Raw genomic sequence first — 72,089 nt, forward strand, 5'->3', positions numbered from 1 at the left:
GAGGTTTAGCGCTAATATTCAAACAAAATCGGTTAGACGGTTATCCTACTAACAAAGAGCCTTTTACCGTCTTGGACGTTAAGTACTATTGGCATGACAACGATTTCAATTGAGCGCATTTCAACATTTTGCTTCATATATGTATGTACATACATAGATGCTGAAATGCAGGCATTATTAACTTCCGTCACACTTTACATAAGATAAACTCACACTAGTTTAGCCGATTTTTTTATTTGCTCTAATGAATATTTTCTGATGGCGTGCAAAACACGCATTTTCCTTTTCAGTCGCAATTTTTGTTTGTAGATAAACAGGAAAATCAGCTGGAAAATGCGGTCAACCGTGGCGAAAGAGGTGATCCAGCTGCAACTGGAGGTGCCCGGCGAGCCAAAGCTGCTCTTGCTGCAGGCACTTTGAAGCGGCCAACAGACAAGGCTCAAGCGTCTGCGGAAAATGTTTAATAAAAAAACTGAATTTGTTTATTTTTCACAAGCAGASACACCAGAAATACAACTACGTAGTAAGTTCCAAATGCACATTGCACTGTCCAGTCATGCTGGTTCTAACATTTTCTAAATAAAGGCAACAATATTTGGATAGTCGCGTACTACGTGCTGGCCCGTTTGCCAAGTTCAAGCGTTTGGTCACCTGAAGGCTGCGGCTACTGGCAGTTTCTATGCATGTGGTGAGTGGTGAGCTGGRCACTGGCGGTTGGATGTCAACCACAAGTTTGTGGCTGCGATTTGCGGTCAGTAAACATAAATGCGACAAGCTGTACTTAACCTGCATGCAMGCGCACCATAAATGGCTGATTTCTAACGGTAAGGAGAGCCACTTTCATCCGCTTACTGCGGGAGCTGTTGCTGTCTATTTTTCTAAGCAAAAATATGGAATTGATAAGCAGGCATAAATAGATCTACRTATATATTATATGAAATTCTTGTCACAAGCGCCAGGAAATTGTTGAGCTACTTTGCTGAGATTGGAATCAATACTTAGACTAAATAGATATTAACGCTGTTCAATTCTTTGAATAACAATTTTTTAATTCTTTTCAAACGATGGATTTCAGTTAGWTAATAAAGCTCACTCCGTTAGCCTCTCTTGGATTTGTTGCAACGTAAGTAAGTTTTGTAGACAAAWAAGTTTTGAAAAAGGAATAGGTAATAAATAAAATGGGAGAATATATGAGAATGATTCGAAAATTACGGCAGATAAAAGAAAAGTACGTTTCATCGCTGTAAATTGTGGACGCTTTTTCATTCACAGCTTAGGTTCTTTCTGTAATTCCAACAAATGCAACACCTAAAAAATTTATTTTTGCTTTCCTGTGAAAATGTCTATATCAAATTTAAATTTTTTCATGTAATCACATTTTATCTGGCAATAACCATTGTTTTCGAAGTCTCTTAAGTTTCTTTCGATTACTATCTGCTAAGCTTCCAAAAAGTCTTCACTTCTGTTATTTTTTTKTAATAATTTAATATCCGTAGAGCGAGAATATATCACAGACACGCCAGCTTAAAGTAAATGGAAAGCAAATTCATGAACGAGTTGCCTCGGATAACATCGCCTTACAGCTCTTTTTCGAAACAAATACACATTTTTTTAAAAGATACTTCAAAATTGAACATATTGAATGTAAGAAACTAAACAAAAATCATGTTGAACGAGCATTGTTTGTGTACATCCGTTTTCCGGTGCTACCAAATCTGGAAAAAATGCTATTTGAGAGGCACTGTAGTAGCATACAATGTGGTGTGCAGCGCCACCTAACTTTGAAGTTTACGTAAGCGGTTTTGGTAAAACGGGAAATAGTGGAAGAAAACTTTTTTTGGAAATAGGCACTGGGCACTTTTAGGTGCATTCTTATGTTACAGTGTGAAAATGCGCCAAATCGGACTGCAGCCACGCCTACTATGGCCAAATAGAACTCCTTATTGACGGCCTGTCCCACCGAAACAAATTCATGACGCACCTAATTGCGAATACCGAAAAAGGAATGAGTATCACCATGATTTTTGAGCGGGTTTGGCTTCTTTTTTTTTCGGCTCGTTTTGTTCCCTCCATTTCGATGATTGTTGACTTATTTGCGTATCAAACTCATAAACKTATGTATCATTGGCAGTTGTAATGCTCACCATGAGCTTTTGGACATGTTCAACTTTTTCGGRACGCGTCGAGCAAGAACGTGTTTYATACCCACCAAARTCCTTCGAACGGACTAGCGAGAGATGTYGAGCYTTCCACCCATMTCTCTAACACTTGCCAGRCGATTTTCAGTTTAAGATGTTCAAGCTCGTCCAGAACGATTCATGTCTGCAACGATCTCTCGACCGTCTTTGAAGGCTTTGTAATACTCGTAGGCTCGTGTTTTTRATAAAATTGGCTGCAAGCCTTTTCCAACATTCGGAACGATTCCACACACGAAATTTGGTTGGAAATACAAAATTTTAGATAGATTCTKGGTAAATGATCAATATTATGTATTTCAAAAGCAGCAAGTGAACATATTAATAACTATTTAGTAATAAAATAACTACTCAAACTTTACGCATTATATAAAACTCATCCAAAAAATATAACTTGCGAACAACTCCTCTATTTCCCTGGCACAAAAGGCTTTTCTAGGTGAAGAACCCAAACTGCACAATGATGACTATGAAATTCACTGAATAAGTAACCAAAAATAGCCAAAATTCATTGTTCAGCTCAAACATGCCGAGGATGTAAAACCTAATCGGTTGCGGCCAYAATACATCTCTGTGAGTTAGTTCGAAACGGCAATGCTGAAAGAGAGTTTTTAGCACTAAAACAGAGACACTTGCACTTTAAACATCTTATATTTACCGCCAACATCGGCTCCGCGAAGTCCAAATCGCGATCGAGGAAGAGGTCAGTGASTTTCTCATGCAACACGCAACAAAAGTAGACGACGTGTATGAGCAGGTACAGCTCAACGCTTATCTTAGYGCAGTAGAAGACAAAGGCGAACCACCAAGCTTTCGTTGTGAYGTAATAGTGAAGCTGTGCATACAAATTGGCCAATACGTTGATGAATTCGCCGACAACAAGCAGAAAGAGTGGCAATTGAAAAACGTCTTTCAGCTGAAGGGTGAGCTTGTACAAAACCTTTTGCAGCCAAACCAAATCCTCATAGGTTGACAGCTCGGCACTTGAGTCCTCTGAGAAGCGCTCCAAGCATTCCGTCAGCTGAGTATAGCAAGCGATGAACAACAACACGCAGCACATAATCACCAACTGCAGYGTGGCACGGCACTGYTGCAGGTACAATGACAACAGGTTGACCGCAATTTGCCAAGGTGCGATTTTGAAAGCCAGTTTGGCGAGAAAGACGAGCTGCGTCAACATATCGTACAGCGTTAGTCCCAGCTGCAGCCACAACAATAGCAGAACMCGCGCGGTTATGAAGTTTCGTCCATGTRTGGCGCGTACGCGTTGAACGGTGTSCTGCAGCTGATTCAGGAATACACATAAGGCTCGGCGCTGGCAGATCTGCGACAGCATGCTGATTAGGACAATGCTGATGTCGCTGACTTGAGAGGTCATGGCGATTAGAAGGAAAATGGCGTCAAATTGCACGCTCACCCGCTCGTACGTTGAGGCGAYGATGCGCAGCAAGAATGGCGAGGCGCCACACAAGAGCAGCAGCACGAGCAGCGCGAAGCAAGTCAATATGGCGTGMGTTCGATATGCGCCGCGAGACTTGCAACGAATAAGCGGCACCAAGAGCATCACTTGGGCGGTGAGCAGCACGGCGCGAAGACTGAAGAAGAAAGCGACGCTGCAGAGGCGACGACAGCGTTGAGCCCAATTGGACATTGCAAGGTGTAGTGGGACGATTCACGACAACGACAACAACAAAAACGGTAAGCTTCAGCGAATGGTGTTTATTGAGCGTTGAGTGTTGAGGCAAAACTGAAGCAAAGCAAAGTCCTGTCGTGCTCTTGGACCCAATGTAAATTTTACCACTATTTTTAGGAGCGAGTATGTATTTGTGTGCTGTGGGATATAGGCGGTGCTCCGTTGCGTGCTTTATTGCGGTATTATTTAATAACTCAATTCGTTTCATTGGCTTGCAGTGAAATTSCAATGTGAAAATGACTCACAATTTACCGTTGCTTTATCGGTCAACAGCTTGCCCAGTGGGAACTGGCTCTGCAGGGACCTTGGATCCGGTGACTGTTGTAGCCAGTGCTAAAACCGTTTGTAGAAGTAGTCTGTTCGTCGTCGCTTAATCGTCGAAACATTATRTATATTTATAATTATAAAACAATAATAACAACACTGATTCGCACATAAATTCATTCTTTATTATACAAAATGTCGCTCTTATTTAAATGCCCATCCTTTGTTGATTCAAAGCTGTTTACCTTCCATATGAAGTGGGGCAAAAAATACTGCCGGCCAAACAGTCGCACGCTTGTATGATATCAGAATTTGCGCATTTATACATCTTGACTCTCGTCGACTTATGTATATGGTGGGTCTAGTCCAAAAAAGTTGGAATATCAAAACMTGATATCCTGATATATCCTGATCTGGTATTCCATGTCTTCATCGCGTTGATTTCGGCTCAAAACTTGACCTTGAACTCATAAATGTTCAGACAATTCCTSTCGAAAAACTACTTTTCAAATAATACCACCAAAAAAAAAAAAAACAACATCTTCATGTATTTTAAAACACCCATGTACATATATCCACAATAGTCTTCAAAATAATATCCTTTCAACGCTTTATGCAATTTTTCCTAGACTGCTTTAAACCTCAGTTGGGTTGGCATTCACTACYTTCAGTGAGTGACCTTTTATGACTTCACGCAACATTCCTCGAAAGGATCTTTCAGTTTCAAACGAAGAAAAAAGTCGAATGGTATTTGAGCAATAACGCTCGTCTCGTGTTTGGGCAAAAAGTCAGTCGAAAATATAATAATTTGCCRTCACATATTAGCTTGATGAAAAATTTCAGAATTTCCTGTACACAAATTCGAACATTTACGAGCAATTGTTTCAAGTAGAAGTCATTAGCCACGTAGTATTTCTTATCGACAGTTTGACGCGTTATAACGGGTTCACGTTGCAACACAACACGGTAAGCAAAGAAAGCGAYAGCGTYACCTTCRTTTTTGAACGGCTTTGAGGTGATTTTTATTTGGAACGACAATTAAATAATATCTTCTTATGCTGAATGAGTCAATCTATGAAAATAATAAAAAAATCGGTTGTAGCAATAATAACTGTTTATTGACCATATATTTTCGTTGTGCAATAGAAAATAATGGCAATACAAATGTTAGTAAAATCATGCAATATTCAAATAAATTAAATTTAAATARCAACAACTACTTGTTACCGTTATTTCTTTCATTACCTTAAGCAAATACAAAATGTCTTTTAATAAGTTTTTGCGATYGTCAAAGCCTAAACACTCCAATTTGTTCTTTTATTCTTTGTTTATGGTGATTTTTTKCTGATAAGGCAATCAAGGCGATTAGCAATTGAATACAACAGCAATAACAACCTACAAATTATGTACTTATATGCGTTTGTCTGTGTATGCGAATACACACATACTGAAATGCCAATGGAAAGATATGATAAAGAAGCGATTCGTTTTTCTAGTTAAATAGAAATTGTTGTCATAAATATACATATGCACAAGTGCGCGAATTTCAAATTGTGAACATTTGTGTGCCAAGCAGAGTGTGTGTGTGTTGTACCATTTCGATGACTCATTTGCCGGTGTGGCTCTTTACTCTGAGGTAGAAGGTTTTGGTGAGTGTCGAGAGAAAGTTCGGCATCTCCTTCATCTGGTTTAACACATCCACTTTGGCCAAGGACTGATACTCGTAGGCCACCTTGCGATTGACAGCGGTCAGCAGTCGCAAAAGATCGGAGCCCTGGTCGTAGGCTTCCGGTTTTCTTGCAGCCGCAATGAAAACATCGCACAGACTTTGAATGAACCACGAGCCATTTTCCACATTGCGGAATGAGTAGTACTCTATAAAAGTTATACACATATACACACATAAGTGGTTTTCTAAAGGAGGTCATAGTGTGAGCGACTTACTCTCGAAGGTSGAATACATCACTAGCATATCTGCGGTATTCGGTATGGCGTAGGTTATCACAGGAGGGATTTCCTCGGCCTGACTGGGTCCGCCAATTTGACGCGTCATCACAGAGAATTCGCTGAAGACTACCGGTTTGTCCAATCGTTCGCCGCGGCAAGCCTGCAAAAATTTGTATTAAGAGATTAATAACRGTAATAAGTAAAGTTTTTTTGCGTACTTTACCTGTAGAAAGAAGATTTTAGGCTTATTTATTAAGCTTTTRCAATTGTCGCCTAAAAATGGTTGCCAGAGACGCTCCACGGGATAACTCATATCACTGGCAAATATTCGTCCTTCGGCACCGTGAGACATAACGACCAGCACAAAGCAATCGTTTTCGCTGTGATCTTCTTTGGCGACTGGAAATTGAAATTTTAATATTCTTTTTGGTTAGTAGATACTCAAAAATTATTATTGTGCGGTATTTCTGTTGACAAGTATGTAATTGGAGGATGGACCCAAGTGAGAAGTGCCCAGAAACGATTCTATTAGCAGGAACAGTGAAAAACGTAGAATCGTGGGTCGTGTCAGCTGATACGATCTATCTTATGGGCGCGCAATGTAMGTGCACAGTGAAAACGCTACTCCCTTCTCTCTTTGACGTAGAATGACGTGGGAATCTACAGCATTTTGGTTTTTGCCGTGGAAACGTGTCAGCTGATTGCTCTCTCACAACCCAGGGTTGCCAATATGTATATACTGTAGTAATTATCATCTGTTATAATTCAATCTGTTCAATATGTTTGAAATTTTCTAAAAATAACTCAAAATCAGAGTCGAATGCTATTATTTATAAATATATAAACTATTTTTAATAGTTTGTTTTCAGTTTTGATATTTTATATTATAAAAAATTGTAATTGAAAACATGGATGTGTACAAAACTACATATGGGTATTGAGCAATGGCAACATTCTGCAAATGAAAAAAAAAACAAAGATGGCTGAATTTTGCGTTTTTGCCACGTTCTTCACTGGGCACACATTTTGCCGATGAGGAAGGAAAGGGAAGGAAGGCAATAGCGTTTTTGACTGTTCCTGCTATCACACATTTTGCCGATGAGGAACTGGCTCTGCTATATAACATATGCTTCCGGTTTTAGATCAAGTATCCTCTGTGGATAGGTAGAAGATAACATCTGATGAGTCAATGTTACGAGTTTTCGAGGGAAAGTTTCTGCGGAAGATATATGGTCCTTTGCGCATTGGCAGCGGTGAATAACACAGCAGTTMAGCGAGTTAAGAGACAATGGCTACGCTGGCTAGGTCATGTCGTCTGTATGGATGGGAACACTCCAGCTYTGAAAGCATTCGACGCAGAGCAGAGGAAGAGGAAGGCCTCCACTCTGTTGGAAAGACCAGGTGGTTAAGGACCTGGCTCCATTTGGAATCTCCACTGGCTGTTACGAAACTAGACTTTCTCTAGCGGTACYTGTCAATATTGTGGTCACTCGAAACCTTATGACCAGATGATTTGATTCAAATCTACTAACAATGCTCTAACCGTGAAAATATGAGAACAATGTCATAAACATAAAATTGAGCGGAGAGCACGATTAATATATTAGACGTAGAGATTAATACACATGTTACAATATTTGACTGTTAACATTTAAAACGCAGATACCTTAGAATATTTTCCAACATCAGAAGTTGCATGTTTTTACATTTAAATATTTTTAAGTTCAATAACGTAATTTCACGAATAATCATTAAAAATTGTTCCGAATTGTTATCAGTAAAACATATACTAGATGCATGCCCCCAATTTACGAATACAAGGCGAAGGATGTTTRGCACAGCTCTCCCATCGAAACTGCTAACTAATATAACATCGTCGAATATAAGTACTATATCTAACTTTCTTATAACATGTAACATAGCACATTTAATCTAAGATAAACTCTACAATTTATATATTAATGATAATATTTATGTATATCTGTTATTTAGACATAACATCCAGTTATTACTATCATATTAAATTGTAAAGACCAGCTGATGGCCTCGAGCTAGTGCTGCTAATTTTGCTATTTTCTGTATATTTATATGCTTAAAATAAATATGAATCTGAATCTGAATCTGCTCCGAATTGTTAATATTATATTTAAGTTTGAAAACAGTTTGGACACCTTTGTTCCAGATAAGATATCTATTATAATAATTTCGCCAATTTGATAAGAAAATTGCAAAATAATCCGAGTTTTTCCCACTGCACTAAAATCCACATACAAAGAAGTATGTTCTTGGTTTTATTGAGGCAGGTGAATATGTAAAATTACTCATATGTGCCCTCTTATCTTTAAAAATATATTTATTCATTTACGATGTGATAAGGTCCCCACAGACTTTTTTCAATACGGTATTGGCGAGCGGGATGGCGAATTACAGCCACACTAATTAATTACTGTTTATTAACACTTTTATAGATTTTCCATTATTTCCAGGTTTCTTAAAAACAATTATTTCCTTTGTTCATACTTACTAGCTTTTAACTGCGCATCCACTTTCTCGAACGTCAAGTCATTAAAGACACGTACGTCGAACCCGTACAGTGATAGGGTCTCAGCGATCGTGTCGCGATCCTTTTCCGTGCCCACACGATCCTTCTGACCCTTCACATATTTATGGTTGAATATGACAGCAACGCCCACATAAGGATTCGTATTTCTATAGAATTCTTCGTCAGTGGGTCGTGATTGGATTATTTGACTCGTTGGTGGGGTGACGTCACGAGTTTGTGCAGTCACTTTAGCGGCGTCGGCCTTGTCATGTTTAGCTTTAGATTTCTTGCCGGAGAAAAGATCAAAATCAGTCTCATCAGACATGTTGTCGTCGTCGTCTTCACTTCTGCGGGTCGTTTTATATGGATTACAGTTACCTATTTTGATATTGCYGCACTAAATACCACGTTTAACCGACTCGCACTGAGTTTAGAGTGTGGGCAATGGAGTTTCGTTGCGAACTGCCGRACTAAATTCGGTTGAAATATTTGCAATTGGATGAACGCGTTTTTATCTTATCAGAATAATTGTTATCGGTGGCGCAGTTAGATAGAGAGTAGTTTGAAAATCATTAGTAGACGTTTACTCTCTCACAMGTATTTAAGAGAGATGGGGACAGAGAAGAGAGAATATAAAGGGAAAACAGTCTCAAACAAAATGCGGCTGGATTTGTCCTAAAGAGATGTCTATAAAAAAAGTTTACCACTTCTCTTGATGTATACATATTTATTTATTACTCAAAAACTTATAATTAGAAAAACATATGAAGTCTTAACAGAAATACAAAGCACAAAACCGTAAATGCCAATAAGAACAGTAAATAATAATACGGATGCTTTCCGCGGGAATGCTTGCGTTTAAATATAATATTGCGGACTCATTGGTAGTGCAGAAAAATCTGTATTCGTATTGAAAATCCGATTCAATTTTTCTTCAAAATCGTTTTTTGGCTCGTTCTCCTCTTCGCCATCGGGAAGAACATCGATCTTAGCGTCGACATTTTTCGGCTTGACTCGCAGGTAGAATGTTTTGGTGAGTGTTGACATGAAATTCGGCATTTCCTTTTTTTCATTAATCAATTCATTGTCGCTGTAGGATTGATACTCGTACGCCACTTTGCGATTAACGGCGGTGAGTAGTCGCATCAATTCGACTCCAACGGTTTGTGCTTCCTTGCTCTCGGCTGCCTCATTCAAAATACTGCAGAGGCTTTGTATGAACCAGGAGCCACTTACGCTATTCCGAAACGAGTAGTAATCTGCAGAAAAAATACAGACATTAAAGAGTAGGCACCAGTCCTTGAAGAGGTAGTTACTTATTACAGAGAGAGAGAGTAATAGAAATAAGTAGAGTATACGCGCGATAGGCTTATAAGGTCTTAACAATGGATTTTATATACGGTTTGGTGATTTACCTTCAAATGTGGAGTACATAACCAGAATATCAGCTGTTGTTGGTATGGCATACATCGTTCGGTCCACCGCTGCGGAGCTTGGGAATACTGTTGCCTGAAAATAGGCACGTGAAGCTATCAACACTGGCTGCTCTATGCGTGTCCCGCGACATGCCTTAAATAAAAACGGTTAAAATACGTCTCACATTAAAATGTATAAACTTTTAGTGTATACCCCACAGTTTATTACCTGGATAAAAAATAATTTCGGTTTACCCAGTAAAGTGGGGCATTTGTCACCGAGCAGGGGCTCCCACAACTCTTCAGTTGAATAAAAATCATCGGCGGCGCATATTCTGCCTTTATCACCATGTGACATCACGACCACAACGAAGCAATCATATTGACTGTGATCCTCAGCAGCCACTGCACAAGAGAAATGGAAAAAATGAAGAATATGCTCATCAATTTTAAGGCATCAGGCACTCACCTGAATTCAAAAGCGTTGATATTTTCTTCTTTTTCAAATCATTATAAACGCGCACTTGAAAACCATAATTTTCCAAAGAAGCCGTAATATCCTTGCAATCTTTCTCGGCACCGTTACGTGGCCTTTGACCCTTGATATTCTTGTGGTTGAGCACTATGGCAAGTCCGATGTRTGGATTATCTGTTCTGTAATCGACCTCTGTTGTTGGTCGTGAAATTATTTTATCGTTTTGTGAAGCTTTGGAGTTTTTTGGCTCGACTTCTAGTTTTTGGGAAGGTTTGCTTTTGTCCTTCTTCTTACTGCCGAAAAACGAGATGTCCCATTCGTCCATTTTGTGTGGTAGTCTGTTTGGTAGGATGGATCTGAAAGCAGATAGTCGTTCATACATGAAATTCAGCATAGATAAATCTTAAGAACTTATATAATACTTATAAGACTGACAGCTTTCTGTCAATGCTGACAGTCATAATGTCGATGTCGTAGATAATTTCGTCTATCGTGGAACCAGAACAACGTCAGCCTCGAAATCCCACGCACAAAAAAAAAAAAAAAAATCTTGCCAACAGGTGCTTCGAACTTAGTCGGCAGTTGAGAAGTAAAGTCCTTTCTCGGCGTACAAACACCCAACTCAATAAGTTTCTCGTTATTTCCGTCCTGCTATATGGTGCAGAGGCATGGACGATGACATCTGATGAGTCGACGTTACGAGTTTTCGAGAGAAAGGTTCTGCGGAAGATTTATGGTCCTTTGCGTATTGGCAACGGCGAATACCGTAGTCGATGGAACGATTCACTGTACGAGATATATGACGACATTGACATAGAACAGGGAATTAAGATACCTGGCWAGGTAATGTTGTCGGAATGAACTAAAACACTCCAGCCCTGACAGTATTGAACGCAATACAAGCCGGGGGAAGCATAGAAAGAGGAAGACCTTGATTCCATTGGAAAGACCAGTTGGAGAAGGGCCTGGCTATTGACACAAAAAGCGACAAGGATAATCGACCGGGACGCCGTTGTAAACTCGAGCATAACTGCGTAAGCATTGTCTGCGCCAATAAAGAAGAAGAGGAAGGGATTCCAAATTTTCATAACCGCTTATATTTGATCAAATCTCTAGTCTGATCCCCAATTCCTATCAAGTTAAAATCAAAAAAAAAAAAAATATATATATAGCGCATATTTTTGGCCAAACTAAAGTATCCTTACCCTTGACAAACTCTCATTTTCATTTACAAATCTTCCCGTTTTACTTTCATTCATATATGCACCATAACTGACTGACGGGCCTTAGAAGTGCATATTAACACTTTCACCATCAATGAGTTATTCGCGKTTATTATTATAAATCCCAACGCCAATTTCGCCACCATTATTAGCTGTCTAACGCCTGGTGACTAAAGTATATCCCGCCCCAAAGCGGAAGCACCCAGCGTATTCACACAGGGGTTGAAATGCCTTTAAAATTTTGAGCCATGCGGGTTGTTGYTGTTTGCGAATGTACTATAGTGCGGGCGGAAGTGGGTGGAAATGTTCGGAAATTGTAAAAATTCAACGTAGACATTTTGAGGAAATGCGCAGAAATTACACATTGCCAATAAAAATCTAATTAGCTGATAAAGCGGTAAATAACTGTGACTTCTGACAACCACAATTTGACAAGTAACTGTTTGTCACCACTTGATGAGTATGCAAAGAGTGAGTGCGTGTGTGTGAGAGCACGTGAGCGTAGAGAAGAGCGGTGTGCGCACGACGGAAACCGGAAATGATGACGGGAGGAAGACATGGCACTTCGGCGCGCAAATCATAAGGAAAGCGAACTTCTGYATTGTGCAATAACGCAAGAAGCCAGCAAGCGGTGGACGATTTTTTAGGGAAGTTTCAGGCGGCATAAGGCAGTGTGATATTCGCCAGAAAGTGAGAAAGCCTTGAAATTTTAAAATAATCAAGTCTATAACGCATATTTATACTGAGAAATTGGCGTAGACACTGCTTACGCGATTATAGCCGAGTTTAAAATAGCACGCCAGCCATTCTTCCTTTTCTCTGCTTGGCGGCAATTGGAGATTCAGAGTCTCCACTAGGCCTTTCCAATGGAGTGGAGGTAATTTTKTTTTCTCTGCTTCCCCCTGCGGATACTTCGCCGAATACTCTCAGAGTTGGAGTGTTTTCGTCCATTCGGCAAAGGACCAAAAATCTTCCGCACAACCTTTCTCTCGAAAATTTGCACCATATAGCAGGACGGGACSGGACAGGRCGGGRATAATGAGGGACTTAGGGTTTTACTTCTCAATTGCCTACTTAGTCCGAAGTAGCACCTGTTCGTGTTCGCAAGAGCWGTACGMTCTTATAAAAYATTGTAACTTCTCTATTCAGCTCGACAGCTGAATTCAGTCTTGTTAAAAGATATATAACCTTTTATAGAGCACTCTGTATAGAGAATCTCAGATTTTGCAATTGATGCTTCGAGAAATCGATAATATTTAATAATAATACGTAGATAGCCTTAAAAATTTTCATTACCCCTTCGGTTAGGGATAAATAAAGAAGGACCGCTTTTAAAGTGTTCGAAATCTCGTGGAAAGTAGCTTGGCTACACTAGTCATTTTTCACCTGTCATTGTACGTATGTCTTCTAAATGGTTGAATGAATATTAATATTTTCAATAATGTAATTTCATTTGCTTGAAAACAGTTATGTGTAAGATTCACAATTCATAAAATTTAAATTTCGCTCAAAGTTCACATAAGTGAGTGTGTACTGTACTTTCGCGAGCTAAGCAATTGAATCCAGCTAGAAGTAAGTTCGCACAACATGATGCCCACATTGACTGCACACAGCACTGTTTGTTGATTACGCTCTCTCGCGCTCGCAACCAACGAGCAGCCATCGGAAGTCGCACGAACGYCACCGCTACCGACTGTKTCGSACTCAACGGCCAGGCAAACGCAACATAAGCATTCAGTCGAAGAATTAAAGTGGTTTAAAACACGTCTGTGTCGACGGTTACGGACGCAACGCAGAAAAGTCCACAATATTCGAATGAAGTGCAGCAGACGCGCTAAGCTGTATGCAACAACAAAGTGTGAGCACGTTGTTAATAAATAAAATTGTTAGCAATAAAAATAGATAGCCAAATAAAATGAACCATAAAGAAAGYAAATCAATCTATACAAAATATTTGCACACAGATGCGGTGCTACAGTGAGTGTAAAAATTCCGGTGTGTCGAAGAAAGTCTAGTGAATTGTGAAGAAATATTGTAAGTGGAGTGTCAGCAGCAAATAAAGGAGCAAGTTTAAATTCTTAAAAGTTAAAGTGAGTGAAATTATACAAGGCAATAACGTGCCAACAACAACAATAACAACAACACTATCGCAAACGACAGAAGTTAGTGAAAACCAAAACATAAAGAACGGCGGATCCAAGGCGGGGTGGATTACAAATCAAATAAAATACACACAATCCGATTCGAGCGGAAGAGGCGGAAAATAAAAATAATAACAACCGCCGTGCGCGCAACTGAATTGTCAAGTAAGAACAACGGTAACTACACAATAATAACAACAAGTAGTAAAAGCAATTCGAGCAGATGGCTGGCAAAAAGAAGAAATCAATCGTGGGTGTAGGTGTGAGTGAGTGTGTGCGTGCCAGTGGTGTGGGAGGGTGTAGCGCGAATCGGGCGAATGTATGCTAAAGGGAATGAGCGAACAAGCTATTATAAACACAACAACGGAATAACGCGCGATAAATGAGAGTCCTGCTGGTGAGCGCTTGAGCTTGCAGGCGACAATGGCAGGCGGCCTCCGGTGTGTGCATGTGTGGGCGCCTGCTTGAGAGTGGGTGCGGGAGTGTGCTAGTGTGTCTRGGACATTTKTTGGATAAAGTGCAGTGGGTTTAAGTGCCAGCGTCAGAGCGTCACTGYGGCTGAAACGTGTGCCAATTAACGCCGAATCAAAATTTCAAAAATTTGCAAGTAAAATTCAGTAGCATGCTCTGCGACAAAGAAGCACGGTGATTTTATAATGAAATTAGATTTTATTTAGCAGGCATAGTATATCAACATTGCAGTGTGCTTGTTAATGAATATATGCATTTTGTAAATAATTTTGGCAGTGAACTGAGTCTTATGAAAAAAWATWAAAAATTKAATTGAATTGTTTTTCTAAAAAATCATTATAACTTAAGCACTTTTTTGAAACAAATTTGTGGTAATATTTGATTTCCCAATAAAATTAAGTCATGTGTTGTGCAATAGCTTGGCGCTGAATTGATAATTTAACACTGCTTGCTTATAGGTAAAGAGGACTGTCCATAAGCATTTTTTAATCAGTTTAGTTATATTTTTTTTTATTGTTCGAGAGTTCTCAGCAAGGCCTTAGAAGTTTTAGTTAAAACGTTTCATATAAAGTATTTCAATCAAAAACATGTTTTCAAGTCTGTAGGCTGATTTAATATGTGTCTATAAAATGGGTTTTATTTTTCAATACTAAAAATAGCGGCACTCACTTCTGCTCTTCATAGAATGCGAATGCCGTTGATATGATTGACATAGATCCCGATATGAAAGTAAGAAAGTTTTTCATATACACATGTGTATGTGATAAGTTATACACTAAAATTAATCAATATTGTAGAAAGTGATCAAATGACTCCATGCTTAGCACCCGCCAATACACTGTTAGGCAATTTTTCGTTCCAAAGCACGAAGCCCTTAGACTATTTACACCCTTAAGAGCAAAACTTTCCATATTTTTTTGTGCAAGTCTCTATAAATTTTAAAATATAATAGAAGCTTTAGTACATCCCCAAAGATAACGTTATTTTTACGGACGATATGTACGATACGTATCGGTTGCTAAAGATACCAACAAGCAGGACTTTCGGCACAGTACGCATTCATACTAAACCCTGAACACCGTCGTTATTGCTTGTATTCGGCAAACGGGACTGGCGTTAGGTATTATGTCGTGGGGTCAAGTTTAGCTATTTGGCTCTTCAGTTACGCATTTTCGCCCTAAGTGCTGTTAATCCTTCTGTTTTTGCTACGTTGCTACTCTTTCCTCCTTTTGCAGTTACAGCTGCCCACGCTCTCACTCTGTCCCAGACCATGTTAGATTGAAGCATGTAATAAACGTTATTCTACGGCGTCCTTCGATCGTTTGTCAGGAACCGGTGAAGGGTATTTTTTTTTTCTTGATTCTTTTATTTGTTTTTATTGGATTCACAAATACTTCCATTTTTGGATTGAAAATATTTGAAACAATCATAAAAGTGCAAGTCTTAGATCGACTCCAAAAGCTGGAAAATGACGAAATGAAAATGACGAATATGAATAGTATATTTAACAGTACAAAAAATAACTAAACCGTGGCCTCAGTTATGTGCTCGCACAATTGAAAGATACGGCATATCTAMATTTCCTTCTTTTTATACTCGCATTTGATAGTAGTCAAACAAGTCCGAGCTTGCGAAAGCATGAGCTTTTGAGTAATTTATGTGTCCTGCTGGGCTAAAAGGAATTAAATTACTTATTTGTAGTTATGGGCGTGTGGCCACACGCGCCTGAGCAACTATTGCAATTTTATTGCACTTGCTTTTATTATTCATGAAAAATTAATTTCTGAGCAAATACGCTTGCAAAAGCTTTTATGAGCATACAAACACCCACGCCAAYAYATACGCTTTTTTGCGTGTGCGCCAATTGGTTGTACAATTAATAGCCAAGAATTGATATGCTTAGACTCGAAGCCTTGGAGTCGTAAACTGGGCGCACGAAAATCATCCAAGTACGGCTCGGGCAATGCAATTCTCGACTAACGCCTGACTGCTGCTGACTGGCTGACGAACGGACTGTGTGAYGAAGTCACTCACTACTGCAGCTGCATGGTCGGTCGGTCGTCAAGCTTTGACTGGTGGCACACCACAGCACTTCATAGCAGCGTGCTACAACAATAAAAACGCCTAAAACCACTGCCCTACTTCCACCCCCAAACACGCACCAAGCAACACATGCAGGCTGAGCAACCCACATTTCACGCTTATCCTGCTTGCGAAGCACTTGGAGCGCGCACTGCCGTCGGCTAGAGCGTGGCGGACTACGTAGTACTTGAAGGCACTTTAACCACTATCAAAGTGGCAGTCGCTCGAGTATCGTCAAGTGGCCCGGAATGGAGTAAGGAAGGCATTGACGCTCTGGCGTCATTGTCGCCTGTGAAGCGGTGGCTGCTGCTGATGTCTGTCTGCCCAGTCGATGAGCRGGCAACCATTGACATACTTACCACAACACACTATCGACAATGGGTGGCAGGCAGCTGCAAATTCTGGCTGGCAATTTCTGCAGCTTGCAAATAAATACGAGTACAATAAAAACACAATCTCACCGGAAAGTGATTGCAGACTGCCAAGTGAATAGTTTAAACCATTGGACTCGGCAACTTGCCTTTTCGCTTCAAAACTATCCGGAATTATATTGTAGTGCCTCCATTCATCCACTCAGCGGCTTTAGGTCTGTGGGTGGGATGGGGAGTGAGTAAATATTTGAATTTGGATTGATTAGAGGTTGTAGCATTTAATGGGTTCCGGGCGTCCGCCACATAAYAAGTACATRACTGTAAAAATGTGTATTAGTGTTGYTGTTGCTAGTGTGGCTGCAATGTTTCTTTTCAACTTGACCACGTACTAGCAGTTGGCGCAGTACTCCGCAGCTTTCAGCTTGGATGGTTACTGATAAGGGGCAAAGGTATTCAAATGCAATTTCTATACTATTCGTAGACAGATATTTGCAGTTAGCTTTCGGTATGTTCGATGGTATCCGATTAAGGGAGAAAACTTCTGTCTCAGTAAGATTTTGGTTCAAATGGAAAAACTACTCGTAGACTTGATTATGTCGGGGTGTTAGTAGATTTAAGAGTCTGTATAGATTGGTATCTGTAATAACTTCAAAGTGCTAACAGAATATATGTTCATTTCGTACATGTTGTYTTGTCGAAATCGTTAAAAATCCAATGTGGAGGTAATCTCATCCCAGTGTATGAAGCACTTAAGTGGCGAAATAGCATTGGCTTTTTTCTCAAGAGACAGCACTACGAAAATAGTAAATTTCATTAAGAAGTTTAAGGCTATCCTCGAGGTATTGCTTAGGGATTGTACAATAAACTGGTAAACCGATGGCTCGAAAACGTCGGAGGAAATTGGTACAGGAGTCACATGACCACGCACCATACACACCATACATATGGGAAGTTTTCCGGTCATATTCCAAGCAGAGGTTTCTACTATAAGTCGATGCGTAGGGATAAACCTCCAATACAACTATCGCACAGTCATGTGGCATTTAAAGCAATTTCTGCGTATGAGATYAAATCGCTATTGKAGCAGGAGTGTATAGAACGGCTGAACAGTCTGCCAGATCGTAAGCGCGTGCACGTTATCTGGGTGCCMRGYCACAAAAGTATAGCCGASGATAAACTGGCCGATGAGCTCGCCCGCTCCGCAGCATCCCCCAACATGAACCTTTYATTTCGGTTGGAGCCATAAAGAAGCTGGTCGACAGGAATGAAGGAGTGGTGGCAATTGGCAACAACTCCAATTGTTTAATGGTTGGTTACAATTTAAGCAGGTTTACATATGTAWCCAACCTCCCAAGGGACGAACTCCGGCTACTTTTCGCTTTCTACACTGGCTATTGTAARCTCAAGAAGCACTTATATAACATGGACATAGCTTCCGGTGCAAATTGTCGGTTCTGCGGCATAGAGCCTGAAACTTCAGAACACCTACTAATTGACTGTTCAGCAGTCTGTAGACGCAGGGTGACCACCCTTGAATCTATGTTTCCTGATAGGGATCACATCGCCGCAATAGCACAAGGCAGTATATTGGAATTTATCAATATGCTGGGRCTAAGTGAGTCGTTGTGACGTAGGAGAGGGCGCAATTGACCTTAGGTCGCGATGCAATCCTCATTTATTTATCTATCTATCTTAGGACATCATTACTAACTCCTTAAAAATACCATGCAGAAATGAACTTGCTTCCTAATAATCAGATCTACGAAGAAATTCCTAAAGCGATTTTGATACGAAGAGAGAATATGAGAAAAAAAAAAGAAAAAAACTGGCGGCCTCCTCAATTCATTCCTAAAACTGAACTTTTAATATTTGCGAAATCTTATCTAGAAACCTCCAACTAGCTCCTAGATATTCCTYAAATAGTTTATGCTACTTGTCGTAAAACTCGTCTATAAAATCTTCGGTCTTTAATATAATTAATTGAAYAGCTGCGAAGAGAATCAGTGCTGTAAGGTCTCAAAGAAAAAYTCTACAACAAATATAAACACAACAATTCGAGGCAACTGATTGTGTGTAATTGAGCAAAAGACGCGTTGAAGCATTACATATTTGACTTTGCACCAAACTCAYGCCCGTTATGGCGTTATGATAGAAGTTACAGCAACACAACGCACAGCGACTAACAACTGGCCGCCGCAATGAATGAAATGAAACGCACAATGAAGTGGCATAAAGTACTCACCACTGAAGAACTGAAGTGGAGTGGAGTGCCATTGAATTGCGATGAGAGGAACGTTGAAGCAACTGGTGGAGCGGGGGCATGAGGCAAGGCGACAGCGCGGCAAAAATCCGTTGATGAAATAAATGTTGCTKKTGKCGCGGCAGCTAATGTACCATTCCCGATGTTGCCACCGATGCTGCCAGCCGCTGTCACTGCTGTAGATTATGACGGCTGCTGGGGTGGTTTGTGTGATAATGAACGAAGCAACGGCGACGATGACAATTTTATGAACTCAAATCAACCCTCTCATTTGCGCGTTTGAACGGCGCAGCAACAAMAATTGACTAGAATGGTCGGAAGTTTAACTGAAAGTCAAGTCGAGCGAAATCAAATGCAATAAATGCTACTCTATAAAATGCCAATGGGTTACGTACAGCAACGCCGCGCTGCGCTATCAACGCAATTAGGAGGCTAAATTGAGTAACCGGAGGCGCGACACGTTATTAAGCCTCACAACAGCGGATCTTACACACACACACACACACACAGATTTACAAACATCCATACATTTGTACAGCTATGTACATGTGCGTAATGGTGGAAACATGCTACGTGGCTGCTGTGGAGCCCCAGCGGCTATGGGCGGCAACAACTGAACTCGCGCGGCAGCAGCGCGTCATTAGAGCGCGAAAGTCGTCCAGCAGCGGTAAATGCGCCATGGTACATTTGTTCTCTGATTGTGTTGTTGCGTCTGATGAGGGGTTCTGGCAACGCCGCGCGACATGAGCATGAATTTCAGAATTTCYACGGGCAAAATTATCCCGCTATTTGTGCGCGTTGTCAATGAACCTGCTGCCGTGACTAAAGTATAATTGCTGCAATCGCTCGGCGTTGGGAATTTTAAAAGTGTAGATGTCAAAATAGATGAAAAAATAAATACTAAAATATACATAGTGAATCATGCCACCCTTTAGCCAACGTGTGTAGTTAAGCACCAGCGCACATACTGATGCACTTAAGCAACGCTGCCAGTGAAGCAATAGAGTACAGAAATCTGCTTTAATGATAACAACCGACACATCACATTTATTGATAACGGCAAAGCGAAGTGAGTAGCAGCAGCCGCTCACCACTGTGGATGCTGGGTGTCCGCTTGCACAGCAGCGGTTGTAGCAGCGTCAGCAACAACGTCCAATCAAGTGTGCACCCCATTCAACCATTCAACAATTCAGCAATTCATTCGTTCCTTCCTTCCTTTTACTTTTTCGTCGTGCTTCCTGCCTGGTTGCTGTGTGTAATTTTATAGTCATAACAATAAACCTTTTATTATAATAATAGAAAATACGGAAATAATTTGGAAGCTCTGTCTGCTGTGTGAGAGCGCTCAATGTTGCTTTAGAGTTGTCGCTACCGCTTTCGATATTTGCAACATGCGGACCGTTGTGARTGGCATGCAAATTTAGCTAACTGGCGGCAGTGCTTGCGGGCACTSTCTGTGATTTTTGTATGACTTGCTTTGTGTGGATATCTTTTCGTAATTTTTCATATGATATTCTCATTGAAGCATACCAGCAACCAGTTAAGCGAAAGCGAAATCCATAGTTAAAGTTTTGATACGTGGAGAGCGTTGAATTTGACTAAAAATTATAATACGGAGCRTAGTAAATGGCAGAATAGGAGCCACTTTCTGTTAAGCTTTGCTCAATATTCTTCTATTATCAATTTCTAAGATAATATTAATAATTATATAAGTTCCTTCACTGGTTAATGTTCTTGCTGCATGTAGTGTTTTGAATCGGTTATGAAGAGCTATGATCTTCACGCTGCTGGGATGACACTTTTATTAAAATAATCCAATAAACAGCTGATCTAATAGCACGTGTACTATTCGTTTTGCTTCCAATTATTTSTTTGTTTTTGACAAATGTTGTCTTTTCAAAAATATATTATTACAATTATGGATCAAAAGTACTAGTTTACGGCTTGAAAACTAGAAGAAAATTAAGTATACTATGAAAGCAAGATCGACATACGCCACCCCTTCGTCGATTTCAAAAGTCACTTTCACCAGTACCAAAAGGAGCTGCCTCTATGCCGCTATGTCTGCACTTGGTATCCCCCCTGATTGTGTAAGCTGACGATGAGCAACACCAAAAGTTTCGTCAGGATCGGGAAGAACCTCTCCGAGCCGTTCGATACCAAACGAGGTTGCAGACTTTGAAGTCGTCACCAGTCGATGAAACGATGAGCTGTACGATCTATACGACGGCATTCAATAGTAGAGCGAATCAAGAGAAAGCGGCTGTGCTGGCTAGGTTATGTGATCCGGTTGGAAGAGAACGCTCCTGCTTTGCATGTTTTCGACTCATTATATATTCATCATATTAAACATTTTTATATAAATGTTTTTTAAATATAAGTTAAGTTTTCTTTTATATATAGTGGAAGCAGAGCGACATCTCGKTGCTTCTCAGTTTCTCTTGAGTATTCCTTCTATTATGCAAATATAGTATATAATTAAAACAGTACGCCTCATCACAGTCTTGTAAACGTGTTTCGAAGCGAGCTCGTCAAATTGAAGAACGSCAAAAGATATTTTACCAAATGTTTCTGATCAACATCATAATAGTGTGTCAAAAAAGTTTYGCGGTATTTTTTTTWWTTWWTTWWTTTTTTTTATTTTATAACTTTTTGATGACTCATGCCCAGCTCTTGTCCGATGCTACGGTTGCTACTATGCCGGTCTCTTTCGACCAATTCAGCGATTTTATCGCAGTTTTSGACGACAGGCCTTCTGGAGCGTGGCGCAACTTCGACCACCTCTACACCAGAACGAAAACKTTGAAACCATCGTTGTGCGGTGGAAATGAAAACTGTATCGGGTCCATAAACTGCATAAATTTTATTGGCGGCTTGTGATGCACTTTTGCCTTTATCGTAGAAGTACTGTAAAATATGCCGTATTTTCTCTTTATTTTGCTCCATGTTTGCGACACTATAACTCACGAACGACTTAAAAGAAACGACAATAAATCAAACAAGTGTTAGCGCGTAAAATGAGCATTCCAAAAAGGTATAGCATGACMCGATGCGACGAATAAAACTAGAACTACGCGCTCTCAGCGCCAACTAGCGAAAATACCGCAAGACTTTTTTTGACAACCTAATATATTATTGTGTAACTACAAATTGTGTTCCAAAGTAAATGGGACTTTAAAAAAGAAAAGAGAAGAAATGTTTTTTCGGCAGAATCAATTAATTTCATTCAAAATAGTCTCCATCTGCTTCAATACAGCTTTTTGCACGATCCAAAAGCATGCCGAACGAGTCTTTTACCTCGTTGGCCGGTATGGCTACCAGTATGCCCGTGCAAGACTTATGAATGGCCTCTGTGTCTGCATAACGCATTCCTTTCATGGACAAATGCATTTTGCCGAAAAAGAAGAAGTCGCACGGTGGCATATCAGGTGAATACGGGGTGAAATGTGTTTAATTTGTGCGGAACAAACCGTGCACACACCTTTCGTAAGCCCAAATGTTCGATCAAAATGAGATAAAATGATGTTTTGGAGATATTCAATGAATTTTGATGATGATTTCGGCTGATTTTTGATGAATTCACGCACAGTTTCGATTTAATTTCCGGTGATCACGGATTTTGATTGGTCCACATGTTGATCGTCATTTATGTCCTCACGACCACTTTGAAAACGTTGAAACCACTCGTGCACTGTGCTACGGGATAGGCAATCATCGCCATAAACTTGTTTAATCAATTGAAATGTTTCGGCAAAAGTTTTACTAACTTTAAAACAAAAYTTAGTGTTGGCTCTTTACTTGAAGCACATTTTTGCACCGATAACACAAAATTCCTGACACTTGAAACGCAATAACTTTGACTTACAATCTATGAAATGTCATGCAATTCTCACTGGACAGTCGATAAAGATAGCAGTTTCTAACGCACCAGTCGACATATAGGTGGCGTCACCAAGTGGYGCTATTTTCAAAAAGTYCTGTTTACTTTGGAACGCTCCTTGTATGTATTAAGGAGGTATTCTAGTTTAGAGGACTGAATTTCGAGCATTTTTTAGCATTTTGATAAACAAAGCAAATATAAAATGCTTTCACTATATATTTGAAGAGTAGACAAAAAAAATAAATAGAGTTATGCGCTCTTGAAGAAGAGGGAGAAGGAAGCGCCATGTTCTTTTAGGTCCTAAAACGGTCCTACCTCAGGGAATACCGCTTCTGCGCTTTCGTAATGTTGCTTAATTGATCTGTGGTCCGTAAAGCTGATTACTRCAACAWGGAATTGTGGAATAAATTTCGAAAACGAAGGTTTTGCAATCACTTATATTTGCACGATTAGATTTCAATGGGAATTACTATTAAAAATCTGGGAGCAAGCACAATGAGAAGCAGAAACCTGGACWTTGTTTGCGTTTTTGTTTTGAGCTCAAAAAGTATTATTTTCCACATTAAATTTTCTCGAATCCTTACTCCCCACGCGATATTGCAATTACATACATACATACAAATGTACTTATGTAGAGTATTMTGGGGAAAAATACTAAGAAATGTCTCGTGAAAAGGGAGAAATTTATTCTAAATTATGCAGTAATGGCCGACATTCTATGAAATCAGCAGACTGTTGGCGTATACAGCGAATGCGCCGCTGACAAAGCTGCCGGGCAGAGTGCGCACGGATTCATTCACTCATTAAATGCGCCGTTTTGTGAACGGCAATGCGGCAAAGCTAATGCTGCTGTGCAGGCAGGCGGGCATGTGTGCGTGGCACTCGGAAAGAGCGTAGGGCAAATGAGCGGTGATGCCTCGCTGTCAACGCTTGAACGGAAGGTGAAAATTAAGAAATTACTGCCGCATAATGGAACGACTGAGTATAAATACATTTGTGCGCGCGTGTGCGTGTGTGTGTGCTGGCGAGTGTATTTCATAAATAACGGTCRTGGAATACTCGTATGACGACTGATGGGGCAGCATATCTGCTATGTGGCAGCTGCTGTGTCGTAAATTGGTTGCGAAAGAGCTTTTCAAACCTGTGCGCCACGGCAGTGTGGCAAGTGGGCACAAGCTGATGTACATATACACTTGCATACATATGTATGTATGCATGCATGCATGCATGCATGTGTGTATCAGAAATATGTCGGCATGCCGCACTTGGCGCATTTTTATGTTTTTGCGCTGTCACATTGCTGCTGCCGCTGGTTGCTCCAACTTGCAACTCAATTACGCGTATTTTTGCTGACTTGTCATACATGCCGTTTTACCAACGTTTACGTGTCATATGAATTTTTTCGGGCCCTTAAGCCTCCAATTGCACACACACATACACAGATGCATTCGTGTAGTTGAAGCGACATAAACCAAAAATGTTTGCCACAATGCAACGTTGTAAGTGAGTTTAGTCTTTATTTTTATTAGTTTTTTGATAATCCAAGGTTGATCCGGTTCCCAAAAAGTACAAAAAGTAAAAAGGTGCTGAGAAACACAAACGCGGTCGACATGAGTGACTAAGTGCCGCTGCAAGTGCCACCGTCGTAAGCATAATTAATTTAGCGCGTAAAAGGCCTGCGCAAAAATGTAAAAGTTACAACAACACTAACAATATAAGCATATCAAAAGCGAAGTGTCGCTCAGAAGTGCAGCAACCGCATTCGTTTGGTAAGCCCACAAATGCAACAAATCACTTAACTGCCGACTTAACGCCGTTGCCTAAGTCGCATGATGCGGCAGTTGGGCGAGAGGAGCCACTGCTTTGCTTTGTCAAAAGTCAAGCTAAGCGAACCCAAGCGGACAATTTTCGAATTTAGCGAGAATGTGTTTAAGAACAATTTTCTTTCTTCACATTCATTTTAGAAATATTCTTAATATAATTGGATTTTGGAAAGAGAGTTGGAAGGAAATTGGTTTTAGTCTCTGAATCGCTTCTAAAAAGAGCTATGTGGACTTGAAAGTGAAAAACAATCTCTAAAACTTATTACTTTGCACTGTATCGAGGCTTACGATTTAATAGATCTTCCAAATCAGTTGAGCTATGCTCAATTGAGTTCTCCTAAACGCTTCTAATATTATAATAGAAACCGCGCGATCCGATAAAACACAGTGTTTCTAGAGTCTGCTTGCTTATCAACCTGCTCACGATTTCCCGACGGGCTCATAGCGTTCGCCTCACGATGCAATTACGTGTAACACACGCATTTAGAAAGGCTTAAATCTCTGCATCGGTGGCTTAAAATTAAGCTGACAACAAAAGATTGCTGCTGCACCGTGTGCCGACAGTAGCAAAAAGCACACAAACCGGCACAACAACACCAATGCGAAAAAAAGCTTACAATAAACGCAGTGTGTCGGGCGGGTCGTATTACACATTTGAAAAATTGCATGCCACCGGAGAGCAGTGCAAATTACTTAAATGCCCATTTGTGCGCACAAAAGCCCCAGAAGAATGTGGAGGTGCGATGTCTCATGAAATGTGTACGAGTATGCATATTCATACGCATGACCACGGTCTACACGTGTACCCTTATACATCTAGATACGTATATATTTATATGATGAAGGTAGTCCGCATTAGGGTGAGCGAAGTGAAAAAAAAAAAATTGGATATAAGTTCAAAGTTGAAGAGAATAATGAGAAATTGTTAATCTACATAGGCTTATTGTACACATTTTTACATTTGTTGTAAGGCTTTGTGAGAGTTATTCCCTGTAGGCGCCAATTTTTTATTTCTTTCTTATATTTTTCGTGACTCAGTTTGTCTCTGCTACAAAAAACTCTGAGTTTACATGCAGAACGTTTCATTCACTTTTCCTGGAACACGCCAAACTCTTAATTTTTGGTCTGAACCGACGGTGCAAAAATGACTGTATTTAATTCCGATGCTGTTTTTGTTGTTTTTTAATAATTTATTTTTGTTTTATTATTTTTATTCGTCTGCCGAGGCTGAAATTATTAAATCTTGGGGGCACACCACTGGCTTAGAAGAAGGTGAAAGAGGTCTTTCCCCAATTATGTCGACGACATTGAACAATACGCCGACCGGACTTGGGACGCAACTAACTTCCGACAAGCACAGCGGAGCTATCAAAACCTTCACCGATTCACTTCCAGTGAATGGTGGTTTTGTAGTCAAACCACCAGCCATTGCTGATGAAGAGCTCGAGTTGCCGCGAGAAACGAGAGTGATCCTTATACCGCTTTGTTCTGTGTACTGCATCAGGTTAAGCTCCTACTTATCCAGCATAGACCACAACATATCCAACATACATATGTCTTGCGTGCAATGAGTCCCCGCATGACACTGGCATACCTCATTGCATGCCACTCCAACCTCACTCATCTGACACGCTTTTCCCACTGGTTCGACCCTGTCAGCACGTGTCTTGGGCCTCCCGTTACCATCCTAACGGGGATTAGATAACCGTTAGAACAACAACAACAATAATATCTGTCTCTTATACACATCTAGATGTGTATAAGAGACAGCTATAATACACATGATATAAACGTTTCCTTGGATTCGTGGATTCTTATTAAAAATATGTGGTGTTCTGGTTTAATATTATTAATAATATCCGATATTGCTCAGCGACTTATTATTGCAATTCGACAAGAGTTGGCTTTTAAGYCAAGAAATGCAAATATTATTAACTGGAAATAGCATGTATAATTTTGAACTACCCTAATGCGTATATTCGAGTAAAGGAAAACACATGAAAAATATACCTGGTCATCGTCTGCGCCCACTGCACATTCCTACCACCACCTTTGCGCCCAACTTTTTCGGCAGCTAATGTGACCTGCTGCCACCGTATGGTTAGACTGGTGGTGGCGGTGGCTGCGCCGATGCCATTTGGTAGCATTTCTTAGTGCTGYATGTGTGTGCGCCTTCAGCATGCGACCRAACGGTTCACCGAATTGCTTGCCGCACAGTGGAAACATAAATGCTTAAGCTCACTTGCTGTGCGCCCCTCGTGCTATCTGCATAAGTCATCGCCGGGCGCAATAAGCGTCTGTCGCTGCCACCATCCGCTGTCGTCTCCTTGCCAACGTCATCGGCTTGTGTTTGCTGACCGGCTCGTCTGTTTGCCGTGCGATGTTCTTTCTTCGCTAAACAAACAGCGCCAAAGCGTTCTCTGCGGCTTTCAGCCTCTGCACCGAGACAGCTCRGCACACAGATATACAGACGCCTCGTGTGTGTTTTCTTTATTTTTCAAAGTAATTTTCTGTATGCAGCACAGTCCGCAGGCCGCGTCCGCCATACACTCGGCAGATTGACCGGGTGATAGTTAGGTGGGTAAGATGCCGTTGCGCGAGACCTTTGCCATGCTGCCGCTGTCGCTCTGTTTACATTCTGTCTTTTGTTATGGACAGTAATTGCTGCCGCTGTATTGTGTGTCGTGGTCGCTGGGTTTTCACACCATTTGCGGTTGCACGAACGCACACATGCGGCCCACACATATTCATGCGAACTCATTTACATGTGTTTCGAGTTGTTGTTTGCCTGTTCTCTGGTCACACCAGCATGCGTAACAGCGCACCTTTGCACCCAGATGAGATCAGTGCACACACACACGCATATTTGTATGTATATATATAGAGATATGCATGTGTGGCTGTGCAGTGACTGGCTTTCAACGTCGGCTGGGTGAGTTTAGCTGCCACTTTGCTGTGATATATGGCTTGTGTAGCATCCACTTTGAGCGAACAGGTACACATGTACTCTCACATTGCATCATAACTTCAGGCTTTAACTGCGTCTGTGCTATTTAACGTCATACAAGTGTGTTTGCGTAGAAAACCTGCTTGGACAAACCAGGATTCTGCCGGCTGCTGCACGTTTATTACTTAGAACCCAATTGCAATCCTTTCGTAGAACGCGATTGCCTTACCTGACTGCAATTGATTGTTCTGACATGTGTAATCTAGTGTGGACATGTGTGAATTGAGAATTACCAAATTGCTAACTGGACRAGAGTTCTTCTCGAAAATTATGCACTATATTTGTGGATTGAAGCACATCGCTTAATTTTGAGTAATTATTGCAAGAGTGATCTTTGCTTCCCACGGAGCTAAATATAAAAAAAGTGCGTGAAAGAGGAATGAGTGTTATGAGATAGAAATATCTTGGAGAGAAACGRAAACATTGGATCTCTAAACGGAAAACCCTACACGTAGACACCGCTAAGACTGTTCTTTTTGTAGTTTGAGAACATTTCGAGATACTAAGTGCAGGCAGGTTTTCTCCAACTGATATCTCCAACGGCGTAGAGGTCCTCGCCTTCGTCTGCTTCCCTAAGCGGGTACTGCAGGGCATACTTCCAGAGCTGTAGTGATTTCGTCCATATGGACACAAAGACCTAGCCCGCGCATCCGCTGTCTCTTGATWCGCTGAACTATGTCAATGTCGCCGTATATCTCGTTCAGCTCATCGCTCCATCGAATGCGGTATTCGCCGTGGTCAATGCGCAAAGGTCCATACATCTTCTGCAGAACCTTTCTCTCGACAACTCGTAACGTCGACTCATGTTGTTGTCATCGTCTATGGCTCTGCCCCCTTTTGGCATAAAGAGAATAATGAGTAACTTAMAGAATTTTTGTTTTCAGAGGTTTCTTGGTCAAGTTTAAACATGYCTTACATCTGTACATTGRGAAAAATATCTACAGCCAGTTATAAWCCCCATGTGTTCCGTAAATTTAAGTGCTGACCTTGAAAACGAATGACTAACGAACTTTATACAGTTTATCATCGGTCTATACGAAAGTCTTGCAGTGATGAGGAAGACTTTGACATATCKCAAGACATTTATTATGCACCTGCACGTATTTCGGAAGACAGCCGCGCAGAGTTATCCCCTACAAATGCGCACATACACGCACACACTCATATGTGAGTCGTGAGCCTTAGCAAGTAAACTTGGAGCAGTTTCAGTTACTATCTCATGTAAAAGATGCTAGCAGACTTTGTTATTGCTAAACAGCTGCAGGAGGTATGAACTTGTTTACTCGCACACATACGCATACATACAGAGGTACGCACGATGCGGCGACGCGCTGTTATCCTTAGTTGTACAGCATTTACTTCTATTTGTTTAGTAAACTAAAAGCATCACCGCAAGTCGCTGTCGTGTTTATCCATTCGTGCGTCTCTCCTTGCCCGCKCTGCTGGTGCAACAATTCGTGTGTATATATGTATGTATGTACATAGGTATGTAAGTACATATATATATATATACATACATACATGTATATGTGTACATAGTTATAAGTTTACCAAATCACAGGTGTATACTATATATATATGAGTTTGGAGCGGGACTAATTTTCTGACTCTCATACATATATGTATGTAAGTATGCCTAAGTGAAATTGCTGCAACATAGTATTCTAACGACGTCAAGTGCCATTTTTGAGAGGTCGTCTAACTAAACCTTCCGGTTTCAATCGGTTTTTGTGCATTGAATATACTTGTTGATCATAAAATACCGGTTTTTAAAAGCAAAAAGATTGTTCGCTTGAAGATTTTAAGTACTATCTACTAAGACTGCAGAAACTGGTGAAGCTTCTTTTTTAAGCTCCAAACTTTTTTTCAGATGTTGGAGTTCTAAATTCTGTAGGCTCTTCTTATCATGATAATAGTTTCTAGTTCATTTACAATACGTTCAGRGCTGGTCAAAAAGTGTCTAAYCTCTTCATCAATAGCATCGWATATCTTTGTGATAAGACTGTTRTGTATCCCATTCCACAACGGCATTGCAGGAAACTGTAAAGCTGATGAGTTAGCAAGTAAAGGCCACCTAGAATTGCTATTTGTAGAATGTTAGCGGGTCGGTGCTCCCGAATCCTCTTCTGTTGTACTACCAGCATACAAGCCAAGGTAGATCGCAGGAGATCTATACATCACTGTGTTATCAGAAAGGCCAGCCTCCCCCTAGAGGGGTTTTAACGAGTCAGTACTTTATTGRAGCGGGAAGGCTGGGAATYCTACCAGACGACATCTGCAGAAGCTGTGAAAAAGATGAGGTGGAAACAGCTTAACACTTCTYTCTTGACTGTCCCGRGCTTCAGTGGWCAAGACTTAAACACTTGGSMCTGYATACCTKCAGMCACCCTACCRAAGTGGCGGGCGTGGGAATTAAATGCCKGTGCAATATAAAATTGTCTACTAATTGTTTTGCTAATTTATAAGTTCGAACACAGGAGTTCTTCTTTTCCATGGYYTCAGCCATCTCTATATCAGCCATCTAAATTAACSTAACTTCATATTACCCTAGAATGTTACAAAAGCTGCAATCTAAATGCATGCGGAAAGGAAAACTTTAACGCCTAAAGATTCACTTACAATCTTAAGAGGRATACGTAAGGGTTTTAACTCATTACTGAAACAACGAGAACCCGTCTTTAAAGCCAATCCAATCAAAACTGCCGTATTTCAGACCGAGAATCTGAGTTAGAACTATCAGAGCTTATAATAATACTTGAAACTAAATAAATTAGTGAGTCAGAAAGATAAAATTACAGAACTTAAGGAAATAAATACGAGTGATATAGCAAAATCGATCGCACATTTACCGGTGATGTCCAACTCTGCTGACTGTATTTCGCAAATTGGTCGAATTGACAGTTCTCCAAAATTTTCGGTATTCGAAAAAAAAATCACAAGGCCAAGAGCTTGAAAAGACTTCAAACTGACTGCGCCGCTGCTCTGACGGTGTGGTTGTCTGCTCGTTCGATTCGCCGTTGTTTACTCAGTTGAGCTTGTTTGTTTATTTGCTGTGGTGTGCAGTTAATTGTGATTCCGCTTTACTTTATTAAGCACCTTTTTGTTTCGCTACAACACATACACACGCACGGATGTGTGGCTCGTATGCGTTGGTTGCACGTTCAAACAAGTTGAGGCAGAATGCCGTAACCAAAACAAAGAAGGCAGTAAAACTCCATACCGCGCACGCACRAACATAAACAAGTCGCAAGGAAATGTGGCAAGAAAAATCACACTTAAGGCAAACAGAGCCGGTGTCCTATAAAGGGTGGTCCCGATTAAGGTTTCAGCAGTTGGGAGGAGCCACTGCACAAGTTTGAAGCGGAAACTGTAGAGCTTTTCATACACTTATTCCTCAAAACTCATAGACATCTTAACCATATAATTTTCGGATTTTAATTTTCTATTTTCATTTAATTTCTCGTTACTTTGCTGATASAAGGCGAAGGGGCTTTTTGTTGTTAAATTTAGAAATTTGCATTTGGTTCACCCTGTAATGTATATGAGCACCGTTACAGTGCATTTGCAGTCAAAACGGCGTGTGGCAGCAACGCTCGCTCGTAAAAATTCCTTGCAACACCACAGCCAGTTGTTAAAATTTCGCAGAAAATAAAGGAAATGGAATTCAAAAAGAAAATCAAAAGCAGGTAAAACAAAAATTAAGGCAACACAGTTAGAGTTATGCGCGTGCATATGTATGTGTGTGTGCGTGCACATTGCAGCCACCRAAATTCCGGAAGCATTTGGTGCACACAATTGCGCGGACGCCGCTCTTTAGAAGACTCGTGGCAGCAAGTGCTGCTTGATTTCCAAATCACACACACACACATATACAAAGTACGAGTACAGTGCAGCGCAAGTGTAAAATTGAAATTCCAGAAATGAAGCGCCAATATATACGTGTGTACGTGTGTGTCTATATGCACCCTGTAGGAAATCGCGCAAGTGAAATGAAATGCAGCACACGCAATGAAGYCTCTATAAGAGAGAGTGGGACTTGCTACTTACCGCTATAATTAGAAGCTTTTATTGGTCAGTAAGCTGGAAATCGGCACCAGCCGATGTTATGTACATTTTCTTTAATGTGTTCGGTCACTCCGATTTGTTGCGGGTCTTGTAACACGGGCGCACTACAATAACGTTTGTACCGAAATTGGAAACCACTTGCAACGCCAAAGGCTTTTAATCACTCCAGTCAAGTGTCTCGATGAAATGTGTATGCACGTCGACTCTTACACATGTGTGGTGTGTGTTTGCAATGGTAAATAACTGTAAGCTTAAGTGTGTGTACACTTCTTSAAATGCCATTTCGCAATCATTTGGTTTACGTTATTTGTAAAATGAAGGGTTTCATGGAKCCTCATCATGGCCTTTCAATTAGTTCAATAAAATTGCTGAATGACGTTATAAGRGAGAAGGGTCTTGTGTGGCGCTTTTTCTGTTTTGTATAACCACAAACATATATTTGTCGTTGAAATTATTTTTTTGGTTATTTTAATAAAAAAGTGTATGAAATTTAGCCATTGAATGCAACGCCAGGCCGATCAATTTATCTTGAAGCAYGTTCGTMCTCAGCGARSTTTTTMTGCGACGAAGTGTGGAAAAAGAGCAATCACAGCTCGCATTCATCACTGGAAGTGTGTCGAATAAGCGAAGAAACCTACGAATTATGGGATTAAGGTCCGCATCACAGTGGTTCAACGTTTCCAATGAATTAGTCGGTTACTGGTTGTTGCTTCTGCTTCCAATGGCACTGTCAGTGATCTAGTTCACCTTTGAGCTTCAAAAGTTGCACTCCGCTGTCATTGTCCAAAAGTCCTTTGAATCTATATATCAAGCAATCAATACGATTTTCCATTTCTCCGTTCCATTTTTCTTCCGTCATTTTTGTCGCGTCGGAATACAGGGATAGATAGATAGATAGATAGAATAATCCTTAACTTTTCTATTTCGACTTCGGCACCTTACAAGCAGCGTATCTATCATATTTGATGCCTTTGCCAGATCGATCTTTTCTTTCTAAAGAATCACAGCGAGCGAATGAGTTAGCGATAAAATATTATCTATCCCGCTCTGCATCCACCACTGACTATATACAGTCCTTTGTAAAGGCTTCTATAATCAGAACATAGAAAGTCCACTTTGCCATGAGCATTTGAGATCAATACTAGGAGATCTCGGTATTGGTATGATCAATAAAGAAGTCTTGAGATGTTTCTACCTCGGCCACTTCCAAGCAATTGCTTCAAACAAAACTTGATAGGATTCAACCTTATCGCGTAGRTACCGATAGCTCATTTAAAATAATGGTTAGCTTACTGGGGCCGAAGAGCCTACTACGCCTCTTGCAAACTACTTTGTATCAAAAGGATCTTGCGACAGCACATTTTCTAAAAACTTAATCACGCATGTGGAGCGGGAATTTCAGACCCGTTCCCATTCCATCAACTAGCTGTCTTTTCTTCTCAGTTCGTCAGCTTTGCAATGACCCTAGAACTCGTACTAGTACTATCTCGTAGTGACACAATGCCGCTGAGAGCGTGGTTTCGAGGCTAGGCATGCCTTCACTAGCCATGAAGGAATTCTTAATTACCTTTCTAGTAAAATCAACTTTATATCTGAATTTCYGAACGCTCTTATTGRAAAACCCTTTATTTATAGTTTATAAGTCGCACGAAATACACGTGTAAGTTTAATTAAATATGAGATCTGTTGTCAGTATTTGAGAATAATTAAATTGCAATGTTTGCTCACCTTTGCCAACGATGGCTCATTTAGTTGGCAAGAAGTCGATACTTCTAAATACATATATATATTCACATAAATTTTACGTAAGTATATTTGTTTACACTCACTCATTGGAAGTGCTCAATAAATAAAGCGGTCGGAGAGCATTTTGTTGTGCTCTGTGATCGGCTATTCGCTCGCAGCCAAACAAATACTTCAATTTTAAAATGAATAATTAAAAGTGCATACATAAATATGCATATATTAAATGCACTTATAATCTTCAAACGGGTGGCGCTCGGTTCATGCGAAATACTGGTGAGTCGTGTAATCGATTTCTGAGAAAACCTAGCTAGGTAGATAACAAATATGATAAATTCGAAAAGGGTAACAGCTAATTTCGCTGAACTTAATAATTAAGGGCTASAAGAACTGAAATAAAGAAACATTTTGATTTCTTTTTATATTTTCTGCAAATTGCACAATGTAATCTGCAGGAAAAATACCCGCGCGCAATGATYCACCCTTTATAAATACATATTTCACTAGTGTATGTGTTGCGTGCGAGATCCAACAAATATTTGACAATCGCGTGAACTAATATAAGTGCTCATATATGCATACAACAGTGTAAATAAACTGCGCCAAGATCACTGCGATCACCAAAATCTTACCTTAAACTTGAAACTTTGTATTGGTTTGCTGCTTATTCAGTAGTAAACTGACTCTTCTCGGCGTCGGCAAAACGCACGTTTTTTTCAGTTTGTTTAGCTTTTTARCAGCTGCTCTTTTCTTCTTATTTTAATTGAATTATCTCTGAATTATCTCACGGAGCGCTCACACGCACGCTGCTTCACCGGTTTCAAAGCGATGCTAACCGACCGAAAGCGAATTTTAGACTGAGCAAATCGCTCAATGTGTAGCTGAGAGTAGTAGAAATGCACAATTGACAATAAAAGATTAAAAATATATGAGTAAGCACTCGCAAACGCAAATACTCAAGAACGTATTATTAAGTGTTAGTGAAATTATTTTGCTTCTTTTATTTATTCCGGGGAAAAACAARTACTAAATGTGTAATTTTTAGCTACAGTGGCTCACAGTATAAAACCCGAAATGTTTCAGTTAAATTATAAGTTTTTGTATGGACAACATTTTTATTTTACAAATTATCTTCACAAAATTTGGTTGGGAGTTTTAATCAAGGCACCGCTACAATCTCCGATATTCTTCCGATCAGACCATTAGAGTACGTAACTGCCATATAGTTCGCTTTTATACTCATGCAACCTGTTTTGCTACCAAGTATAATAGTTTTGTTTACCTAACGGCTGTACCTTACCTAAAACTAATCGAGATAGCTATGGAGTTATGTATATATAAACGATCAGGCCGAGGAGAAAACTTGAACAATTTTTTTGGAAAAGTGGTCGTGACCCTGTAACAAGTTTAATGTGCATAGCTCCTAAAACACTTAAGCTACAACAACYAAGTTTGCTGAATACAAACCTTATAAAAAAATCTGCTGATAGTGTGAAAATGGATAAAATCGGAGAAAATTTCCGCCCACTCCCCATATAACGGTACTGTTAAAATATACTATTATAAGCACAATAAATCCGTAACTAAATACACCGGAGGCATTAAGTTGTTACCACCGAAATGGTATAGAGACCTTTATAGAACCCTGTTTGAATATTGGATTGCACTTTTTTTGGTGAAATCCCATATCTCTGGACCCGATCAAAACGATTTCGACAAAACTTAGTACGTGACATTCTTTTTACATGGTCAAGACCCTGTGTACCGAATATTTAGACCCCGGTACATATAGTTGACTTTTGGTGGAAAATGTCGGCCAATGTATGATATATATAACTGAAAAAATAAAGGGATAACCCTTCTCTTATAATGGTATATATCTATGTCAAAAATGGGTTGAATCGGAAAACTTAGCKCCCACATACTTAATATAAAGATTTTCGAAATTCGGGCTGACAATATGTGAGTTATCCCAATGRAAATAAGAGAGCGTGTTATATTCATACATAAAAGTATATCTTTGTGCCTAAAATAGATAAATTTGAGCAAAASTTTGCCTAGTCCCTATATAACTGATATCAGAACTTTCGAACATCCGGCTGACCTTACTCTATATGATTGGTTTTAAACCTTAAAGTAKTTGCCTGGCTTTGATTCTTGTATGTTACAAGAGTATAAAATTTTCAGTTGCATCCGAACCTATCCTTTCCTTACTTGTTTAGTTGTCTTTATTTTGTTTATGTTTAGTCATAAGCTGTGTGCTCTTTGCCAAGAAACTGTTAGCGTCTGTTTTTTTTATGGACGTATTTGGACTATCAAATTGACATAGGTACTTATTATATTATTTATGATAGATTTGATCAGAAGTTTATGACTTCTTTGTTTAGATTTGTTTAGTTATAATTTCGACTTGCAAATGTTTTGATGAGCTCATCTGCCCTTTACTATCCAAGCTATGGAATATTTTGCTAGAGTTGTAATTTTGTACGAAAACTACTTCCATTAGTACTCTAAAAGTATTGAGATCGGAGTGATATCCTTCACTGCGTTTCGCCGCCTTTTGAATTATTTTATATAGTCGTTATCCAGGCGTGTGTGATCTCTATTTCTTTAAAGGTAAGGCCGACTAATGTTATTATATTACGAATTTATATATGGTAAACATTTACGGCTATATAAAATGAATTGGACCAAGTTTCTCGAGAGTTTGAACAAACTTATCCAAGGATTTGTTTTAAGATTTTGAAATAACAAACAGAGATMTAAGGAATGGTTGCAACTGTATGTGATGAGACTTTTTCTGCATAAAAATATTGCACTCCACGGAATTAGAGTGTTTGGGCTCTTTCAACGTGTAATTAAAACTCAATTTTTAGAGTCAACATACCGCAACCAATTACTTCGGTGTTAACATTTTTGAATACATGAGCAACTGCAGCCAACTTATCGAAAACTGCAACAAAAATCGCAAAATTTTTGTCTAGTTCGGCTTGGCTAGGTGCTGAAATCATTTGCAACATAGTTATCCTCCTGCGGCAGCTTTAAATTTATGTCCACAGAGTTGCAACCAAGAGAGAAATAGTTGCAGATAGCTTATTGGCCTTAWCTTGGGAATACTTCGGTACAACTATGGAATTTCAATGATTTCCGTGAATGCGCCTGAAAATTTCACAACATGTATTATGCAATGTGGCACGTGCCATGCCGCTGTTTCATAGTCAGCACGTTGCACAAATCAAGCGCTCGACGGCCTTCAATCAAAGTGAACTGACCATGCGGCCGCAAATAGAAGATGCTCAACGTCAGTCCATCGTTTAGCGTAAATTCCAATACATTATCGCATAAAGCCAATACATGCACAAAATAGTTGTTTAAGCCGTTTGTGCCTTGCAGGGCAGTTGTGGTCATTTAAAGTAGTAAGTGAAGCTTTCAGGAATAACTTTCGGTTAGGTTAGSTTAGATTAATCTGGTCTGCCAATAAGCCAAGCATGGATCAGTTTCGGTGCTTCGCAATACCAGCTGGAGTTCAGTTGCTGGGTCCAAGAGGAGTACTTATTCTTTAGGATGCCTACCTTGACGCGAGTTTTAACAGATTTTGCGGCCGATCCCTTCTCCAGTGGATCATACCAAGGGGACCCCAGATGCTTACAGCTTTAGAGTGACTAATTGCATTCTGTAAGAAAAAAAAGTATGGATCGTTTGAGTTGCAAACAAATTAAATAACTCTCTCGCTCTCTATTTTGCTCGCTGATCAGATATTTGTTCATATATTATTGCTAATCAGACTTCATCGACACAAGAGTGTTGCAATTCGTAACCACTTCTCGAAAACCTTCTTTGCTAAAATACCGTTACTCGCAAACCGGCAAAACGTTGGTCATTGCTCCGGTAGGGTCTATAAGTAGCGCCTCTAGTCTGTGCGAGTGAAAAGAAGTTGCTGTAACTTTCGCCGGCTGTCTGCGAAATTCGTACACTTGAATGTACGAGAATTTTGTTTATTTCGTTTTACATGTCGATTTAATTTAACTTTTTTAACACTTTTTTCAGAAAAAAAAAATTGGTATGAACAGAATGACAACTGGGCAACGCCAAAATATATACGACATTACTAAAGCTACCACAACCGAGTTGAGAGTATCGTGCTAAAACAACAGTAATAAAGCAGCAAGAACAGCAAACTTGGCAGACAAGCGCTGWGCGTGTGGAGCGACGGGCGCAGGGCGTTGTGAAAATGGTTGAAACGATGACAATTGCCAGTTGTTGCAAGTAGCGTAGAAACTGTCAAAAACTTGTCAAACCAGCACACACAAGTGGCAGCGCACAGAAGCTGCAAGGGAAGTGGGACGACAACAATACGAGCCGCACACAAGAAACACTAGAACAAGCTGCCGCGGTGAAGACAGCACAAACTAGTTTTTGTGTGAAGAAAAAAACATAAATAAAATTTACGTTGTTTTTGCACCAAAGTCCTTTTATTTGTCTTGGGCGACACGAAGAACAAGAGCAACTAATAAATCCAACAAAAGAAGTAGCACAAGCCTTACTCGAACCAAACAAAAAGCATAGTTAAGCGTCGAAACATTAAACCGGCAGTCAGCACCCAGAAAAGGAACAACAACCTGACCCGAAGCTACTTGACGGCGACGACTTGAAGGAGCGCACGAAAAGCACAGCAAAGCCATAAAAGAGCTTGAGTTTCGCAGAACACAGCAAAAGGTGTGACGAGGGCCGACAGTCGTTGATGTGACAACGCTGCTCATACGAATTTGCAGCGCCAAAAGTCGGGGACGGCTACGAGGCGACGAACGAAGGGCGCTCCTCGTGTACTTTTGATTGGAACTGCCACGTTAGTGTGCGTAAGAGAAATGTAATCATGCAGATAATGCGAGCATACCTTCAAACGGCAACAATAACCACTGCTTACTAATAGCTGYCACAATAAAAGCAACAACAACACTGAATAATCCCGAAGAGGGCACACACAAATCATAAGGACAATATTCACAAGGGAGCAAAGTGAGTGAAAGCACGCTTCCTTGCTGGCAAGATATTCAAATCAAAAGACGCAGCAGCTGCAACAACAACAACGGCACACACTAGCCGACGGCAGAAATAAATGAGCAAGATTGTTGGCGCACTGCGTGCAATATGTCCGTGAGGACATCGGAATTCTACGCCAAAGAAAAGCGCGCAGGGCAAAGCAAGACAACTGGAATGTAATATTGTACAGCTAACGGTGAACAATGTCTGTTTGATATCATAGCAACAGTAAAGCTTAGCACAATAACAAGCAACCAAAACCAAAAAGCAAGACAAACAAACAAAAATCAAAACAATTACCTCAGACGCAAAGGCAAAGCGTCAGTGGCAGATTGCAGCGCTACGTCAACGACAATATACGCAAGCAGCAGCAACAGCAATCGGTCYATACTGCCACCGGAGTGTGACAGCAGCGAATAATGCGCCAAGACAAGGCACTACAACACGCCAGCCGAACGGCAGCCACGAGCAGCACCCAAGACGAAACGCCAACGCCAGCAACAGCCACAGCAACAGCACAAGTGTCCGCCGCAATGCTGCAGCAACAACAGCGCGTGCACAAGGCCGCCACACAGCCAGCAGCAGCACCARCGGCTGCACCAGCATCAACACGGTCGGCGCGTGCAACAAAAGTCGAAACCGAAACCGAARACGAAAACATGCCCTGCGCGGAGCACCGTGTTGACATGAGATGTCCAAACAGTATTCCACATGCTGCGCAGCAACAACAACAAATGTCCAACACAGACATGGCCTTGAGYGCCGGTGCAGCATTGGGCGGCAGGAGCGGCAGCGCAGCGACGCACAAATCACACGGCCAGCAAACGGCAATGCCAAATGCAGTGCACGCAGCCACCGCCGCCGAACTGCCAACGACAGCAGCAACAACAAATTGCAAAACAGTGCACGCCAGTCGCCTGCCAGCAGTTGATAAGGACAACGATAACAAAAGCATGAACRCAAGCWACAGCAGCACATTGTTGAYACAAAAACAACAACAACAGCAGCAACAACAACAACGAACCGTGGCCACCACAAAGTCAACGCCACCAGCTGCAGAGAAGGCAGACAGCGCATTCCGCACATCAAATATTTTCGCAGCCGTCTGYCGCGGCTACAGCTGGACCAGCGCCAAGGATCGCACCAACAGCAAAGCGCTCTTCCATCTACTAAATATGATTTTTTTCATGCTGTGCCTCATTGCGTGCGCTTTGGCGATGTACAGCATTGTGCGGCATTCGCGCAACGAGCAGCGGTTGMGGCAAGTGTTGCAACTGGACGAACGAATAAGTGCACTGGAGCTGCGGCTGCAATTATGTGAGCAGCGCCAACAACCAWGGCAACAGCAACAGCAACAGCAACATTTCGATTTGGACACGAACCGGCCGTTAAATAATGAGCGTACCAGCCCGGAGCTGGACACCATCGTTGATTTGCATAATCAGCCAGGGGCGCCACCAAAGCAAATGTCTGTGGATGTGACACAAACGCTGCAGCGATTGTCGCGACAGGTGAGCGATTTGCATCGTTTGCGTCGTGATGTTTCGCATTTGCAAATGTCGCGTCGCCAACAGCAGCGCCGGCAGGCGAGTTTGGCGGCGGCGACCACCGCCGATGGACTACTGTTGCAGACACCGCAGCAAACGCATTCCGGCGAGTGTGGTTGTACGGCAGGTGAGTGACTTATAATCAACATACACACACACACCTAGAAACATATTTTTTAAGCCTTGTATTATAGATGAATTTTTGTTTTTAACACTTGTACGAAGGTATAAGGTTGCTGCAGATTCAACCTTTTCTCATCGTTTTTGCAAGTATTTTTGTTCAATGWTTACTCACTTATTTATAATATTCTACAAGATTTCTTCTTTATTGGCGAGGAMACTCTTACGCGRTTATAGCCGAGTTTACAACAGCGCGCTAATCGTTCTTCTTTTCCRCTGTTTGGCGCCAATTGGAGGTTCCAAGTGTAGGCAGGTTCTTCTCCATCTGGTCTTTCCAAAGGAATGTCCTTCTCTACTTCTCCCGGCAGGTACTGTGTTGMATACTCTCGGGGCCGGGGTGTCTTCTTTCATTGGGACGACATGACCTAGAGTAGCGTAGCTTCTGTTTAATATGCTAAACTGTGACAATGACGTTGTATATCTCATACAGCTCTTAGGTCCATCGAATGCGATATTCACCGAGGCACATAGAAATTTTTTCTCGAAAACTCGTACCGCCGACTCATCAGACGTTGTCATCGAAGAGTGACTTATAGAGTTTGGTCTTTGTTCGTCGAGAGACGTCTTTACTGGTCAATTGCTTACTCAGTCCGAAATAGCACCTGTTGGCAAGAGTTATTCTGCGTTGTATTACGAGACTGGCATTGTTGTTGGAGTTGCTACTGGTTCCAAGATAGACGAAATTATCGACGACTTTCAAGTTATGACTGTTAACAGTGACGTTGGAGCCAAGCGAGGGCGACGACTGTTTCTTTGGTGGCAGGAGATATTTCGTCTTGCCCTCGTTTACTACCACACCCATTAGCTTCGCTTCCTTATCCAGTCTGGAGAAAGCGAAAAAAACGGGAGGATGTTTAGGCCGATGATATCAATATCTTCGGCGTACACCCGCACCTGCACACTGTTCGAATAAGCCCTGCGACTCGAATTATTTCTCCAGCAGTAAATGGAAGATATGCGCCTTGTCTGAAACCTTTTTTGGTATCGAACGGCTCGGAGAAGTTACTTTCTTCACTTGCGTGCACTTTTATACACGACTCCATCCTCCGAATTAAACATTTTAGAAGATTCCAGGTTAATACGGACGATGTGTCGATTTCCTTGGTATTTAGATCCGATAAAAGGTGAAGTTTTGAAAGCGCAGGGAAAAGGTAAAAAATTTACCGTTTAGAGATGATGGTCAGCTCAAATGGTTCAAACTGAAACGAACCGAACCGAATGTACGTATTGYTTTAAAGAAAATCTAATTTCTAATGACATCAGATACATTTAGTATTTAATTTCAAAGTCGCTCCCAGATCCGACACTTTCAAATTTGCCTCTACGATAAGTCCAATATGTTCTTTGGTATCCTTAGAGTGCCAGTTATCAGTGGAGCGCGATCTCGGCCAAATCCATTTTACTGTCGTAAAAAATCATTTTGTGGACCTTTTGATGGGTTCTGAAGTTGGTACGGTCTACAGGTAATTAGAAAAATGATCATAGCTAGTTACAACGCTTGATGCAGGGCTGAAATAATACTTATCATACCACTTCTTGGTAACAGCAGAATATTTTTTTTTTCATTAATTAATAACTGAACATCCTCTATCTCTCAAAGTTATATTAATTATATTTCTCAACATTTGCCCTACAGCTTTGTAATTCATGCACGTGTATTTTTGAGYTTAGGTCTAACTAGAAAAAATGCTAATTGTTCAACCTGCCTGCTGGTCCTGAAACATGAAAATAGCTATTAAGTGGATTCCAAAGGTAATTTTGCAGAATATTATTAATTTAAATTCTAACAATCCAGTACTGTGTGTGTGGGGCTGTAACACACTCACTATCCTATTCCCATTAACTGAGGAAATCAGTTTAAAATCAATGTGATAATTTCTCTGACAACATTACGCCTGCCGCTGCAACGCAGAGCTAATCGTATCGAAATACCAATTGAATTAATGCGCAGTTACTGCCGAACTTACGCACACACCATACCCCGAACACATACTGACCAAGTCCACTAATATTATATACACAGCCACAAATGGGAATTTAGCTCGCGCAATATTTATCTACATGCATGTGGCATATGCACCTATGCTCGGTAATTACAGAGGAATGTTTAGGAAGCTAACCAAATTAACGAACCCTCCGGATCTGTTGGACCAGTAATGTGTGGTAATTATTTACGTGCAAATAGCAAAATCAGCTTAGGTCTCCTAATGCGTACAAGTTATCTGCTCACTGATATACATATGTATATGTATACARGTGTYTCCYTTAACTCTTSTGCTCTTAGTCACTGAATATATTTGTATAAAGCCGCTCTCCTAAGAACTTAATGCAACCAAAAAATTAATTTAGCTTAATAAATATATTGTGAAGCAAAGGGCATACAAATACATACTGACTTACTTAGAAGCTCATACAGAAGTTTCTTCCCATTGCAAAGTTTCGGGGAAATTAAAAGTACGGCTGGTTTTTTTTAACTTAGATGTTAAGACTGAGGCTGAAAATTGATAACTCTACGTCCATGCCGTAATAGTTGTTAGCAATGACAGTCCCGTCTGGGTTTTCAGGTAGGAAAAAAAGCTTTGATGCAATAATACGAGTACACTCTGTCTAATAATTCTGTGTCCGCGAACAATTTTCTTCCCATGTTCAAGACCCCATYAGCGGAGAGCTGTATTCCATATGAGTATTTGTACAAACCTTGCTAATTATTTTCGGGTGACTCGTATCTAAAGCTGTTCCTAACCATCCAAATGTGCGTACCTCGACTTACGAGCATAAATGTGAGAGTGTTTGCATTGCTTGCAGGGAAGCATTTGCACATTTTACTAAATTTGTTGGTTTTACGTCGTACTTCGGCTGCTGTTAATGCTCTTGACCGCAGCGTCTGCGAGCCACAATTAGCAGTTTAGCCCCACAGTTRCATATACATATACACACATAATAACACCCACGTAAGTACCTATATAAGCTTCGCGCTGCAGTTCGTTCCGTCACATCCTCACTTTCTCGACCTTTGTACGAGAGTTTGCGAACCCGCCAACTTGCACAAAGTATCAGTCGTTTATTCACTTCTCTCATGTCTTGCGGCCAAAGTTTGTTGTTTTATTTTCTTCTCTCCCTACCCTCCTCAGCCAAGTCTTGCTATTGTTCTTATAAATACAGACTCGTAATTTCTTTCTTGTTGATGCCTTATCCACCTCCGGCTGTCGTTTATTCCATTTCGTCCAGCACTTCGGTCCGGCGCCTGAAGGGGCAGGGTCGCTGCTTCTTTGTGGCTCCCATTTTTGCTGTTGATATTTAATTACTTGAGAGGGTGGCAAATTTATGGTAGTTTAGAGATTTCATTAATTGGAAAAGCGTTGCCAAAGAAGTTGGGAGAGTGCGTGTGTGTGTATCTATCACATATTAGGTGACTCGCCGGTGCTGTGTAAATGAAATTGGCCACAGCCAGTGTTGAATATAAATATATATTGTAGTATGTGGATATGTATGCATGACTCACTGTGCACTTCCGTGTTGGATTTGGAATAGCTCTCTTCGACTTGACGTGCCTATTTAGCTTACTAAAGTTAATGGTGCGATAAATTTGGTTAAGGCTAACTTTTTTCGTACACAATGTAAATATGTATGCATTTGTTCTCATATTTATGCAGCAATGTGAAAACAATTTATTTATTTTAATATTAGCAAATTGTTTTGTACATTGCCGGTGCATAAACACGCTTCAGTAATTTGATGAGAGTATTTAGTTGATCTGAGTGCTTAGGGTTTTCAAAATCATTCTTTTTATCGAAAATAATGTCATTGTAGAGGAATATAATTAGTAATTGTAAGAATTTTTATATATTTAATAAGATGTTGTATCACTTGAGAAGGACGAGCRACTTCAGCTTCAGCTTCTTGCACAAGCTGTATTTTGTACGCTTTGATCGCCATGTTAGTCSCAGTTACTGCGGACGGTGCCGAATTGACTCTCCATGGCAGATATAATGTCTTTACTGCATGCTGGTCGTGGTCTATGTAGTTGGTCGAATATTATGTAATAATGAATGCTGGGCCTTAAGATTGGTGATGGAGTTGCAAATAGTACGTTTAGTAGCCCGTTTATGTTGATCATAAGAAAAGCGAAGCGCGTGAAACTCATTCTTTACAGAATAAAATTGAACGATTTGTAAACGTTGTTCAAGCATAGGTCGATATGAGGAAATGCCTATAGCAAGGACCAGAGATTGTGCTTCGCTTTATGTAATGTATATTAGGGAATTTAAATTCAAATCGGTATGCAAATATTTTAAGTTAGGAATTCGAAAAACGATTTTATATTTGCACACACCTATTTTAAAAATGCCAAATATGCACATATCTAACACAGGTAGTCTTTTCTCGCTGTATTTTGCGTCCAATCCCCACAAAATACACTTATATTTATGTATGTCTGTATACATGTACATATGAATTTCCCGTTTTGCCTTTTTCTTTCTTTTCACTTTTGTCCTGTGGTCTGTGACCTCAAACTCTGCAAACTGCCATTACCTGCAAAACATGTTCACTTTTTCGCCTCACGCGTTCAGCCCACGCCTCATATTGCCTATCTCACTTCATCGCCGGCGCCCCTCACTTGGACACATCTAATRTATACATTTATTGGTGTTTAGCGTGTTTAGAGCTCGTGCCACTTGGGAAAAGTATTTATGTAGTTCTGCGTCGATAAAGTTTGATTATTCAGGGATTACTGTCGGATTGGTCGCACCGGTCGCTCATACACAAACATTTCAAAATCGTTAGAACGAACTGCCACAACCACATTGTTCCTTTGCTATTGTTGTTGTTGCCACTGCTGTTATCCGTTTTGCATAAATTCGCACAGACGCTTGAGGAGCCGAAGAGAGAGAGAGAGAAAAAATTCAGTCAAAATTTATTTCGGACTTGCGACGCCTGCGACGCTGACGGTGGCGAGCTTAGAAGGGCGCCGGGTATTAACACAATTTGTGTTGACATTCACACAATTAAGTCGCCTGCAATAAAAGTAAGTCTTGGCTTATAGTGATTGCGGCGCTCGGCGAGACGGCTGGACCTGGCCATTTATGAGCACGTTTCATGCACTCGCTACGCAAACACACTCACACAGACRCACACACATACATTGACAAAGTGGTGGGTGTGTTTATGTTTGCACAAAAGTTTATCCAAGGATTAAAGTGGCGACAACATTTGTTGCACAGTCGGTCACTCAGCAAACAGCGCAGACAAGCCGCAAACTAGCGACAAAGAAACTATTAGAAGAACAAAGAGACAAGTTCAACAACTGGWCGTTAATCCTTTGTGGAGCAGCTTGTGTGCATAGGGAAATGTGCAAACGTGGGGTTTCACCAGAAAAACTTTGTAGCGCTTTCCGCACATATTTCATATGCATTTGTGATTCACTCTTCGAGGGTCATTAAATTAAGTGTTGACATGAAGTGATGAACATCAACGCCATGCACACATATTTCTACTAACATATGTCGCAAATAACTGTAAATACGAGCGACTCGCATGTGAGCAAACAGTTTAAGCAGAGCAGTGGAGTGAAACAGGAGGAGAAAAGGCAAACTTYTCCAGGGAGTATTTTTTTGATTCGTTTTTGATAAAACTTATGGAAATTTTASCACTCAAACTTTTTTGGACCCAATTCTTACTAAATTATGAAGCAATTTTTGTAAGTGCTTTGCGCTTATCTCCTGCTGTTTGCTCTAAAACTCTGACACATAAGCTCACAAATGGTCCAAAAGTGACTATGGGAAATGTGTACCATATGCACTTGGAGATATATTAGATTGCATTCAATCTAGACATAATTATGTCCCAAGTGGAAGAAACTGATACTTTAGATGTCTTAAATAAGATTCTTCTTTATTGGTCTGGACACCGCTTACGCGCTTATAGCCAAGTTTACGACAGCGCGCCAGTCGTTCCTCCTTTTCGCAGTTTGGCGCCAATTGGAGATTCTAAGCGCAGACATTTCCTTGTCCACCTGGTTTTTCCAAMGAAGTGGACCTCTTCCTCTGCTTCCTCGACGGGTACCATGTCAAATACTTTTAGAGCTGGAGTGTTTTCATCCATACGGACGGTATAACCTAGACAGCGTAGTCGCTTTCTCTTAATTCGCTGAACTATGTCAATGTCGTCGTATATATCTTGCAGCTCGTCGTTCCATCGAATGCGGTACTCGCCGTTAACAATGCGAAAAGAACCATAAATCTTCCGCAGCTCAAAAAACTAATGGAATTATTTACATTATTTTCTGTAGCCCATTAAACAACTTGCTAGAGAGAACATAAATAAGGMTGTTTCGTCAGATTAGCAACGATTCGATACTCCGTTTTCCTCTTGCGTTTTGTCATTTGATCTATCGACCTTCCGCGAGCTCGGAAGCGTTGGTCAAAACTTGTGCTGCTGGTAGATTCTTCTGCATCGAATTCGTAGCAAATTTATTTCGCCGCCATGGAAGGCTTTCTAACTGGACACTGTTCAAAAGGCTCACATGCGATAAGGATACTAAGGTTGTCGGACACAAATTGCCAAACTATAATGAAAGAAGTCGAGGTGAAATCAACTAGAGACTTCCTTCTCAACTGTTCAGCTTTTARAAGATTGTGGTTGAAAAATCTCTGTAGAAACACAATCTCACCGGCGAACCTAGACTGATGATCGATTTCTCAAGGACCACTGACTTCCACCAAATGACAATTCTACCATCACCAGTTCCATTAAGCCCTTTTCAAAACAGATGCCAACCAACAATCAACATTGCAGTGATTCCAGTGGTACCTCAATTTGTGCTCATAGCAAGTACATTTTCACACATTACATGTATGTATGTGTGTGTGCGTACCTGGCTATTTCGTCATTATTGACTTCAAAGGCCAAAATAGCAATCTTTCAAACTTGCCATTTGTGTTCTTATTTCCTAAGTTAGTTTGGTCGGATTGTAAAACAAAAGCAAGGTGACCTCAGTAATTTTAGCCACAAGAGGAATGTTTTCGAATGCAAATTTAAGTGAGAATTCAGAATCCTGGAAATMATTCGACACTGCACACACGCACAACAGACTTTTAACCGGCTGAACTACTGCTGAGTGACACACATGGAAACATGCATTGATAGTCACACACAGACAAGTCTTTACTCGACAGCTCTCTTTCAGCATTRGCAGAGTGGTTCTAAGCTGAGATGAGCCGCACACTGAGAGCACTTGCTGGCGCGCTGCATTCACTGCGCCCAGCCAAAGTAGATTTTCGATTTAGGATTTCGGCYTTSCTTCCAGCAGCAGCGGTGGCGATGATAAATGAAGCACCTGACTGCAACTGTCGTGGGCAAACAAGCGCCCATTTCCCGCTCTTCTGCACGGCAGCAACACAACTGGTCGAAGACCTCAACTCGCCGTCCATAGTTCAGCAGACATATTCCACTTTTTCGCCAATACACTCATATCGAGGTGGCAGCTTCGCTTTTAGTTGCTTTCGCCGGCTTTGTCCATTTGCTGTGCTGTTGCTGGCTTTGTACTGTGATAATTTGCACCCGTCAGCTATTTAGGACACACCGAAACACTCATCCGCACCACACGCATCCACAATCACGTGTTCGAATAAGTGAAGGGGGGCTTGGCAAGCATSCACCACGTGAGGACTGCGCAAATAGACGCGTGCTACTCATGAGGACATTGGAGTGCATCAAACCGTCAATACAATCGGTAAATGTACTTGAACCCTTGTCTATGCTGTGCGAGATGTAGTGGATGCCTGCTTTGTTGTTGTTATTACTGAGCACCTAACTGTTGCCGGGAACAATAGCGCATTGTACATTGTGCGATGCTGTAAAAAATATGCTGGCGCCCCGGGTCAACTTGTCCAGCCTCAATTGTTCAACCGACCGTTGGCGACAGTTGAGCAGGYAAAGCTATGCGAAGCCGTCTAGAGCTAACCGAATTTGTCGCAGCCGAGAAGTAAGGTCATGTGGACAATAGCTCTCTCACCCCGCAACGCTCCAACGGTATCTCATCGATTTGTGTTGAAGTGAAATTTCACATATTTTTTATCACTCACACGAACACACATACAAACGTGGGCATTTRCTTGGCAAATAGACTATAAATCGGCATATGCCAGTAGCGGCGGCGATTGCCCGTGACCACATTGACATGTCATTGAACAGAATTACGAATTTGCATTTGAATTTGCATTCGAGCAGTCAATCGATGACAGCGGAGCGAAGGTATGGGAAGGGAGGGACAGGAGGGAGGTTTGATATTGGCTGACTGGGTGAGGGACTACTCGATCTTTTCACATTCGTAGACACTCGCAGACAAATTCTGTTGACCAAACGGCCGAGCTGTAGTTTACTACAAACAGTTATCGGCAGAAGAGAAGCAGAGAGAGTTTGGAGTATGACGCCATTATATATGAATGCAGGAATTTAATATGTACATTGTAGGCAATCATAGACAGTTTTAGKCATTCGTGCGGGCCTCTGGCGAGCGTTTGCCTATTGGACTTCAGAGTGCAGTTGCACTGTCACCAGCAGTGGTTCGATTTAAATGTGATTTATTATAAATGACTTTCACCTCAAGGCTGGTTTGCGGCCGCCTGACATCTACACATGTACGTTACAAACTCAACTTGACAGAGATTTATGTAGTGCAATTAGTTGTAGTTGTGTTATCGGAACTATTGTTGTCTCMTATTTGATTATTATTTAAAACTAAAGAAGCAAATAACCTTAAAGGCAGCAGGAATTGTCGGTAACGACGTTAGATGCCAAGGCTAATTGGAGCTCTTAATTTGATTTTGTGACTCGATTGGCATTGTGATGGATCAGATTTCCTGAAAACTACTSTTAGCAGGGTTAAACGTTTGCGTGTGGAAAGCATGGAAATGAAGTTGTGTTTCAAGCATTTAATTGAGAGATAAAACATCTTGAGCCTTGTTGGAAAAATGTTCCGATTGCGCACACATTCTACAGTGTGTACAGTTGTATACATTCCATAGACCTGTTATGAGCCTTAGCTGGAATTGTATTCAGTGAACTCGTGGCGGGTTTCCCGAATCGGAATTTTGAGTTTTGAAAATAGAAAAAAGCGCAGGAAGACAAATCTGGCGAATTCAATTACACTCGTTTCGTCTTTAGCCAAAAAGTCCATCACAACCATGCCAGCACTTGACAGGGCTTTATGGTACTAAATTCAAAAGTTTCTGGCCCACAAATCCGGTCGTTTACTACGAATTGCTTTGCGTAGAAGTTTAGAGACCGGCAAATAATATTTCTTTGACCGTTTGACCCAGTGCAACGAGTTTATATTGAACCACATTACGGAAATCAAAAAAAGAGTTAACAGCACCTTGATTTTGGAGCGATTTTGGTGTGGCTTTTCGGTTTTGTCTCATTTTTGAATCGCTATTCGCTAGCTTGTTGAACAGTTGYAACGATCAATTCATAAACGTTTTATTCAGTAGTTGAAGTGTAATGAATATTGCATCCTCAGCCACGTTATTTTTTCATAGTCGAAGGAAGCTTCGAAAGTCGGAAACGTAACCTACTCCCATCTCATGTCTCTCCCATTGGACGCCTGGACAAGGTATTACATCATGGGAGAGAAAAAGACATTCAAGTATCCTCCATTGTATGGACTGACTGACCCACATTGTTGTAAATGTCTCAGGCTTGTCGTAATTAGAGTTGTCGCTTCACTGGCAGCTTTCCATTTTACAGAGTACTCGCACACAAGTACAGTCAAATTTTCCACCATGAGTATACCTCCTAGTGTGGTTTCCAGCTTTTCTCTTATACTTGAAAGCAGCGGGCAATGATAGAACACGTTTTTAGAATCTTCTATATAGTCTGTACACGTCSGATAMTATGTACTAAATATGAACTAAAGCCGTGACGATAGATTGTATAGGTAGCTTCTAAAATACCCATGGCCACTGAGTATCTATCCACGAATGTATGTCCGCAATCATTCTGTTGGTCCACCGTCCTTTGGAAAGTTTGTCACTGTTGGTGCCACATTCTATTGCTTTTAAGCCTCTCCACTTTATCAAGTATCTCTCTACTCCTCACCGTTTTGCAAAAGATTCAGGTTTTTGCCACGAGTCCAGCGTTTACACCCAAAATATTAACTTTAATATGTTGAGTCGATCCATAAATGATGTTGAGATCCTCTGCTGTCTCTGTGTTCAATGTCAATTTCAATGTTACTATTAGTAAATCCTAAATGGAGTAAAAATATACATCAGCTCGTGTTGTATCAATCGGACAATAAACACCTTTTTTCGATGTGGTCTTTACAGTAATAAACAAGATCAATATGGAAAGGGGGAGTAGCCCTGCCCTAAATTGCAGAGCTCAAGGATATGAATTTTGTTGATGCTCAAAAGCCAGACTATGCAATTATAAATATACATATGTATGTATGTATATGGACYACACATAAAAAGTATATGAGAAGTTTATAAATGGATCGCATTTTTTTCAGATTTTATTTGTAAAAATCATAATCACTTAACAAGTGGAACAACTGTAGCATTAAAGGCAGTTCCATTTAAAAACGAACCGTGAATTCCTTTGAGCGTATTTATGTACATATGTGTATATGTGTTTGTATGGTATGCCCATATATTGTATATTTTCCCAAGTGCAATTATAATACCAGCAGATCTTGCAAACAGAGGAGRAAATAAAGGAAAATTGATTTGGTTTATGTAAATAAGTAATTATGCTTATGCAATGAATGAGCAACACACATACATACGTATGTGCACGTGCAAAGGCTGCTGATAGTAAAAAATAAAAAAAAAAGTATTTCATATAAGATAAATATAATTATATACAGGCGTATATCGGCAATAATGCAGGCGCTTTTATGAATTTTGTATGCATGTGGGTATGTGTGCATGTGTATGCTTATTGTCCACTTTAAGCGCCACAAAGTGCAAACGGTAAAAGTCGGTGAAGGCAACATAAACGTAATGACTTACACATATGTACACATAGTAACATAAATATTGTGCTTTTAATCATATATGGTGCATACAAATATACACGGCTCCACACATACAGACATTTGTTCTTCACACCATACCAACACAAACGTAGACAAATCATTACTGTGCATATTAATTGCATTCATTATCTGTTTGTGTGCACTTTAATTAAGCGAATTTTTAGCAAAAGCCATTTACCGGTAACTATACGAGGGCTACCAACTAAATACCGATATTAAGGGGTTACAACAATTTTCAAGTTATGAAACTTAATTTTTTGTGAATTTTTTCTGAAGTATTGAAGCATTTTATTTAAAGGTTAAAATGTAATGTAATCTAAAAAGTTCTGGACTCCCTTGAACGCTTAGCCGATCTGCAGGAGAATTTCCTAATAAAGATGTCTGACAGTGAGGGTAGTTTGCGTAAAATAAACTCAAGTCCAAAAAGCATAATCCACTTTGAGATTCTCTACTTTTTTAGAGAAAAAACACAAAAACAAAAACTTTTTAATAGTGAATGTTTATTACCATTCCGAAGAACATTGTTTGGCATTTATTTTTTAAATATTATTTTTTTCAAGTGTTGGCCGCGGTTCCGTCTCAGAAGGTCCGTTCGTTGAGTTCAATTTTCGACAAGTCGTTCGAGCATTTCGACTGGTAACTGGCGAATGACACACATAATGTTTTGCTCCAAAGCCTGAATCGACTTACATATGCCCACAGGAAAAGGTTTATCCGTGTGATATCACACGGTCCTGGTGGCCAATCGCCCGGTCAAAAACGTGAAATTATCTGCTCGCTGAAGGGAGCCTTCCTTTGATTGATGCGTTGTATGGAAAGTGACTAAACAAATGTCGCCGAGCTTCAATGCCAGGCATCAAATAGTTGGTTATCACGCCGCGATAACGATCGCSATTCACGGTTTCTCATCGGCATCATTTTTGAAGAAATATGGACCGATGATTCCGTTCACCCATAAACCACGCCAAATCGTTGTTTTCTCTGGATGAAATGGCAGCTCTTGAACGTCCTCAGGTTATTCTTCGTTACAAATGCGGCTAATTTGCTTGTTTCCATATTCATTGAGTCTGAAATGAGCCTCAGCGCTGAACAAAACTTGGCACGAATGCGTCGGATCTTCTTGTAGTTTTTATAGAACTGAAGAATCTTAAAACATTTTGACAATAATGATGGCCACTTYATAACTACATGAAAACATGCTTCATTTTAAACTTTTCATCTATCACACYAGAATATTCTTTCCTCAGAGATATTTTTGGGTAAAATATTCAATAAGTTACCCTCGTAAAATGAAATTGTRAAATTATTTCAAATACAAAAATATTAATTGATAAGCGTATGTGTGAGTGTCGGTATACAAAAGCACAAAAGAACATTGCAAATGATGCGTTTTGGCTTATTGTTGAATTTATCTGCTATTTTTCGCAATTTAAATTCTTAACTCCGAGGTAATTTAAATGCCTCATTAAAACCGCTGTGAATGTTTCAACAACTTTAATGTCGTCAATAAATCGGAATTTTTCAAGCGGGTGTTGTTTGAGTTATTCATGACGAACTTGATATAAATATATAGAATTGTGTTAACGGGAGTTTCAACAAGTCTCGAAGCAGCAACCAGGTACTGGATACAGCTGATGTGAAAGTACACGATTTGTGGAAGTTACGTAGCCCCATCTTGTTGGAACTAGATGTTGTCAAGATCAACTTCTTYCAATTGCGGCCCAAATCCTTTCACAAAATCCACCACGTTGTTGTTTTGAGACAATCTMAATTCTTGAGTACTTCTTRGAATCGACAAATTGCGATCTTCAGCAAAACTTRCCTTAAYGGCAGCAATATTTTCATTACTTCGAASAATTATTTGYCTCATTGGCACTTGAACATTAGTTAAATAAAATGTAGAGTCRAAACTTTCAACAGTTCGACGAATAGCGAGCACAGGTGTGATCCCGAGACAAAGAGACAACCAACCAAGTGGTGTCTCCTCACCCAAAAAAGGAAAGAATGAGCAAATCCAAATTGAAAGAGACTCAAACGAAGGGTCACACCGCKTTTCTAGTGAACAACTTCAGCAGYCGCTCTACAGCCCAGATGTGGCMYCCCTCCCCCCTTGCCTGAGAAGGCCGATGAAAATAAACATGCATTTTGAGTCAAGAGAGGCGATCCAAGCTGCCCCGACTCTCAAGGCTATTCCGGAGAATGCTGCATCGACGCAGAAGGAGCCTGTTTGGAAAGTTTTTAAAGAATTGTAAGGATTGCTTCAATAAATGTTTTAAATCGACTCAGCCCTATTACTTTCCGGACAAACCCTGTATAAACTAGAACATGCAGGAAGACGATCAAATTATTTATCTGCGAGTAGTGTTGTTACGAGAGAAACGCTTTCAAAAACAAATTGTTGGACGTAGTTGAACTGAGCCGCTTTTCTGAAAACGCTTTAGACAGCGGACCAAGCTTGRCATTGGTGTTTGAAACTGGCGATGTTTTCAAGCAAAAGAATTTTGAGTCTTTAGGAAAATAGATCAATAAGTAAGTTTTATTTCTTCTAGCTTCGGCAAAGCGTCATAAAAAATTCGTAATGATCTAACGGTATAACGGTATTAAGAACCATTATTCATAGGAAAAATATATTCGCTCTTTCAAAGATAGGCGTTTAAAGTGTTTACTGCAATTATTTCTGTATATTTAAGCTTCTTACTCATTAATGAAAATCAACCATTAACGGGAGTTTGTGTATTTTRGTTTATAATTACGCAACAATAATATATTACTCTACAATAAATAAACAAACATTTAGCATCGAACTGCATTGCCAACTGTAGGCATACATATTCTTTTGTATATATACGAGTATCTATGTTTGGCATGTACGACAAGTGCAAATAAATGCATGCCAAAGCAATTAAGGCTCCGCATCGCCATGTATGTGCAAGTGTATAATAATTAGTATATGGTTAGTATGTTTGAAAGATTTAGCAAAGTCTTAATTGTTTTGCAAAGTATAAAATAGTTTTGCCAGAAATTTCCGCTCTCGCTGCTTCACAATGTCATTATTTGATTACTATACAGTTATTCAGTGTGCTGAAATGCAGTGCCTGCTCGCAGTAGGCCTCACAGTCTGTCTAAGCTTTTGTGCGCCCGACAATAATGACAGCAATAACAGTTACAACAGTTATAACAGCCGAAAAGCAGCAACAAAGCCGGAATTACCGGAATTGTAATTGCATAATTTCCGACTGTTTTCCGCTTTGAATTGTTGGTAATTTCCCTTCAATTTCGGTAATTTGCAAATTTTTTAAATCAATACTTGAATTAAATTTCAATTACCACCGAATGAAATATTCATATGTGTTTGTATGTATGCGCGTAGCTATTTGCATTTATTTGCCATAATTTGTGTGTGTGTGTTTACGCTTGTTTAAGGATGCAACAAAAGCGATTCAATGAGATCATTAGCATTTATAAGCAACACAGCAAGCATACACACACACACACAACAATAACAACAACGGTAACTATTTGAAATAATACTCTTAGTTTGACTTTGGCTACGCATTTGTATTGGAGTGTCTGGATTGAGTTCAACGAGACACAATCACAGTGACTGTTCGAGAATTTGCGAATTTGCGGCAGAACTGTTCGAGAAACTTTGAAGTTATGCTGGTTCCTCAGTGTATTTGTAATGATATTATAACGTTGAAACAAAATCTAGACTCTGTAGTACCTACTACAACGTTTCTGCCAATTTCATGTTAGGTAACCTATAGACGGGTTAGCAGGCAGTATAAGCTAATGAAAACATTTTGACTTTTTAGCATATTTCAAGAGGACTTTTCTGTGTAATACTGAGCTTGTTGCTTAAAATTTGGTTATAATAAGACCTCAAGTGAGACTCATTGAGAAATGCGTTATATTTCATTATAATCCTCTAGCGGTCTCAATAATTATTTATGGAAAGCACTTTTTAACAAACTATGGTAAGGACTTTAGGACCTAAAAATCAATTCTTGTACAGATTGTCAGATTTTCCAATTTTTGCCTTCAAAAAATCTTCTTGTCGACCCTCATATTTCGGGATCAGGAAAAACTGCCTATATTTAAGAAGTTAGAGGCATAAAAAAGCGGCAGCAAAACCTTCGATTCCAACGCAAACGGAARCGTGTGGCAAATGGGCATTTCCTCGCCAATTACACGCACACAYACAATCGGCGGAATGTTTGTTTACACGTCAAGCGGCAGGAGCAAACGCTGGCAGCGACARCCACGACATCAACACCATTTCGATTGGCGKCMACCGCTGGTGGCTTTYGCACATCGCTTCAACCGCCTGTTGTTGTTGGTGTCGATTTTGTCGTTTATAGTGTGCGCTTGTTGGCTCTCGATATTGCGGCTTTTACATTTGTCGTACGTGTAAGTTGACTTGCCACATTACCGGYGTCGGCAAGCGCGCAAACATGCCTGCCACCAAAACCACTGTGCCTGCCACTGCGTGTGCAACGCTTCGCTCGGCGTTTCAACGCGCATCTTACGCAAGCTTAGCGTATTCGCAAAACCAAAAGGCAATTTCCATTAACGGCAACTTCTTTGCGTGGTTGCGTCTTCAGTCGCTTACGGCAAACGTTGCTGCACACACGCACACACATMACAAATCGCTGGCACGCATCGACTGTCTTCCAGCATTCTTTGTTCTATAAACAAGCGCCACATGTTGTGTCTGTGTGCGTGCTTTTAAGCCAATTTCCTCTTGCCTTTTTTGCACTTCATCGGTTTGTGGCTGTTTTTATCTCCGCTCTCACTCTTATCAAATCAATTCGCATTTGTTTTTGCAGCCTTCAAAACCATTACAGACACGCACTCAACAATCCGTACAATCTACATAGCATCTCTTGATAAGTGTGTACGTGAAGTGAAGCGGGGTAAATGAATTTCACTTATTGAACTGCTACAAAGCTGTTAATCGTGAGAGAGCTGTTGTGCCATCAACACAAGTAAGTCAAGTGCCATTGTTGGCATGAAAGTGAAAGAATCACTTGCGAGCATTTTTTGGTAATCTGGTATATATTTTGRTATCCCGGGCTGTGAAATTTTGATAGAGGACTTTTTGGTCTGACTTTAGCTGACAGATCACGAAGTTTTTATGAGAAGAGAGCATTATTTTCACCTAGCTAGACTTCTTTACTGCSATAAGTTTGCTCAAAATGATCAGGTTCCAAAATACATGTATTTTATTATGAAAGAACTAACAATCACAACAACAATCATCCAAAATTTACCATTGAAGTTTTTTTTTCTATAAAATTTATTTTTTTGCCTTTTACTCGAACCAGTTTCAAGTGAACCAGACAACTTGTACCTTATACTGACAATAGTGATTTCCAACCAAATTCCAAGACTTATTTAGGTCAATAGATGTAATTAATATTCACAAAAGTGGAGACCAAGAACAAAATTAGGACAGTATTTATAGAAAACACGTATATTGAACACCTACCTCCAAATGAGTAAATATTAAATGAGAATATCACGTGATAACTATTTTTTTTTTATTATTTTTTATTTTCACGCTAGGAAGATAACCTGCTTTACTTCCCCTACGCCAACTCCAATAACCAGGCCTATTTTCTCATAACTACTGTACACCTAATCGAAAACGGTTCAAAATGTAACGAGTACTCAGAAAGGAGATACAACGAAATTCATGCACACACACCAATAAATTTATCACCCAGTTCGACAACAGTCGCTTTCAATGGCATGTCATGTTTGTCACTGTTATTCTACAAAATATTCCTCTATCTGTGGCATTCCCTTTGCTCTCACCACCTTCATCACCCACATCTCACTCGCACCATTCCAGCTGGCTCTTCTTCAGCCGTTTATCTTTCTCGTAAGAATTTCTTTTTYCTTGAATTGTATTTATAACTTAAAGCGTGTTTGTTTGCCTGCTTGTTGTTGTTGTAATGTCTTGCGTGACTTGTTCCTATGTTTCTTGTCGCGCCGGTTACACCCGCATAGTCTTAAATGTTTACTAATAGCCAATAAAGCATTCATCATCAGCCAGTGGAAACAAAAGACCGCAAACTTGGGTTCATAACGATTGTGTATACATATCTACACACATATAACCTACATCTACATATCGCATTCGTATATACTATACCGTCGAGAATTCGACAAATATGGCCAACCGTAGATGTGTTACAATAACAACAACGAAATTATTAATTAGTACAAATTGAGAAATGTGCGATTGTCATCTTCAATAGTTGTTGTTGGTAGAAGGACTGTGCTCCAGCGCTTTGAGCGGCTATGTGAATGCATGGCTTTCTTGTTGGAGGCACAGTGATTCGACGAATCTGATGCGTTTGTTATTCGTGATGGAATGAGCTCGTACTGCTTGATTTCTTGAGAATTATTTAGTGTGTCTTCAGTTGCYGAATCGGGGCAAGAACTCTCGCTCAAATGCTGAAGTGACAGTGGTATCGCTTAGAACGCGCCTACTGCTTTCAATTAGTTGGAAATTTATTTGTTGCCTCCTAGTAAACTTTGAACCATCATTCAGAGAATCATTCCAGGCGACTCAGAATTATCTGAAATTTTCCCTGCCATTTTAGTTAAAATTTTGAATCGAATAAGTTTAGAATTTTTTTTTTATAAATCTTTCGGATATTTTAACAGTTATTTTGTCATTTGGGACGAATACGAATTTCAGTCCCTTTCGCAGGTGAGTTTCGTATACTACAAACGGGTATACAAATCTCTTTATCTWGATTTTCAATATATATAGTGTTCCAAGCTGAACAATATATTCGCAGATTGTAGAGTTGCCTTGAAAAATAATTCATTTCAAATTTCGTGATATTTTCACACAAACCAGTTTTCCTCACAAGAAGTTCATTTTGATCGTTCAATTTGTTTGGYAACCAGTTCGCGTATATACAGTGGTCCAATTTAGACGAATTCGACAAATGCGCAGTTTCTTAGAGAGAAAAAGATGTGCGCAAAATTTCWGGKCGATATCTCAAGAACTCAGCTACTAATTTGCTGGTACACAGACGGACATGGCGTTTGTGAAATCATCTATTGGGTATAGCATTATGCTGGTGACTCTGAATTGGATAAGGATGTCAAAGATGTCAAGAAACGAAAATGAGCTATGGCAAACTATTTAGAGGGAATTATCGAGATTTTTTCTCTGAGATTAATCCTTACAAGAATATTCATAAGAAAAAATTTATTAAACCAATCATTACAATTCCTTAAAAACTTTCACGGAAGCCATTCTCCGGCATAGCCTTGAGAGCCGAGTGTGCATTGCCCTCTGTCGTTCCAAAATCCTTTTCACAAGAAAGACGGTGTGAGTCGGAGCGTTGTCGTGGGTAACTTCCAATCGGCTGCGATGTCTTGTCTCTTCCTTTGAGTCTCCTAAGGACTTTCACGTTAAACTTGGCGTTGACGGTTTGTTCAAGGAACAAATTCATGGTGGATSATGCTTTGATGTCAAAAAAGAYAATGMAYCTCGTTTTCACTTTGARTTTGCTCATTCATCAGCGATCTCCTCCCGGCCYTCCAARAAGGCCTGGTGCCACCGAAAAATGCCACTTCACCACTTCTTGYTATAGCAACATCTGGGAAAGCCTGCTTGATCAYATCAAACTGCTCTRCCGCAGATTTACCGACCTCCACACAGGTCTWAACTTTGAGAAGTGTCCCTAAAACGAATTTATAAATATGACGATGTATAAATGAAAYAAAAATTGGCTCTCCGCTATGGCTGTTGCAAAAAAGCTCCTTAATAGTCGTAATAGCCTAAAATTAAATATTTTTGAGGAGTTTTTCTTCGGTAACGTTACCACTGTACCGCTATTTTAACACTTGTATGTACTCGTATATCAGCAATACTCATTTCAAGTAGATATGTGTATATTTGACAGGCTCCTTCAGCAGCAACAAATCAGCGATCAACAGCCGCTCCTTCAGACACAAGTATATCATTGTCAGTCGCCACTAGAAATGGTAGCCCGCACTTACGTCGGGACTCGCATACGATTGTTCGTGTCTGTGCCGCACCCCTTTTTGTTGTTGGGCGAGCGTTTTTGTGCGGTGCGACTGATACTGGTGGACACGGTGAGCACGCGTTGTTGTTGACAAATTTATATGCGACCGCGTTGGGCAACATGTTGTCAGCGACAATGACAACAACATAGTCGAATATAATAAAAGAGTGTGTGGATGTGAATACCGGGAGGACCACGGTGAGGATGACTAAGTTTTATTTATTTCTGTGGTGTTTTGACGGCTGTCGCTGACAGAAGCCAGAGCCGAGCCAGCGCTGSGGCGCTAAACACCACTAGGGCAGCTAATATGTACGAAATAGTTGGCAACTGGCGGCTTGAAGTGGGGTTATGGCGCTCACCTAGAGTKTGTSKAGATRTGTAYGCGTRTGTGTGTRTGTGYGCACATTGGCCTATGTGACATTTGCACATTTGTCTTGTATGCTTTTTTGTGTGTTTGTGTGCGCGTCACGACARCGCTGTGAGAATAATTCCTTGCATTTTTCGGCGAAGCGGAGAGGCGAGGACAAGCGTCGCCAAGGAGCTRGCGTGCGGAGGATTAAACGCAGTCAAAGTGGTGCGGTGAAATATTATTACAAGAATTTCATTAATTCTTTTGTGAATGTCTGATTTGTTGGTTTTGCGCACACGCGGCACACACACGTAGCGCTCGGCTCCYAGCGGCAGTCACTGCCCGTAAAGGCACTGCCATAGGCAGCAGGGCGGGGAAAGAGGCAGCACTGGAGCAGCTGYCATCAGTCGGCATGTCTGGGTATGTGGTCCATTGTGTGCCGCCGCTTCGGCTGAAATTTAGATTGAACGTGTGCAGCGCACGGTATATGTGGTTCAAGCGGCAAGCGGCAAGCGGCATGCAGATGTCGCGCGTCGTTATGAAGAAACATAAAGCCGCCTGGTATGTGCCGCTGATGCGTGCGTAAATCAAAACGAATAAAAMTTGTTGGGGAATAATCGGCGTAATTTATTTCTGCAGCGAATTTTTGTCGCTTTCGGCGTGTTTTATTGCGTTGGCCGCTGTGCAACACAGGTCACGTTGCGCTTCTGCCGCCAGAGCCAAAGTGGTGTGTGTTGCGTGCCACCATGCCAGMCAGTCGCCTTCAGTCTTGAGTTGCACTGCGTTTTTATTGTTAATTTGTTGTTGTTGGCATAGAAAGCGATACGCCGCACACGCACACACACATATATATAGAGTAGCGCGTGATTTAAATTACATAACTAAAGCTTGCGCCGAAAATAGGCCTCCGCGCCTTTATTTGTGACTGCTGGCGGGAGTTGGMGTACGTGCGCRCTTGTGCAAGTGTGTGTGTTTGTATTTATTTGAGTTTAATATTAGCGCTTTGCTGCGCGGCCGCACCGCCGAAACAGACTCCTGTGGCGGCAGCACTGATGCTATCAGTCTACGCTGGTGTCGTTTGTACACCTTGTCGTTGTTGTTGTTGGCTACTCCTATTGACATTGTCTCCTTTATCAGCGACATTCCAGTTCATTTTCTTCCTTTSAWCGCGCGGCGGCGGCGGCGGCGGCGCTCACTCGTTTGCTGATACACTTGTCGTGCGTTTTTTATTTGCTGTTGTTGTTTGTCTTACACTTTGTTGTCGTACATTCAGTTCTTATCAGTTTAAGTCGCTTATCTGTGGGGTCGTGAAAKCCGCSGCGCGGTGGCGGCATTGCGTCTGCTAGTCAATCGGCAGGCAAGCATCCCATGTTGCAACACCATTCACTTGCTTACTTGGGCGCTCGTCTGATTTTCTCCCGTTTTGTTGTTGCTGTTTTTGCTTTCGGTGATTTATTGTCGACGCAAATTCCAAGAGATTTGTGCTGATGCGCGCGTGTGCATGGAAGAGTCGATTTTTTCCTTCAAATATGTAATGATGTTGTATGCCCCGTGTCAGCAAAGCGTTCGGCCTACGCCGCAMCAAGCCGCCTGACAAAGGTGCTGCCGAAGAAAAATGGAATATTACATCAACGGGATTACTAAAGCCGTCATCAACAATGGCGGCAGATAGGCTGCGGTTTCCTCCTAACGTTCGTACGTCAACATAAGCGTGAGTATGTGGCGGCCAGAAGAACAGCGGCGTAAAGTACAACAAAAAGGCTTTTAAGGAAAATGATAAAAGGGACAAATATTTAGTGAAAGTTATCTCTTAAAAAAAAAAAAAGGGATTTATTTCCAACTATACTTAGCCGACCTAGATGGATGTTATTTGGGATTCGGAGAAGCACGGCTGTACTACACAMTATCCACAACTTAGAACTCGACAGGTTACAAAGATGGTGCATACTTTTCAGATTAGTAGAGGATAATTATAATTATATACGCCAGTATAGTATAYATTCATCAACAAATWTCGATGAAKACSAATCACTAGATTAGATGAGAATAGGATAGCTAAAAAGTGGGGATTGCACCGCGACCTAAGTTACAAGGACTCACCTAGACCCGGCGTAYTGATAAATTTCAATATACTGCTAGATGCTATTGAGCCGAGTTGATCCCTATTTGGAAACATGGATCCAACGGCCCGTTTCCTGCTCCTACAGATTGCTGTGCAGTCAATTAGSAGGTGTACTGGAGTTTCAGGCTCAATGTCGAAGAATCGCCAATTCCCACAAGAAATCAGGCTCAAGTTATATAAGTGCAACTTGAGCTTACAATGATCAGTGTAGAAGGCGACAAGGAGCCTGAGTTTGTTCCTTCGAGGATTAGTTACATGTTTAAGCCTTTTAAGGCCCTTGACATGGCGSATACCTTGRATTTGTTACCAATACCCACTTCTTCATCTTTGCATTGCAGCTTCTTTATGGTTCGGGGACCAACTGCAATGGAAGGTTTTRCGTCTTACCATRTTGGTGGATGCTGCATACTGCTGAACATACATCACATCAGCGCTTCAGGAAATTTTTTGAGAAGATGAATTGAACCCATGAAATATAGCTGGCATAATTTTACGGATATTTAACAAGTAATCATAATAAAAATATTGAAAGAGGGAGATGGAATTTTATACCAAATTTCCAGATTTCCCTAATATGGCAACTATTGATAAAGTGTGTACGAAGATGTCAAATTGAAAATTTAGCTAGTTCGTGCATATAATACCACACATATATTTGGCCAAGGCATGCCTCACGTCCTAACACTACTGCAAATTTGGAAATTCGGACCATATCGCCTTAATCCTTATTAATAGCGATGCAACGCAAACACCACAACAAACAACTTCAGCCATTTGTGTTTGTATCCATTGCCAAAGGCATACAAATTCAAGCGCTGGCAGGCCCGAAGCTTCAAGTTGCAGCAGTTCCAATGCTACCTTTAGTCTATAGGTGTACCCTATCACTGTGTGCGTGTGTGCGTGTGTGCGTTGGCGTGCCTGTGACAACAGGATTTGTAGCCTTCAACGCCTCCGTTGTGGGATTTGCAGCTGTCTGCAAGCCACCGGGCGACATTCGCCCATATRTACCTGCCTGCCAAGCTGTAGTGTACGTCGCTTTCATCACTCTTGGCTTCGCCGTGGTCGTCGCGCCACTGCCCGCATATTAAGCGATAAATATAAGTTTTATGATGGATAATAAATGGCTTCATTCTCGGTGACAAATAGTCCGGTTTGTGCTTTTTGTTCACTTGCTTGCACAACTAGCACCGGTTTTCGTGCTGCACCTTCCCGCCAAGGCTTCGAAGCGTCGCATCTTTATCACTCATTTGCTGGAGCTAGTCCGCCTTTTATCTGTCTCYCAGCTGGTCGGCGCTTTTTTCTCGTTCCATGTAATATTTGCTTTATCGTCGCTTAATATTTGTTTTCTCTGTGCGCTACAATCATTTATTGTTGTTGTGTTTGGGGCTTTTGTTTTTCTTGTAAATAAACGAGCGCAAAATGGCGATAAAGTGAAAAAACCTGATAGTGAAATGAGAAAAGTGGCAATCGAAGATAGGAAGCCTCGGCTCGTTGGGCGCAAACGACGACGAAAACGGATGACAGGTGAAGAATAGTTGTCGGTGATGAATTATCTGGGTGGCGTCGTTGCTGGAGGTGTTTGTACTTTAAGCTGTGTATGTGTATACGTGGGTAGGCAGTTATGATATGACATTCAGTAGTTATTTTTAATTAAAGTTGGTTTATTAATAGTGGTTCTTCACAATTATGTAAATACAATTTCGAAGGAAGCTTAAATACAGCAAAATATATATACAGATTTACTTTTCCTTAAAATAGTTACTTAGGAACCTTTAAAATCTTCCAGGAGAGTTGGTATTTTCGAGTTTCAACAAAGTCAGTCGGAAGCAAAAATGATGTTGTATTAAATATTATATATATCATTTATCAACTCGTTAAAAGTAGTGTGTCGTCAGCATTTCGGTGTTTAACTTTCAAACATTTTCACAATTTGAGCTTAAGACGTCTAAAATTCCCTATCGTTTAATGAAACAAGATTGAACTACTTTGAATTGAATGATCATTCGAGAATAATATTTTTTACCACACTTCAACCATTGGCAATATTTAACAATTGGCAATACCGAATGGCCGTTCTCATGTTGAGTAATAACAAAAGCTCCGTCAGGATCGGTAAGGACCTCTCCGAGCTGCTCGATACCAAACGAGGTTTCAGACAAGATGACTCCCGATCGTGGGACTTCTTCAATCTGCTCATGRGGAAATAATTCGAGCTGCATATTTGATTAGAGAATCTTCTATTAGAGTGAACAGCTGCTGGCGTACGCCTCGGATATTGATATCATTGGTCTCAACAACCGCGCCGTTAGTTCTGTTTTCTCCAGACTTGATAAAGAAGTGAAGTAAATGAAAGTGGGCAAGAGGAAATTTCTCCTGTCAAAAAAAAACAGTGGTAGCACTCGAGACTTGGCTCTCGCGTCACTGTTGCAATCAWAACTTCGAAGCCTTAGATAATTTTGTCTATCTAGGAATCAGCATCAACATCAACCACAATATCAGCCGAAATCCAACGCAGAATAACTCTTGCCAACAGATGCTACTTCGGAATGAGTTAAGAATTCAGAAGTAAAGTTCTCTCTCGACAAACAAAGACCAAACTCTTTAAGCCACTCATTATTCCCCTGCTGCTATATTATGTAGAGGACTGGACGATGACAACAATTGATAAGTCGACGTTTGAAGTTTTCGAGAGAAAGGTTCTGTTGAATATTTATGGTCCGTTCCGCATTGGCGACGACATTGACCTAGTTCATCGAATWAAAAGACAGCTGTTACTTGGGCTAGATCATGTAGTCCGAATGGAGGAAAACATTCCAGCTCTGAGAGTATTCGACGCAGTACCCGCAGGGGGAAGCAGAGGAAGAGGAAGAATTCCATTCCGGTGGARAGACAAGGTTTTTGAGATATCGATCTGAAAGTTTTCACATATTTTCTTCTTCCAGTGAAGCTGAAATTTTTTTAGAATCCCCGATATTGGACCAGTAAATCATATATGTATGTATCTGCTATATAAGCTGATGGATTAGAAAAAGTTCTTGTATGGAAAACTTTTTTATTTGTCAAGATATCTTGTCGAACARTGGTTTAGATTGTTGTTCACGGTAGCAGAGGCTATTGCTTAGAGTCAATAATTTTCCTTAATCTGTGATTCATAGCTGCGATTCCTCGCCGGAATATAGTTAAGAGGGTCAATTGAAAAGTCCCCGACCTGAYACATAGATGGCGCTACTAAAATTAAATCCATATGATTTTTAGTTAGGCCTAACCTGCAAAAGACGCGTGTATAAATTTGATAGGTATGTAGATCATGGTAAGCCGGGGATTKTKGAGCTTTATCAAGTCAGTAYTACCAAAAAAATATATCATTCAAAATATTACTGGCAGGGAAAGAGCAAGGGAAGCTTTCTCTTCTGGAAAATTTAAAGCTTTACATCATTTTCGAGTATTAATATGTATACTTTAGTTCAACAAGTCACAAATACATTTTTCCAAAAACATACTAAACATTTTTGAAATTTATGTCAAGAGCTTTTTAGCGCCATTGGCCACCAATCATCCATCCCTCGACACACTCATTCAGCCGCTCTGCTTTGGTATCAGCACACATTTTATCATTAATTGAAATCAACGCTAAATCGTAAATAATCAGATGTCACCGAAAATGTCGACACAAATGTCATAAATGATAGATGTCATGTAGATACGTCACGGAAGTTTCACTCAAATCCATCAAGTGACACCGACAGCTACGCCGACACGTCAACAACGACGTCGCACAATAACAACAAAAACACACAAATTACAACGAATTAACATAATTTGTTGTGGTGTTAGAAAACCATCCATTTTATTGGGGGGAACTATGAAAGTACTAATATTTATGTACCGTTAGCGCTGCTAACTGACTGAAATTTACACCAAATTAAAATTTAGTGGGAAAACAATGACTGTAAAAATATTTAATGTGCTTGAAAATTGATTATGATTTTATGATCTTCAACCAGACGCCCAAAGCAGATAAGCGTTTCACTCTTTTATGATTTGTGGCACATTACTTTGTTGGTTTGTGTGTGTGTAAATATTCATGGCGCTCCAAGTGTTTTGTGTTCAACTCTATTTTTGTTATATATTTGTATGGTGTGGGTGTGGGTGTGTGTGCTTTAGTAATGAAAACTGAAACCGCCAATCAGTGTCACGCTGCAGGTTTGACAGCCTGATGTACGCGCCGCTCCCCTGCCTCCGCTGTCGGCGTGGCAAWTTAACGCGGCATGCAACACACGCACGCACACATGCACAGCGCTGTGGCGCGGCTTGGCTTTTATTGCGCTGGAAATGCATTTTAGAGTGGTTTCCCTTCGTTGACTTGCTTTTAGGTGCTTCTTCTTCTCTCGAATTTTTATTTTGCTCCACTTTGCGCTGCTTAAATATGACCCACTAACGTTTGGGTACGCGCGCTGCCAAGCAAACGCGCCGGCTCACACAAACACGAACTCACAACTCTCGAGCTCTGGCAGCGCTTGCTGTTGCACGTAGCGGGTAGCGCGTGCACAAACATGTTGCAAGTTAAAGTAAATCCGAAAAATCAATCTTCACGCTGTGCTGCCATATCAATTTCATTTCGCCGCAATTCAAGGCACACTTTAGTTAGCTTTTTAAACTCTTTCTCCGCACACATATTTTGGCTGCCGCAACAGCTAGCTTTCAGCGTGCGAACCCCCGATCCGGCTTTCCCGGCACCCTCACTTTGAGGCTGCGCTTTTTGTAGCTCTTTACATTAATTGTGTTTGGGAGGGAATCARGCAGGGAGGGAGAACTTTTCGTATTACGCAGTTAACCTAAAAACTGCCGGAGGGCCTGCTCGGGGGACGGGGCATTACACAATCGATCATTGTCAACAGCGATAAAGAACATACAAGTAAACAAGCTGAAGAATGAGAAAAAAGCGATTAATAAAAATAAAATATTTCAATCACATTAATGAACCGAACGGACTGAACGACGGCGGGGTGGTGCGGCCTCAGCCTCAGCCTCAGCAGCCGGTTCAATTAGTTGGCTGGCSGTCAGGCGGCTCTCTTCATTTAGCCAACCGCACCGAAACGCTATTTGGTGTACATCTTCTACGCAATATTGTTTTTGTGGTTGTTGTAGTTATTGTCATTGTTGTTGTTCGCTTGCTGGCGAATGCTTGTCATTAAGAATCCATTCTCCAGACCTTTTCTCCTTTGACCACATTATTTGTTATTTATACGGGCAGTCAAATAACTGCTATTGTTGTTGTTGTCGTTTTTGTTGTGCATACTGTTGACATTATTAATTGCGACGAGCGGCGAGACAGTCGCCCAGCCAAGCGGGCAAGCCCCTCATTTGTACTGATTGAATTTGATCGCCAATCAACTTTGGTCAACTGCATAAATTTCCACTCGCACTGCAATCAATATTCCACTCAACAGCAGCAACAACAACATGGCAAACAAGAACAGTGCCAACGAGCGCAATCAACACAACACACACTTCTTTTGACGCGCTCATAAGTCAACTTGATGCGGACGTGCAACAATAATATTAATGTAAATTGTGGCACCAATAAACGAGCAGTTACAAGTGGACACACGCGTACACACACACACTCGTGCACAAAAACATACATATGTGTAAGCATGTTTACAAACTAATGAAAATACTTTAGTCGCACGGGCACCTGCGCTCGTGTGTGTGTTGCACATTGCCTTTTGCGGCGCATTGAGCACCGCGATTATCATATTGCATTTGGTCAGTCGCTTTGAAATTGAAATTCCACTTGCAACAGCCAGTTGGCGCGCCGACACACACACTCACAAGCGCCCAGCTACAGCGCTGCTGCTGGCTTTCGGTTGCGTTGTGCGCCGCTTGCGGTGAGTGTTGGTGATTTATGCGCGCATTCACACTATGAAACAATAATAAAGCGGTAAAATTGTGGTTTTAGTTGTCGTCAAGTGGAATAAATGATAAGAAACGCATTTGAATGCGCCAGCGGCGGTGCTTAGCTCGAGTTTAATGGCTTTAATTTTGTTTTTCAGTAAGCACCAACAACTATTCGGGCATACAAATGGGCCAGAGGCRTGTCGCTTACCCACAAAGGCGACTTGCGGCATTTTCTATCGATTATTATCGATTAATTTGCTAACTAATTTGTCTTACCATAAACAGAAAGTAAGCTGAGTAAGTAAGCCATGCTAGCTCCACTAGCAGCGAGGGTTTTTTTAAGATAGAAATTGTTTTTGTTTTCAATATTATCAAGCCAAATTTTATGGCAATAAAAAGTTCGCTTTCTCCTAAAGCAATCAAATGCGCGTTTAGTGTGAAGTTATTTTCATTTTGGCACCGTATCCGCACCCTTGCTCCGCCTTACTATTTGAAAACCATATTTTTATACCGAGGGTGTATCGAACTTTGGCGGCTCCTTCTCCACCTATAAACCGATGGGTGGAAGAAGCCTTTGGAGGAGGCGGGCAGTAAGCTTCTTCACGGAAGGGTCAAAGCTTGGGAGGAAGGTTGGTGGAGGGGTTTAATGTCAGAAGCTCTTATTAACTCCAGCTTCAGACTTTCTCACTAGTGCAGTGTCTTCCAAGCTGAGGCTGCTACCATTATGATAGCAGTAGATTTACTACCCCGGAGTGTAGCCTCCTTCAAAAAGCAGAGCGGCGATACTATCCTAGAACTCATTAACAGTGCCTTCAGGGCTGGTCGCTATCAATAGCATCGAGTGTCTAAGACTGGTATGGGTGCTAGGCCACAGCAGAATCGCATGAAATCGTAAATCAGTACATGTGCTGTCGGAAAATCCTTTTGGCCCAAGATCGGTCGTAAGAGATGTAGCTGGGTTTTTAGCGGGCCATTAACCCATTGGTGTCCATGCTGTTAGGCTGGGAATCCTACCAGATGCCTCCTGCAGAAGATTTACGGAAAAAGATGAGGTGGAAACAACTCAACACTTTCTTCTTCACTTTCACGCATTTGGAAGGTCAAGACATAAATACTTGGGAGCGCATTCCATCGCAGACATCCCATCGAGCTACCGAGATGGAAGGATTAGAAATTAAATGCCTGTGCAAATTTATATTGACTACTGAGCGTTTTGCTAACGTATAAGTTCGAACACAGGAATTCTTCTTTTCTATGGCCTCCCAWAGGATATATCCACGTGTCGTCTCTATAAATATGTTCCTAAGATCGACCTTCGTAAGCGAAATCCGACGTTTTCGARCAAAATTTCGTTCAGCAATGAGACCCATTTCGGGCTTAATTTGCATGTAAAGAAGCAAAATTGCCGCATTTGGACGAAAGGCAACCTGAATAGATACAAGAACTGCCTATTCATTCCGAAAAAACGGTTTGATATGGTTTGCGGGCCGGAGGAATCATAGTTCCATATTTCTTCAAAAATTATGACGACCGCATCGCGCCATGATAACCGACTCTTTGATACTTGAAATTGAATCTCGGCGACGTTTGGTTTAAAAAAGACGTCGCCACTTCGCACAGATCGCATCAATCAATGGATTTATTGAGATAACACTTCGGTGAACAGATAATTTCACGGTTTGGRTCGGTCAATTGGCCACCAAGATCRTGTGATATCACACCRTTAGACATTTCCCAAACCAACCAAATATTACAGAGTCTGCTCATAAATGTTTAAGCTTATTTATAAAGGGCTACACGTCACCTCAAGTTTTCACAGAAGCTGGCCATCTRGTAATCGAAATGCCAGAAAACGATATTCTCTCTGTGCTTTTCGTTTGACACTTAGTTTTCAGAGTTTGGAGCAGGAAGCGTAAATTSAAAGCATCAATATTGTTTTCGATTTGAATTTCCGAATAAGTGGGCGGGGTAAACACAGATTTGTACCGACCAAGTCTCGAGGGGAATTCATAGCCTTAGAGCATTTACATAAATGTCATGGACACGGACTAAAGAATTGTCAAACAGGGCAGGAGATGTATAGGTAAAAGGCGGAAAAATGCTGAAGGAGATGTCGCAAAACATGCAGTCCAACCAAAAGAAAACGAGTTGATGGGAAATACGCACAAGCTGACCATAGACAACTGATCAAATAAACTCGACGGCTACATGTGGGTGGACAAGATATTTGCATGCGCACACACACCTTCAYATSAGCCAACTGGTATTTGCGTGTAAACACGCCTATGCATATGTACTCGGTGGTATACGGAGCTGTCAGGGTGCGTATGTGCACTTAGATTGAATGGCTGCGGTCTGGGCTTGTCACATTGCTCAATTTGACAATGCCGCTTCCAAAGCTTTTGTCCGCACAGACAGGCGAGCGTAGCAATTTAAGTGTCAATGCGGCTGAATATGGAAGAGCGGCCGACACATCAACCTCGCCTGCATGTGTAACTCGTGTGCTATGTGTGCCATGCCACTAGCGGCCACCAACCGGCATGCATATGCATAGATAAGCGCGTGGAGCGGGTTTTATATTGGAAATTCATTATGCGCAGTGACGCTTCGTCGCGTTTTCGTAGCGCTTTGATTTTTCATTTGTGCGCTAATAACGGCACAAAGGGAATTTCCCAGCGCAACCGTTAGAGGCGGCTCAAATGCAGTGCCGATCTTAGCTTGACCACGGTCTATTGTTTATTTCCATAGGCTTTTGAATTTGTTATTAATACGTGCGATACATGCTTGCAACATACGACAAACAATGTTCAGACACACACACGCCACCAAACTCAATTAAGGCAATCGACGCAATGCGGTCACTCGCTTCGAGGCCCAACCCAATGGCCGCTGCGCCAATAGTTGCTGCAACCGAATTGAGGAACTGCGTTGCGACATGTTGACAACCGCAAGKCAAGCCTTCAATTTAAACATGTCACACCATTTTTCAAGCAATTTTCCATATGCCATAAATATTTAGCGGCTGCGCTGCCTGACGCGGTTTCATTTGCGTCTTTGTTTGTGGTTATTTTATGAAGCWGAAGCTTTTAAGCCTTGRCTGKGAAGTGAAATGTGCGATTGTTTTTGGTTATSATGCCTCAGCATCTCCATACACTTATGCAGTTAATAATAATAAAAGCCATTAGTGTTATATTTTCACACGCACACGCACAAATAGACACACATAGACATATATTTGTTGTCTCATAGGTGAGTCCACCAACACCGCCATGTTTGCCTTTGTCTAGCCAGYTTGCTCTTTATATTAGGCCAACCAGTGCAACGCATCCCAAACTGCAGCGCCAACAGCAACGGCGCTCTGTTGCGACACTCGACTTGCTACCGCGCCAACAAAGTCGCCAATGTCACCGTTTCAGCGCCTCTGGGCCGCGCTTCAGTTTGCCGCCCTTTTGCGACGGTTTTGGCGCATATTTTTGTTCCCTTGCCTCTGCCACTTCGTTGGCCACGCAAGCACCTTAACGCACACGAACACACATAACTCGAAACTTCTGTAAGAGCAGATCTTGGMYTTYTACCAACCAACTTCCTACCCGCTCACACTGCTGGCTGACTCKTTAGCTCTATTTCCACGGCAAGCTGCGTCRGTTGACTGCCTCGGCTCTGTGGGTCTGTGGCAGTGTTGCTTTGTTGTGAAGTGTTGCCTGCTTGTTGGTATGTTGTTGCTGCCGTCAGCTGAAACGCGCTTAGTTTATGGCATTTTCATATGCGCAGTCTCGCATTCATATTAGTTTAGCCGGTGTTTTGCTTTAAGTTTTAAACTTTACTTCATTCTTCCTCTACATTTTACTTTTTCATTTCGTCTGTTTTTATTTTTCATACAAATTCATTTTGTATGCACTTGCGACAAATTCTAATGGCTCTGATACGCCTTCGCGTCACTGCTGCGGGCTCAGCCATGTTGCAGACGCGCTCGGTGTCGGGGGAAGTGGAGTTGGCGTGATAAATGTTCGTCTGCGAGTTGACAAGTGCCACGAAAGGTGGGAAAACAAAGGAYTTCGTTTGGCGGATGAATATCCTTCAGCTTTTTCTCTTTAAAACGGGATTTAGTTTAAGTCATACTGGACTAAGAAAGTTGAAAAGTAAAAATAAATTTTGAGTGAAAATTAAGAGATTACATTTAAATAAAATATATTCTAAAATTAAAAAAAAAAAAAAAACATTTATGAAAGCAAGTTTTAAGATAATTAAATATGGC

General features: G+C 40.8%; 4 protein-coding genes across 4 annotated transcripts; 1 reads left to right on the plus strand and 3 right to left on the minus strand.

The window, feature by feature from the left end:
- Positions 1-2,630: 2,630 nt before the first annotated feature.
- Positions 2,631-3,846, minus strand: LOC108969226 (putative gustatory receptor 89a). Its single transcript, XM_018933816.1, has 2 exons — positions 2,854-3,846; positions 2,631-2,792 (listed from the first exon to the last, which is right to left on the minus strand). Exons 1-2 carry the CDS (start codon positions 3,844-3,846, stop codon positions 2,631-2,633), a joined length of 1,155 nt encoding a protein of 384 aa, XP_018789361.1.
- Positions 3,847-5,496: 1,650 nt separating this feature from the next.
- LOC108969231 (caspase-3) lies at positions 5,497-9,090 on the minus strand. The gene is made up of 4 exons (XM_018933823.1): positions 8,624-9,090; positions 6,323-6,498; positions 6,097-6,259; positions 5,497-6,027 (listed from the first exon to the last, which is right to left on the minus strand). Exons 1-4 carry the CDS (start codon positions 8,964-8,966, stop codon positions 5,759-5,761), a joined length of 951 nt encoding a protein of 316 aa, XP_018789368.1. The 5' UTR covers positions 8,967-9,090; the 3' UTR covers positions 5,497-5,758.
- Positions 9,091-9,462: 372 nt separating this feature from the next.
- On the minus strand, positions 9,463-34,438 carry LOC108969251 (caspase-3-like). Its single transcript, XM_018933853.1, has 5 exons — positions 34,230-34,438; positions 10,526-10,887; positions 10,286-10,461; positions 10,057-10,210; positions 9,463-9,900 (listed from the first exon to the last, which is right to left on the minus strand). The coding sequence occupies exons 2-5, from the start codon at positions 10,854-10,856 to the stop codon at positions 9,500-9,502; spliced, it is 1,062 nt and encodes a 353-aa protein (XP_018789398.1). The 5' UTR covers positions 10,857-10,887; positions 34,230-34,438; the 3' UTR covers positions 9,463-9,499.
- On the plus strand, positions 13,506-40,311 carry LOC108969227 (centrosomal and chromosomal factor-like; the record flags this gene model as incomplete). Its single annotated transcript, XM_018933817.1, has 2 exons — positions 13,506-14,060; positions 37,645-40,311. A coding segment is annotated over exon 2 (1,255 nt), but the record flags the coding sequence as incomplete, so codon positions are not given.
- Positions 40,312-72,089: the final 31,778 nt, after the last annotated feature.

This window comes from Bactrocera latifrons, unplaced genomic scaffold, assembly GCF_001853355.1.
Source record: "Bactrocera latifrons isolate USDA-ARS-PBARC rearing strain unplaced genomic scaffold, ASM185335v1 scaffold_245, whole genome shotgun sequence".
Lineage (NCBI taxonomy): Eukaryota > Metazoa > Arthropoda > Insecta > Diptera > Tephritidae > Bactrocera > Bactrocera latifrons.